The 72,089-nt window shown below is 35.6% G+C and overlaps 4 protein-coding genes across 5 annotated transcripts; 3 read left to right on the top strand and 1 right to left on the bottom strand.

Moving 5' to 3' along the window:
• The first annotated feature begins 8,788 nt into the window (after positions 1-8,788).
• Positions 8,789-19,118, top strand: LOC140863574 (dihydrolipoyl dehydrogenase 2, chloroplastic-like). Its single transcript, XM_073267097.1, has 15 exons — positions 8,789-9,229; positions 9,487-9,633; positions 10,287-10,421; positions 10,565-10,682; positions 11,827-11,951; positions 12,338-12,463; positions 12,558-12,638; positions 13,056-13,118; positions 13,212-13,286; positions 13,355-13,433; positions 13,535-13,635; positions 14,583-14,696; positions 15,050-15,163; positions 15,668-15,739; positions 18,808-19,118. The coding sequence occupies exons 1-15, from the start codon at positions 8,909-8,911 to the stop codon at positions 18,853-18,855; spliced, it is 1,719 nt and encodes a 572-aa protein (XP_073123198.1). The 5' UTR covers positions 8,789-8,908; the 3' UTR covers positions 18,856-19,118.
• Positions 19,119-19,947: 829 nt separating this feature from the next.
• On the bottom strand, positions 19,948-25,313 carry LOC140865897 (uncharacterized). Its single transcript, XM_073270729.1, has 10 exons — positions 25,138-25,313; positions 24,973-25,053; positions 24,834-24,861; positions 24,628-24,710; positions 23,080-23,112; positions 22,330-22,408; positions 22,181-22,233; positions 21,738-21,798; positions 20,303-20,385; positions 19,948-20,204 (listed from the first exon to the last, which is right to left on the bottom strand). Exons 1-10 carry the CDS (start codon positions 25,156-25,158, stop codon positions 20,115-20,117), a joined length of 612 nt encoding a protein of 203 aa, XP_073126830.1. The 5' UTR covers positions 25,159-25,313; the 3' UTR covers positions 19,948-20,114.
• Positions 25,314-40,607: 15,294 nt separating this feature from the next.
• LOC140863677 (protein disulfide-isomerase like 2-1-like) lies at positions 40,608-43,918 on the top strand. The gene is made up of 11 exons (XM_073267271.1): positions 40,608-40,841; positions 41,176-41,260; positions 41,566-41,663; positions 41,746-41,801; positions 42,062-42,179; positions 42,276-42,303; positions 42,394-42,485; positions 42,601-42,757; positions 42,834-42,958; positions 43,168-43,267; positions 43,675-43,918. The coding sequence occupies exons 1-11, from the start codon at positions 40,690-40,692 to the stop codon at positions 43,747-43,749; spliced, it is 1,086 nt and encodes a 361-aa protein (XP_073123372.1). The 5' UTR covers positions 40,608-40,689; the 3' UTR covers positions 43,750-43,918.
• Positions 43,919-47,076: 3,158 nt separating this feature from the next.
• On the top strand, positions 47,077-51,143 carry LOC140864072 (uncharacterized). Of its 2 annotated transcripts, none has more exons than XM_073267981.1 (4): positions 47,077-47,263; positions 47,739-49,044; positions 49,124-50,093; positions 50,484-51,143. In XM_073267981.1, the coding sequence occupies exons 2-4, from the start codon at positions 47,740-47,742 to the stop codon at positions 50,723-50,725; spliced, it is 2,517 nt and encodes an 838-aa protein (XP_073124082.1). In that variant the 5' UTR covers positions 47,077-47,263; position 47,739; the 3' UTR covers positions 50,726-51,143. The 2 variants fall into 2 exon arrangements, with proteins under 2 accessions (XP_073124082.1, XP_073124083.1); XM_073267982.1 differs by having other exon boundaries at positions 47,085-47,200.
• Positions 51,144-72,089: the final 20,946 nt, after the last annotated feature.

Below are 72,089 nucleotides of genomic sequence, written 5' to 3' on the forward strand. Positions count from 1 at the left end.
GGGCACGCTCGATCCTGTAAAAAGCCAAGATCGAGCGCGGCCATTAATTTTGCAAAACAGAGATTTGAGTTTTTGGCTCGCTCGATCCGCAGAAGTTGACGGATCGAGCGAGGCCAACTTGTGTTTCATCCGAGAGTTGAGCAATTGTGCTCGCTCGATCGGGTGTTTTTCACCGATCGAGCGAGACACTGGATTTAAAAAAAAAAAAAATTTACTTGGCTCTTGGTTTCTTAATTGATGTTTAATGAATGTTAATTGTTTATTAATTGCCCTAAGATGAGATTAGCAACCCGAGGTCCCCACACTTCTACAAGCTTAGAAATGATTTAGGCAATAAAAAAAATTATTGAAAGCTAAAAAGTTGTAAAAGTGATCGGCTAAATCAGTGTGATATAAATCTACTGGAAAGCGTACCAGGTCAAGTAATAATAAAGTGGACAGAGAGTCCAAGTATCGATCCCACAAGGACTGTTGTCAATTCTCAAGAATTTATTATTTTACTTAATCTAGACAAAATAATAAAAAGCAATTTGATTTAAATAAAATAAGAATATAAAATAAAAACTGCTTAAGAAATAAGAATAAAAATAACTGAAGATAAAAATAATTAAAACAAAGACAACTAAGACACACGTAGGTACCAAAAAAATCATGTAACATGTAGTTGATCCAGGACTCAGATTTAATCTTAGATCACGGGAATTCTCATATCTTGTTCAAAGGTCTATTTCTAGAACAATCAAACCTACTCAAATATTGATGGATTAATCATTCGTAATTCTAATCAAATTTGAATGCATTAAATATTTGTGAAAATTCAGTTTACACCTAAACCGCACACTGAAACCGAATTTTATTTCTAGTTGGTTTTACCATGTGTTGATTATCAACGTGATCGAAATCAATACCTCCTCTGTCTACTTGGAATCGATTAACATGCAAGCAAACAGTTGATCAGACTATTCACAAGAAAAATATAAATCTGACAATCAATAAAATAAAATTAACTCTGAAAAATCCCAAACAAGCATCCAAGTTTTCTACGTAAATTTGTTCGGCTCAATCACGCCATCTTGGTTGAAAATAAACTAATCGATAATTCAAAACAATAATTCAAAATAAAAATAAGAAGAAAATAATAGAGAAATCTTCTCTCCCAAGCCTTATAGCCGCCTTCCTTGCGTTGTCTGCGTTCTGGAACTTCGGAACCCCCAAAAATATGATATATCTTCTATTTATATGGTCCAGAACCCATATCAATTAGTTTCCTTCCAACACAAGGACTTTTCGGAACAAATCTAACGCCGAAACACGCGCGCGCGCGCAGAATAGGTCTCGCGCGCGCGCAGAACAAAAAAACAGAGTTCTGATACTCTGAATCGCGCGCGGGCGAGCTTGATTCTCGCGCGCGCAGTACAAAATTTTTGCTGTGAGCGACAATTTTGAAAAAATCATATTTCGAGATCTAGCCGTCGGATTGAGCTAAAATTTGGACAGCAGCTTCAAAACATCTTGAACTTCATTATGAACAGTGAAGATCGGATTTGGATCTCTCTAAAATTAAATATGATTTTTCGATCAAGGCTGCTCCATAATTCACTCTTCAAAAATCAATTTTCCTACAAAATTAACCCGGAGAGTAAAATACACACATATGAACTAAAACACATAAAAAAAACAATAACAATATGAATGCACATAAAATAGACATAAAAATATCACAAACTAATGCATACAAAATGCACTTATCAACACCCTCATACTTAAACTTTGCTCGCCCTCGAGCAAGACATGCAAAAATAACATGCAAACAAAAACATAAGTGAGAACAAATCATGAATGTGCACAATCTCCGAGAAGTTCAATCACAAAACAAAATCACACACGCTCTCAATTTTTCATAATACACCTTCGGTTTAATATGAACGTGTGTGTGTGAACTGTCATTCCAGTTTCATACAACTTAGACAGAATTCGTCTCAAAACTACTTAGCGACCTATGACAAATCAGTGCAAGTTTCACTCTTCAAGTGTCCATTCCTTCCAACGACGTCTAAACTAAACCCACCTCTCTTGAGATAATGAATTACACACCTCCGGATTTTGCACCGGATATTGCTTTAACCCCAATAATTACCCGCTGACTTAGCTATAACTGGCTAGGATACAAAAATTTATTTCTTTTCTAATCCCGTCGTCTATAGCCCGAATGGAGCATCAACCCCATTTAATCCGCATACTTCGCCATGAATTAAATCTTTTAGGATTACAATCCTTTCAAGGCCCGGATGGAGTTGAATTTTTTTTTCTAGGTGCGCCCAAGATCATAAGTGTAAACTAGAGCCTCATCAAAATTCATAGAACAAAATCAAGATCCACAAACTACCTATTGCCGTGTATTGGTCAAACAGACAGAAACTTCATCAAATCTTTCGTTACAGTCCACTGGTCTAACACAAGTGCTTATAAATATTCACGGTTCAACCTACAGTTTCTCATGTCAAGTTAAGAGCAAATTTTTTTCAAAAAACCAATTTTTTAAAATAAACTTCATCATCATTAACTATTATGACTCATCCTACTCATGCAAGACTAAACAAACAACAACATAAACAAACTAGATGCAAACAAACACAAAACATGACAGATGCAACATAAACATAACAAAAAATGCAATAAACTAGTCTACCCCCCATACTTATCCAAAGCATTGCCCTCAATGCTTCAGAACAATGAACATAATGCATAACAAACACACAAATGCAAAGACGAACAAAAACACAATGAGAACAAAAATAAAACTCCCCTGGTTTTCGATTCATCCTCTTCCTTCTTGACAGTATCAGCTGGGACAGCAGCAGCAGACTGTGTATATCGGCAGGCTCGGCAAACTGGAATGGGAAAAAAGTAAAAATTAAATAAACAAAAACAAAAGCATAAACATAAACCAAAAATAAAATAAAAAACAAGGGAAAGAACACTGGGTTGCCTCCCAGTCAGCGCTAAATTTATAGTCTAATGCCCGATTGTGCAGTAACAACCATCAAAGAGCGGCTGCCACCCATAGTAAGAATCATACGAATCTACGTATGGGTCTTGATTGTGTACGCCCTCAAGCTTGGCGTGATATATGCAGTTTAAGCTTGTCGGCCCAACAACACTCGGCAGAAATTGATTATTATGGAGGGAGACTCCGAATCTAGGCTGAAGCTCATTGAAGATGTAATATGTTGGAGGTGGCGTTAATGGGAAAAATGGATCTTCAAGTTGTGTGCATGTAAAGTCCATTGACGAGGTCAAATCTTTTACCTTGAATATTTCCTCCTCCTCCTCCTCCTCCTCCTCCACTGTCACTTCTGGCTCATCCTCACAAGAAGATTCCTCTAAAATTATGTTCTCATGATCTGGCTCAATTATTTCATTCTCTTGGCAGATCTCAAAAATTGATTCTCTAAGAAGCGCAATCTGCTCATCCAGAAGACTCAAAGAGTTGATGTGGCTTTTCAAGAACTGATTTATCTCTGTCTGTTGTCGCACAATATTCTCCAACTGAGCCACATGATCCTCAGAATGCCCTATACACTCTTCTTGACACTCAGGTGGTTGGTTCGCAAAATTTTTAGAGTTGATATCTGGAGGATATTGGTGACTCCAACTCTGCAGTGAAGGATCACAATGCCAATGGTAGTCGAAATCTACCATATAATTTAACAAGTGCATAGCACTATCTTAATCTCTGTGAAACAAGTGACTGCCAGTGGCCAAAGCTCCATAATCTACCCAACTTCTTGTTATCTCATCCAATCCACCATAAAAAATCTGTACTATAGTGTAATTCGAAAAATTATGGCATCGAAGATATTCGCCAAATCATTGAATCTCCCCCAAGCAGCATAGAAAGGCTCCAAATATTGTTGGCCAAACCTTGTGAACATCTGTCGATGATCCATCTCCAAGTACCTCACAAGTAAGAAACAATAAAATTAAGATTAAAAAATTAAGAAAGGGAACGAAAATATAGAAAAAAAATGTCTAGTCTCAAGCAAATAATCTATCCTAATATTAACTAAACAGTCCCCGGCAACGGCGCCAAAAACTTGACCGGCTAAATCGGTGTGATATAAATCCACTGGCAAGCGTATCAGGTCAAGTAATAGTAAAGTGGACAGAGAGTCCAAGTATCGATCCCACATGGACTGTTGTCACAAGAATTAATTATTTTACGTAATATAGACAAAATAATAAAAAGCAATTTGATTTAAATAAAATAAGAATATAAAATAAAAACTGCTTAAGAAATAAGAATAAAAATAACTAAAGATAAAAATAATTAAAACAAAGACAACCAAGATACACGTAGGTACCCAAACAAATCATGTAACATATAGTTGATTCAGGACTCAAATTTAATCTTAGATCACGAGAATTCTCCTATCTTGTTCAAAGGTTTATTTCTAGAACAATCAAACCTACTCAAATATTGACGGATTAATCTTTCGTAATTCTAATCAAATTTTAATGCATTAAATAGTTGTGAAAATTCAGTTTACACCTAAACCGCACACTGAAACCGAATTCTATTTCTAGTCGGTTTTACCATGTGTTGATTATCAAAGTGATCGAAATCAATACCTCCTCTGTTGATTTTGAATCGATTAACATGCAAGCAAACAGTTGATCAGACTATTCACAAGACAAATATAAATCTGACAATCAATAAAATAAAATCAACTCTGAAAAATCCCAAACAAACATCCAAGCTTTCTACATAAATTTTTTTGGCCCAATCACGCCCGTCTTGGTTGAAAATAAACTACTCAATAATTGAAAACAATAATTCAAAAATAAAAATAAAAAAAAAAGAAAAGAAAAGAAAAGAGAAATCTTCTCTCTCAAGCCTTGTAGCCACCTTCCTTGCGTTGTCTGCGTTCTGGAACTTCGGAACCCCCAAAAATATGATATATCTTCTATTTATATGGTCTGGAACCCATACCAATTAATTTCCTTCCAGCACAAGGACTTTTCGGAACAAATCTGATGCCAAAAAATGTGCGCGCGCGCGCGCAGAGCAAAAAAACAGAGTTCTGAAACTCTGATTCACGCGTGGGCGAGCTTGATTCTTGCGCGCGCGCAGTACAAAATTTCTATTGCGAGCGACGATTTTGAAAAATTCATATCTTGAGATCTGTCGGATCGAGTTGAAATTTGGACAGCAGTTTCAAAACATCTTGAACTTAATTATGAACGGTGGAGATCGAATTTGGATTTCTCTAAAATTAAATATGATTTTTCGATCAAGGCTGCTCCGTAATTCACTCTTCAAAAATCAATTTTCCTACAAAATTAACCCGGAGAGTAAAATACACACACATGAACTAAAACACATAAAAACACAAAAAAATAATATGAATGCACATAAAATAGACATAAAAATATCACAAATTAATGCATACAAAATGCACTTATCAAAAGCAACGGAGGAAAAAAAAATTTACAACTCTATCCGAGCCTGGAAAGGGATTGAAATCCTAATCACCAATCCATGGCTAAGTTTGCGGAAAAAATGGGGTTGATACTTCATCCGGGCTATAGACAAGGGAATTGAAATCTGAATTCTATCTTTAGTTATAGCTAAGTCTGCGGGTAATTATTGGGGCTAAATAAAATAAAAATGGGTGCAAAATCCAGAGATGTTATGAAAAACCTTTAATATACCTTGAAAAGTGCTTTTGATCTTAGTGAGTAGAAGTTGAACTTGGTGGAGAGTGTTTTGAAACTAGAGAACGGAATTGATGATTCTATGAAACAAACTTGTTGCATTAGTGTATAGAAAGCTAGGTGGATAGGCAATATTGGTAATTCACAGACACACGAGAACTCTTGAGAAATTTAACTGGACATGGATTAATTGTTGGATATCTGAGGTCGGTTGGTTTTGAAAAATTTATTTTTATCTTTGCTTGTGTGTTGTTTATTTGTTTGTTTTGTTTAGTTTTGCTTGGGACTAGAAAATATTTAAATTTGGGGGAATTTTATAAGTGCATTTTATGTACTTAATTTGTTTATGATTTTAATTATTAATTATTTTGTTTCGAGCAGATTTATGCGTTGTTTTTTTTGTTTGTGTGAATGTAGGGAATCAATAAATTGGTGAGGGAAAAAGGAGAAAAGGAAGATTGAAGAAGAGAAAAGATAGTAAAAGAAAGAAGCAGCAAAGAAAGGAAGAAGAATGAAGTGCTGTAGTTTTGAGAAAGCTCTATACCGCTACTTTGGAGCGCTAAGGAAGAGATAAAGAAGTGAAGTAGCGTTGTTTCTTGCGAGCTTGGGAAATTAAATCAGAGATTAATGTGCACCCGCTCGGAAAGAAATGCGTGCCCGCGCCATAGAAATTATCAGAGTTTTTTAATTCTCGGGAAGGAAATTTTCAGATTTTGTTGGGCTGGTTATTGGGTTTTTCTTGCAACGTATAAAAGGACTTGGAGAGTCAGAAATGAGGGGGAGACGCCGCATAGCTCAGAGATAATTTGGGAGAGATTGATCGTGAAAATTTGAAGGGAAAATATGCACTTAACGTGAAGAATAAATATTGAAGATTGATTGACCAGACACTGCATCGCATATTTGGCTTTGTTTTCTTTCTTTTATATTTTTAAAATTTTGAATGATGTCTACTTTTTCTGAACATGAATTATTGTTATCAGAATTTTATTATGAACTAAATTTCTTAGTCTATGGGTTGGATGGAACCTGGTGTAGGCACGATTAAAACTTTTTAATTTTATTGAATTGAATTCCCTTAGATTAATTATTTTTCTTGTATTGATTGTCGTTTCAATTACTTGATCAATAATTGATTTGTTATATTTATTTGAAATCCGGCACTCGGGAGAGGAAATTTTCAATAGGATCAATAGAAAACACACTATTAATTGTTTATATAACTCGAGAGAGTATATAACTTTAATAGAGCCTTAAAATGAACATCGTTTTACACATATCATGACTACAATTAAATTCTTAATAAGGATATAGGAATTGAACTGTAGTTGATACACTCTATTTGGCACTCGGGAGAGGAAAATAGAATAATCTAAGTGTTCTTGGCTATTAATTGAAAGGAATTCATTAAAATAAATTAACTAGGAGTGATTGTTGTCGAAATCAGGTAAAATCTAAACATCTAGACCATTTTTTCTCTGATCGATATTCTCTTAAAATTGTGCATGTGCTAGCTAAAATTCACTGTTTATTTAATTTTTCAGCAAAATTCTAAAATTTGATTCTCTAAATAAAATTATGACTATTTTAATTACAAGTACTGAATATTTTCATTTACTCCTCGTGGGATTGAAACTTCATTTACTCTTTACTAAAACTTGACAATCGTGCGCTTGCGAGCGTAAATTTCACAACAGTGACCGCGTGGGTTGCCCAGTTTTTAATGGCGGGCGGGAACCGCTCTTTCTGATTTTTCGTCCTTCTTCCATTATTGCTTTGCTCCATCATTATCATGTTCTTTTTCACTCCATATGTGTCATAAAACCTCAAACTTACTTCATCATCTACAAACGTCAAAAACAACAATAAAACACGCATAATACCACTCGATACATCACAAAAGCCAACTCAAATCATATGCAATTAGTGATAGTTCAATATGGGAGTCAATATGTGGCACCTACTGTATCTTCAGAGTAGTGTGTGTATACTGGTGTCGGGTGGCGCGTATAGTCTAGGCATGGTATTTGAGAGTTTGATATCTGATTACTAGAGCATTATGTTATATGCATTGCATATAGACATGTATACTCATACATTACGTATTGGACGAGTGTCTCTCATGTCTCTGTTTTTAATATGGACACTCTATTCAACGGGACAATTGCAAGTTTCTTAAGATTTGGATCAGTATTTATTCTGTGACCAGGTCCTGGGAGCAGACGTTACTGTGATTTAGTTTAAGATGGTGTTTGACAGAGCTTATAAGCTATTGAAAACAGTTTATAAGTTGTTTCATAGCTTATAAGCTCTGTATATTTGTTTGGAAATTTGTTTGTTGAGCAGCCTATAAGCTGTTAAAATAAGTTGTTTGACAGCTTATAAGTTATTTTTAATTAAAAAAAAAAAAAATAGGGTCACCCCTACTTTTTATAAAAAAAAAAATTTATTTTGATATTTTACTTTACATGTTATCCTTATATATTTTATTAAATTCTCATCATACCCTCTGCCATTTTTTTGTACATAATTTATCAATTTTTTTATAAATTAAAATTAAAAATATTTATTTTTTTAATATAAGTTTAATATTTTTGATAAATTTAAAACTATTTTTGTATATATATTATTACTATTTACATTACATTCATAATGTCATATCATTTTTGGTAATTTTGACAATACAAAAATTTTATAATACCAAACATATAAACATCTTTTAAGTTTTTTTAAAATAAGTTCATCCAAACACTTTAACAGTTTATTTTTAAAATAATACTTGACAATTAAGAAGCTCTTAAATTCTTTTTAATAAGTTTCGTCAAACACCTTTTAAGTTTATTGATGGATTTGTATTATTCGTTTTGAGTTGCTTAAATTTCTTTTCAGTTTTCTAGTTAAGTTTCCACTGTAATTATGATTATATCACAAATTATTATTATTATTATTATTATTATTATTATTATTATTATTATTATTATCTATAGATCTGATTAGTTTTTTGTTTTGTTTTCTCCCTTTTAGAAATATAGATAGATACAATTAGTTGTAAACATGGAAATTGGGAAACAACACACGCCACACAGGCTTGCTCCAGCATCGTCAAGTCCGCCACCCCCCCAACGGACATTTCGAAGCCTCACTTCTCTATATAACTGTAAGCTGAGATCTAACACCCATATTCTCGATCATGCAGTCGGCGGTTTCTCTCTCGCTTTCTTCGCCGTCTCCCGTGGCTCGGTACGGCCTCGTTAGCTCCCATAATCTCACGCCTGGATCGCGTCGATTTTGTGGCCTTCGCGTTGAGGCTTTTCACTCGAAATCATCCTGGGATTCTTCTTCCTCTCGTTCAAATCGATTATATGTGCATTCGAAGCATTCCGATTTTAGTAAGGTTTTTGCGGCGTTGAAAGGCAATGGCGCCCCGTCTTCAAGCGATTTTGACTATGATTTAGTGATTATCGGAGCCGGGGTTGGTGGCCACGGCGCAGCACTTCATGCTGTTGAGAAGGTAATGCTCCAGTGGCTCCACTGCGTTCCTGTTCGAAGTCTTCTCCTTTTTTTTTCTTTTCTTGCTTCTATTTTGATTGTCTGAGCTAATTTAGTTGTGAATTGCAGATTTCCATTTGATGTTTCAAGGTTGTGTTTTATATTTTTGTTAAAAACAAACAAACATTTTTTTTTTTACAATGCCATTCATTCTAAATTGTTTTGCATATTTCATCTAGCAGATTATTACTAAAACGTGTGAAATATTATGTACTGCAGGGCTTGAAAACTGCAATCGTAGAAGGGGATGTTGTCGGCGGGACGTGTGTTAATAGGGGATGCGTTCCTTCTAAAGCACTTCTTGCTGTAAGTGGTCGCATGAGGGAGCTTCAAGATGAACATCACATGAAGTCTTTTGGCTTACAGGTACTTCTTTCCCCGCATGATCAGTACTGTGTAAATTTTGAACCATTTTGATAAACTCACTTTTACAACCTAAACTGTCATGAGATTTTGAGTTGGTTATTAGGACCGAAAGGTACATTTCATAAATCTGAACTTGTTATGGCTGAATGACTCTCTAAATTTTGAACCATTTTGATAAACTCTCTTTAACAACTTAAACTGTCATGAAATTTTGAGTTGGTTATTAGGACTGAAAGGTACATTTCATTAATCTGAACTTGTTATGGCTGAATGACTGCACTTTCCTTCGAAACTAGTGAAGGGAAACAACTGTTTGACCCTTTCCACTGTTAACTTCTGGCTTTTTGCACAAACTGGTATGCAGGAAAATGTAAATGTGATGTGGATGCTGCATGTAAACAATATCTGTTGGACAGACTGTCAATTACAGAAAATTTATGATCTTCTCTACCTAATTTAACATTTAACATAAGTTATGTACTTCTTTGATAAATAATTAAAACTGCTCAGTCAGTGATTCTTGATTTTGTGTGGTATGCATCATGTTCAGGTAAATAATAGTTTGCTATCCTATTACATTCTTACAGTTTCCATTTCACGTTTTCCTGGGTCATTTTTCCCATTTTACCAATCATCACCTGCCACAATGACAGGTTGCAGCTTTAGGATATGACAGACAAGCAGTTGCCGATCATGCAAATAATCTGGCCTCCAAAATCCGTAGCAATCTGACCAATTCAATGAAAGCTCTTGGCGTCGATATATTGACTGGTTTTGGTACGATTTTGGTATGTCCACAATTTCTATCATCTGAAATTGCAGTCCTGAGGATTATAAGAATATTCAAATTCTCCGCCTTCTTATCAAAACTTTATTGTGATGGTTTAGGCTTTTCCCCCATTTTGATGTAAATAATTTTGGACATCCTCAGGGTCCGCAAAAGTTGAAATTCGGAAAAGGAGATTCTGGTGACACTATCATAACTGCAAAAGACATCATAATTGCCACTGGCTCTGTCCCCTTCGTACCCAAGGGAATTGAAGTTGATGGTAGGTGCATTACGTGCTTCATATGCTACTTTTACCTGAAATTTCTCATTGTTTTGCTATTTATGTACATTTTAATATTATGTGTCCTTGGGGCAGTGTTGTAAATGGCGGGAGGCGGTGGCGGTGCGGTCCGTGACCGCCTACCGCCTCGGCCGCCTCGGCCGCCTAGGCACTGCCTAGGCGGTTGAATTTTTTTAAAGCATTTTTATGGGTGGCGGACGGAGGCAGGCGGCTGAGGTGTGTGGTGGAGGGTGGGAGAGCAAAAATGAAAAAAAAAAATGGCTAGTGTTTTTGAAATGAGCCCAAGATCTAGGGTTTTAAAATAGATAAACTTTGACTAGGATTTTAAAATGTATTGACTTTTGACTAGAATTTAAAATTAGTTGACTATGGACCTTGACTCAATTTAAAAAGCCTTGGCCGCCTCAACCGCTTCAACCGCCCGAGCACCCTCCTCGCCCGCCTCGCCCGCCTCGTCGTCCGCCTCGCCCGCCTTGCAGCTTGGGCCACCTGAAACGACCGCCTCATGCCGAGGCGTGGCGGTCGAGGGCCGCCTACCGCCTAGGCGGCCGCCTCGACCGCCATTTAGAACACTGCCTTGGGGTTATGCTTAGGTGGAAGTGAGAGTGTTGCGGCAGTAATGGCTTCTTATATTTTCCGTACCATATTTGATTCCAAGTTTTCTTTTGTACAAATAAAGTTGCACTTTCCTTTGGAGAGATGTCAGAAATTCTTACTCTACTCTGTGGTACTTATTTCTTGGGACATTACTACCCTTGCTTGTTTAAGCCTAACATTGGTATATCGAATACAAGGGTCTACAACTCAGTTCAGATAAATATATAAGATTTATAGCAAGTTGTTAGCTCTCAAACATTCGCGTGTAATTGATATACAGCTAGCACCAAGTGTGATTTCCCTACTTTTCTAAGCTTACCCAAAGCTAGAAAATAGAAATTATCTAGGTAGACTGATGAGGGATGTTAAGAAAATTGTTGTTCAAGCTATGGTGGGGGAGTACTCAATCATTTTTCAATTACAAGGCCTACTTCTTTCCCAAGATTTATTCCATATCTTTTCTATTGACTGGATAATTAATTTTAGCTTTCAGCGTGATGATATCCATCTGTTATCCTGGCTGCAGGTAAGACAGTAATTACCAGTGATCATGCTCTTAAACTGGAATCTGTCCCAGAATGGATAGCAATCGTTGGCAGTGGTTACATTGGCCTTGAATTCAGCGATGTGTATACTGCACTCGGAAGTGAGGTCTATAAATAACTCCTTCTATAGTGCTTTTATGTCACAAATTTTATTAGAAGGCTTATTTTAGGATAAGATGTTGGTCGGAATGCTTCCTTTTCTGAAGATAAAACTGAAAATGTACTTCTTGGAGTTGGAAGGGCTCTTTTTATTTCTGTCAGTTCCCTTCAAGAGTCTCAGATTGATAGACCAATCCATATTTTTCTGTGGTCCCCCTCGGGATACTGATCTACTGGACTAATAAATCAACTTCCTAAATGATGTTCTTATTATGAGAAAACTATCCGCCTTTGTTGCTAATCGCTGTTCAACCGTGTATATGATAATTGAGTTACTTTTTAAAACCATTGTGATCATGTGATAAAGATGCCAAGCTGATCATGGATGCCCAGGTTACATTCATTGAAGCTTTAGATCAACTCATGCCTGGATTTGACCCCGAGATTGGAAAATTAGCTCAGAGAGTTCTTATCAATCCTCGCAAGATCGATTTTCATACCGGTGTATTTGCTAGCAAGGTGCTTATATCTCACAATCTTCTATACATGCAAACTGACGAACCATCTAAGATATAAGATTTCATATTTAATATTTTAATCTTGGCATGTGCAGATTACACCAGCGAAGAATGGAAAACCCGTACAAATAGAGCTCATTGATGCAAAGACAAAGGAGCCTAAGGATACATTGGAGGTAAGTCTCTGAAATCTTTCATAGTTGAAGATTTAGAATGGAAATCTGCATTGCGCTTCTCCCTTCTACACAATTTATTCAGCTTATAGTTTCAGTGCAAAAATCATTGAAAGTAATTTGGAAAAATATTTGAATTGATTTACTGTAATAAGCAAATCGTATATAACAACTACAATTACACCAAGGACTGCGTGTTTGCTCATTCATGTATTTTGTAGCTGTTTTTGCGAAGGCAGCGATGACTTCTTTCTATTTTAGCGCACTTATGACTTACCTAGCATGACTCAAAAACAAAGCTTAATTCTTCGAGACTTTGTTCGCCACAAACAACTAAATTAGCGTTGCTGCGGTGCTCTAGTTAAACTTTTGTTACTCTTGCTGTGGCTTTTGTATGATCGATTGTATGATTCCCTGCAGGTAGATGCCGCTCTTATTGCGACTGGAAGGGCTCCATTTACGCAAGGACTTGGATTGGAAAATGTTAGCCAACTGGCAGAATTATAATTTATAGCTCTTTGTACAATTGGAGGATACAAATTAAAAGGATTTGTAAAAGTATTTATTTTCGTGCAGATTAATGTCCAAACGCAACGTGGATTTGTCCCTGTTGATGAACGGATGAGAGTGATCAATGCAGATGGAAAATTGGTAGGTCCTGCACACAGATGCCGGCTTCAAGATTTCCGAATAGGCTGACTCAAAGTTTTTATTAATAGGTTCCTCATTTGTTTTGCATTGGTGATGCCAATGGGAAAATGATGCTTGCCCATGCAGCAAGTGCACAAGGAATCTCTGGTAATGAACTTCATTTGATCTCTAACTATTCTCATTCCCAATCAATTAACTTTTTTTTTAGCTTATTGTATTGTTAGCTAACCTGCATCATTTTTTTTCAGTTGTTGAGCAACTTTCTGGGAATGACCATGTGCTGAATCATTTAAGCATTCCCGCAGCGTGTTTTACCCATCCTGAAATCAGTATGGTTGGATTAACAGAGGTATCTTCTCCCACCTCGAATTTGCTCTCATTTTTATGGCTCTCTACTTCATTCTTTGATTTGAGTTAGCTAGCATTTTCCATTTCCTCAGTTAAGATGTCAAACCCAAAGAATATATTCGAATGGACGATGAAGGATTTCATTTCTCTGTATAGTCTAGATACAAAATTGCTGTATATATGTGCAAGTATTATGGCTAAGATTGTGACATCTGTCCCAAGATCCGATAGTCTGTTGTAAAGAATCTAACAATTTAACTAGTTCCTCTATTTTGGAGTGATCCTTCGCATGGGCTCATCATCTTTAATGGGCTGAATCAATGGCCTTACTTGTTGATTCTTTTTCATCCTGAATTGTCTTGGGACTTGGGCTTTATGGAGCTTTGTTTTTCTTCATGGGCTGTAGATCCTTGTCTTCCTCTTCCCAGTTCCCCTATATCTTGCATTTGTATTGAACCTGTCTGTAAACTTCCCAACTATTTCACTTGGTAGTTCCATTTGCAATTTTACATCACCGGACGTCTTGCTTTTCTGAAATTTAGCAGTGGAGCGACGACTGATTTTTCCATTTGGAATCTTGGCAGAAATAATTCCCTGTTAACTAGGATGCCATTGATAAGGAGGACGTAAGGTTAAGAGGTAGATATTGATGATTGAATTGTTCAGTGCTTCGATAGATTTGTTGAATGACTCAAATTACAGTATCTTTGTGTTAGTTAAGAAATAAGAGCTTGTAACCATTATTGCATACGATAATGGTGAATTAGCTACCGCCTACCAGATGGATATTGGATATGAGATTCTATCATCTCCTTTGGCAGATAAAAAGATACTCTTATATGGTAATATAATATAATAAAATAGGAAAAGGAAATAAAGTTTGCTTCTGGTGACTTCAGGTCTCGTTATGATTTAGTTCTGCTTCTCAAGTACCTTCAATTTTTGTAGCCTCAAGCAAGAGAAAAAGCTGAGAAGGAAGGATTTGAAGTAAGTGTTGTCAAAACAAGTTTCAAAGCAAACACAAAAGCCCTTGCTGAAAATGAAGGGGAAGGACTGGCCAAGGTGATGATGCATAATGCAAGTTAATTTAGTTGAAATTATCCGCCCGATTGTCGGTAATTTTGTATGTCTTTTGCTTTCATTTCTTTGGTAAATGAATGGTGAATCTAATCATTGACGAAGGGGCCTTGTGCTATTCTATCTTTATCATTATCGGTTGTGTGTAGAATGTTTTTTAACCTCACCCAAATAATAACTATTGAAAGATTTTTTATTTTTTATTTTTTTGCAAATGCTTTGCCGAGCCACTTTACTATTTGTCCCCATCTATATTACTGTCCTGGCAACAAACCATAGTTCCCTCTCTGTACTTTTGAGATTTTGCAAGTTTAACACCTACTGAATATCTTGTGCAGTTGATATACAGACCTGACAATGGTGAGATCCTTGGGGTTCATATTTTTGGATTGCATGCCGCGGATCTCATACATGAAGCGTCCAACGCCATAGCCCTGGGAACTCGCATACAGGTACCATTTGCTCCAAAGCCTCTAGTTGGGATAACAAGCTTGTTGAGTTTTTCCTGGTCTAGCAAGAATACACCTGGAGTGATATGTGAAAATAATACACTTGGTTTTATATTTTTTCATCTTCAAATCATGGTATCCATCATTTAGTTCTGTAGAAAAAGATTAATTTTTCTGATAAAATTAAGCAAAACTCGTACTTGGAGATATCTTTTGGTTTTAAATTGGCATTTCTTGAATACCTTGATTTTGATTGTTGAAGTCCACAATCAAAATTTTTTTTTTTTTATAAGAAACACATTTATTATTAATAAAAGCAGGACAACCTGGCTTTATGATATCGTTGTTCTTGAAACAACAGTAACCATAAGCTAAAATTAAAGCAGGACTTTTCCTTCATCTGTGAAAATTAGCAGAGATGACTGATTAGTGCATCTTCAATTTAATTTCGAAACAATCCGCTTTCACTTTCAGATGCTTACTTTTGTCCCAATTCTTACACTGCAGGACATAAAACTTGCTGTGCACGCACATCCAACCTTATCTGAAGTTCTAGATGAGCTCTTCAAATCAGCAAAGGTAATCTTATGGTTCTAAATTTTAAGAAGCACCAGTTCCAGTTAATGGATTCAATTGTCATCTTGATGCTCTAATGAGTTTTATGGCACAAAAGGTGGCTCATCACATTGACATAATCTAGATATTACCTGTAACCTCATGTATGATGTTTGTAGATGTATCAGTCTCTTGTTCAAAAATCTACAACGTGTGACTGTCACGGTTGACTCGTGAGATGAGATGAGATGAGATGACGGAAGGTGTAAGATATAGGGATGTGTTACGACCACAAATTAAGAACTCAATTTATATTGGAAAAGGAATAGAAATATTTTCCCAGAGCAAGCTCTGTAAACCCTAGCAGAATGCTAGTATATCCCCTAGCAAAGGCTAGTTACAAATTAAGAGCAATCACCGAATGAACAAAATAACTTCCTCCTCGTGCCTTTATCTATTGCCTTCTTTCTCGATTCTTCCAAGACATCTAGGCCCACCATCTAGACACTTCTAAGACATCTTGGGCTATTTGGATCTAGGCCCACTAATAACAGCCCACTAATAACAACCCACTAATAACAGGTCCATAACAATACCGCCGTCTTCGAAATCAGCCTTGTCCTCAAGGCTGAGTCTTGAAACCTGATCTTCTTCAAATCTTGCTTCCCTCCCGCCAACATCAAAGCCAATAACCTCAAAACCAAGATTGAAGAACTCATTGTTAAATTCCTGCAACTTTGAGTAAAAATTACGAAGCTTGTTCTTCCATCGACGTGCTTTGACGACAATAAAGCTGCTAGAGAAATCCCTCAACTGCACATTCTCTGAGTCTTGTATGGTCATTGCACAAGAACCTTTACTCCACATCTTTCTTGTATTTGACTTCATGACTAAAGAATTAACTTCTCTGAGTTCTATTTTAATTCCGACAACAGCTTTGAATCTAAAAAGAAATTCAGCAGACGACCATTCAGCCATGAGTGATAGCTTCCTATTATCAGCAGCATCATTCCCTATGCGTTTGACCCTTCTTGCTAAAATCTGCCCTGGCTCTTAATCACTAGCCATATCAATCTCCAAATCTAAGGGTGATTCTTGCCCAAGCAGCCATCTAACTCTTATCCAGTGCACGATTGAAGTAGTCATCCCATCCAAACATAACTTCCAAGCAATTATTAGCATGAAATCCACCCCTTTCACTCTAAACACTCTTCTGTCCATTGTGATTGTACATGCGCCTATTTCGGTCTTGAATCCACCACCCAAAAGTTGCTTCAGGAGCATCAATTTGCAAACTCCTGCTCTTTGAACTCTCAATTTTTGTGCTGCCAACTCTGTGTCGCGTTCGGACAGGCCGTTCTTGAATAATAGTAACAACACAATGGACGTTTTCCTTGCATTATTAATAGCACTTCCACAGATTAATGGGGCAGCCACAGAAATCGTGGATCTTCTGCCAAAATTTATAGATTGTGAGAGAACTTCTTCAATCGCTTGACGACAAGTCAAAGTGTGTCCCTCGTCACGCTTTAAGTGCAGATTGTCATTTACTTGGGCCCACCCGATATCCAATCTTCCAACCCAACCAATGGACTTATACGAGCCCAGCTCCTTCTCTCGGATGTAGCAATTGCAAACCCTAGTCTTCTTTACCTTAGGAATTGATTCCTTAGCCCTATTAATTAAGGTTGGGTCATGGGCCCACTCCTCTCCTTTAGTCCCAGTCTCACCGATTAATCTCCAATTTCCAGAGATTAAAATTGGACCATGGGCCCAGTTCTTGCCCCAATTGTCAACTATGGACTGTAGGAAATAATAGTCCATGTAATATTCTTCCTCCACAGCCCACTGAGGGAGACCCATCTCTTTCAATCCATCGAGAAACCCTATCGTCATCGCAGAAAGGGAATCCCATGGATGCGTCACTTTATCTGGGCCTTTCTTTTTAACCCGCCGGAACCCTGAACGTGTCGCCTTATCTGGAGCGTCTCCCTTTTAACCAATCGGAAGCAATTGATCGTGGTTCCTTCTCACCGATGCATGTCTTTCGTATGCATCTGACAGAATTCCTTGGATTGTGTTCAAGGAAGTGATCGGTCAAGCATTTCCATTCGATTGGATCTAATGCAACAGACTTGCCTATACTCACTGTCCATAGAACCTGTTTCTTCTCATCTCTGCATCTAAGTTCCTCGGTTTTGTTTTCTTCTGCAACCGGCTCGAGGTCAGTGCATTCGACTACTCCTGCCCCCTGCTCCGATCCCTTGTAGCTTTGCAATTGCTGTTTGATGAGCGAACTTTTCTCCTTGACCACTGGCTTGTTGGTTTTCTCTTCCACATTGTCGAGCATCTGGTTATCAAGCTTCTCTCCAACCTCTGCCCTTTTTTTCCCCAGAATTAGCTGCTCCAGCCACCTTTTGAAGTCTACCAATTCATTGACCGAGTCCCCCATCGCTTTCACTGACTTGTGGATCGATTTCACTGACTGGCTGATTGAATTCACATTCTCTTGTAAGTTCAGCTCCATCGAGTTCATATCCTCTGCTAATTTCAGCACCCTTTCCTCTAATGCATCAACCCTCACCTCAAAATCTGTGGTCGCCATCTTCTTCCCCACTAAGAAATCCGGCAGGTCGGACCAATTGTTACGACCATAAATTAAGAACTCAATTTATATTGGAAAAGGAATATAAATATTTTCCCAGAGCAAGCTCTGTAAACCCTAGCAGAAATGCTAGTATCCCCTAGCAAAGGCTATTTGGATCTAGGCCCACTAATAACAGCCCACTAATAACAACCCACTAATAACAGGTCCATAACTGATGATATATGTGGAATTGCGGGTAACATAATGATTTATAACTTTAATCCTTTGTAGAACCTGAGTCACGCGTTGGATAAAACAAAGATGCGTAATCAACTCATGCTTCATCCTTCACACCAAATGATGCCCTCTAAATCTAGCCAGAATCCCTTAAAGTGCCTTCTCAATTTTCGCTGGTACATGAAATGAACAGTTAGAACAATCTTTATGCTTAAAGAATACGTCCTATCTTCAAAAGTAACTTTCTTGCATATTATTTCTACTGCAGGTTAAAATCAGTACTTCAGGTCAGGTGGTTGAGCCAGTTCCAGTCTAAGCATCCTGGATAATTTTAACTTACCGGAGAATGTGATGGGACTCGATTTAAAAGCTGCACATTTTTTCAGAGGAAGTGCTGGATATGACTGTTATGCGTGATACTTGCAATGGCTTCTTCATTTACTGATATTTATCATCCGCCCAAGTTCGTCACCTTAAGAACGTGCAGTGCTTTAGAAGTTTATCACGAAAACTTGTTCACATTTTTTGCTACCGTAGGAACTCTCTTCTTTCAAATAATAGTTGCCTTCATATTTTTTATTTTTTTTTGGGAGTGTCGATTTTGGATTTGGCAGAAGCACGAAAGGGATGAAGGCGTCAGTCACTGCCTGGTTTCACAAATATTATTGCATTTTGAAGTTGACTCATGATCCTGTGATAACTATAAATTTCACGAGACTAAAAAGTCGGCTGCTGATGTCGATAATTAAATTCTGACGAAATTTAAATAAAATCGATTAATTTAAAAAATTTCGCTGACAAAAACCCAACTGCTCAAAACATATTCTGATATTCCAAAATTGGCCTTGATTAAAAGTTTGAGATTACAATTTTAGCACAAAAATAATATCATAATAAAAAGATCATAAGTATATATTTTGATAATTAATCAACACGACTAATTATAAAATAATTGTGTTAGGAAGAAGATGGCAATAGATGGTCGACCAAGTGTATAATTTTGCATTAACATTTACTTAAATTGGTTTGTTGGATGATATTTTATTTTATAGATTCTTCCATTATAAAATTTTATAAAGTGGTTTTTTAATAAATCTTTTTTCATCACAAGTTATTTCAAGATACATATTTGAATGAGATCACTTGAGAACTATGACCAAAACAATCAGCCCAACAGAGACAACGCCAAAATCTGAAGTTCAATTGAAAGTATTTTGAGATTAGAAATTAAAAGTGGATTTAAAAAAAAACAATTAATAAATAGCTTGCAACTAAAGTACAATTGATACCTAACCTCGCGGAGAGAAGAGTGAAAAGGTTTTTTTTTTTTTTTTTTTTAAAAAAAAAAGAAGAAGAAAAGAAGAATTTCTTAGAACGCACCATTAAACCATTACAGCTACCTTTTAAAAAAAAAAAAAGAAGAAGAAAAGAAGAATTTCTTAGAACGCACCATTAAACCATTACAGCTACCTTGTCAAAGATGATGCAGAAGAACTCTGCACATTGATGCTAGAAAGCCCGCAAAGAGATCAATTTACGACAGTAATCCTCATACTACAACAAATACCTCCTAGATCACTTTTTCGATGACCCGAAGCCCCCAAATCCCATCATAGCTGCGATGTCAGGGTCTATCTCGGGATCCTCCTCTACTGCTTTCTCTTTCTGAATAAGGGATTTGGGTAAACAATTACTGATTGTCCTTGGGTGGACTATTTAAGAAAATTGTAGCAGAAGTAACAAGAGTGAGACCGAGCACCAACCTTTTTCTCTTTCTTTTTCTCTCTTTTTAGGCGTTTTCTTTCATCCTCTTCTTGCTGTTGTTTCAGGATTCTCTCATCAAAATCTATAATGAGAAAAGTCAAGAGTGTAATATAAGCAAGTCACTCATCATCAGAGGCTAACAAGATAGATTAAAAGTCAGGCACAGCAAACACAAGCAAGAGCAGCCGTCAACTGTGTGAGAGGAAAAGTTATGTACATGTTCAACCTCAAAAATGGTCTTGAAAATCAGTAGCATAAATAGAATAAAGGTGATATCATATGTATCAGAATGATCCCAGATACACACTCATCCAATACAGGTCAAGAACAGAAATATCAATGTGGGTACAGCAAAAGAACATCATTGGCTAACGGATATTAAAGACAAAATACCAAAGTCATTCGATTCAAACCTTCTTATCAGGATGAAGGTGCTATTTCCTTGGTTTTCACACATATTCTAGGTTTAAAGGGCTCGTTGGAAAACGAGAATCAGTATCTCATTAGGATGTGTGAATAATTGATAACAATGTTAACGAGATTTTGATTACTTCCATGCAAGAATAATCAATTTATTGTTTTGTTGCCTGACTTGTGGGATCTCAGTTGCCGAAATTAGGATATTGGGAATTCATTAGCAGCCCATAAATTCTGATAAATGAAAAAAGTGCACTGAATCATCTATATCGTTCGTGGAACTTTGCACATGATGTCCTCGATACTTATCTACTGATACTGGCAACATCAATGTCGCAAATAAACCACCCCTACTAATCTTCCCCAGTTAACCGAATTTTTTAGTAAGGATCTCTAAAAGATGCGATACATTACATTCATACTTCAACTTTCAGATAATATGATAGCGGCGTACAGATCTTCACATTGTGGGGTTGGGAAAAAACAAAGCCAGCTTCCTTTAAGAGCTCGTTTGGTAGATGTGACTAGGGCTTGACTGAGAAGTTCTCAAACCCCAGTAACATATTTGGTAATGATCATCGTGCTTTTATAAAACCCAGAACCTTGCGATGAAATATTAGATAATGGGTGATTGATCTTTCACCATAATTTCAGCCGTAGCAGGGATGTGTTGATGTGTTTTACCATATACCACTCAACAATAAGAAGAGACCAAACCCCAGAGTACAGCATAGGTTTTTTATTCCGATGATCAAATAAATATTGTGGGAAGGTTATATCAGACAGAGTCCAATAATAACCTGAATTATTAGTAATCTACCCCACAAACCAGACATCTTATTAAGAACAGCAGTCTTTATCACTTGAAAATTATCACTGAATTTTCAATCACGTTATTATCCGATCACCTCAACCAATAGTGCTCCAAGTGTGTGAAAATGTTAATTATCCAAATGGAAAATTAGATTCTAAATCTGGGATAATTAAACTAATTTACCCTTTCATTCTAAGTCTTACCCTGCTCTGAAAACCCTCCAGTATCTTTCCGCTTTTTGAGAACTTCAAACCGCTGTTGGACCTGTTCACCAAGGAATGTTAAAACCAAATATACAGTCGCAGAACAAATATAGTTCTGTGGTCAGAGATAGGCAATTATTATGTGATGTTCAGAATTTCCATTCTTGGGCATGGAATAGACACTATGTGCAGGAAACTGGCTAATTTAAGAATAGTATGTTTGAATAGGCACTATGTGCAGCAAACTGGCTAATTTCCACTATGTCACTGAAAGTATAGTATGTTGGTACTTTAAAATGGGGTTCAAGTTACATGGTCTTGATCATCACTCACAAATTGGCTCAGTTTGGCACCATATAGGCTAAAGGTAATAGTCAGAACACCTACATCAGTTAATGCATAACCTAAAAAAAAGCATCAATAGATAAATGTTCAAGGCCTACCTGCTCTAAAGTTGCCCTTTCAGCCCGCATAGACATACCCAATGCTCGTTGGTCTAAGAAAAAGAATACAAAAATAAGTCAGCAATTATAAATCACAGCAGATGAAGCATAAACAAACAAATCTTATTGTAAATTAGAAGAAGACATACGCTTCTTTCCATTTATATGATCCAAGTAGTTTGCAGAATCTTTTACTACACATTCACAAACTGAGCAAAAGTATCCCGCCTGAAATAAAATAATTAAGTTATGGGGTAAAACAAAAATTAAAGTGAATCACACGAAAAACTTAAGTGTACGGCATGATTTCTTCACACTTTTCAGAAGATTGATTAACAAACTGTGCAAAACAAATTCAAAAATATATAAAAGAGTAAACTGCCAAAAATAAATTTCAATAATGTAAACATTTAGAAGCAAAATAAAAAAATTGTTCTCAATTATCAATTTTGTTGGAGATAACCTCAATTTTGTTATGCCGTACATGCAAAATAATTAATCCATTCAACAATAAAAATTGAACAGATGCTAGCACCACCAAAAAAATTGAACTTGACAAAATGTTCAGCACTCCAAACATATTGTCATAGACGTGCTTTTCATTTTCTGAAGACGTCTCATTCATGAATTGCATGATTTAAAACATTAAGTTGTTAAAAATTTATAGAGAATCCTGATCCCATGGGAATCCGTTCAGTACTTCAGAAAAATTCAAGTCGTGTCCAACACAATCTCGAGAGACTGGAGTCTTTTCTCAGAAGATAAAGAAAGAAACATCCATTCAGTATTCATTTTAAGTTGCACCACTTTCACATAAGTTAGGGAAAATCTGAATGACTTTCACCGGAAAAGACAATACTAACAACACAAGTGCAATAAGAGAAATTATGAGTAGCTACCTGCTGACTTAGAGGTGCAATGGGCGTCACAACCTACAAAAACAATAAATAATATCACGCATCAAAACATATATCTACTTGTCCATGCTAAAATATTTTACTATTTTCCAATGAAAACAAGGGAAAACCACAAAAAAAGGAGAAAGCAGACTCCATGTAGGGAAAATCAAACTCCATCAAACTAAATTTTCATAATTTTGACCAGAACATGCGTAGTCTACTCTCATCACTGTTCTAAAAGGCAGCGCCTATGTGCTAGGCGGTTGTCCACCACCCTGATTTTTAGACATTTGATTCCTTTGGGTGCTATTTCATTAATCAGCTGCCTAGACTGCCTAATTGCCGCTTAGGCGGCTCAAAATCCGCCTGAGTGGCCTCTTAGATTAATATATAATATATTTTTTTAATTTAGCTTTTAAAAAAGTTTGTTTGACAGATTTTCCGATCAATTTGTATCAGATGAAGATGAGGAATATGAGATGAATTTGGAGTTTGAATTCGATAAAGAAGAATTATTGGAGAATTATTACATAAACAAGAAAAATTAGATATTCATACTAAACAGAAAAAACCGTTTAGGATGAATAAGTTATTTAGGCTAAAAATCATTTAGGTGAACTAGATATTTAGGCTAAAAAGAAAAAAAACCACCTAGGTCCCGCCTAGGCGGCCACCTATGCGTCTAGGCGCTAGGCGGTGGGTGACCATCCGCTTACCGTCTACCGCTTTTTAGACCATGGACTCCCATCAGACAACATTCATCAGAAATGGAGAAAGAAGAACAAGAACATAATAAAATCAATAGTATTATAATATGCAGTATTGTAAAAAAGTAAAGAAAAATGTGAGCATACTACACCTGTTACAGTCATGCGCACTTGAATCCTGACATTGCATATTTTTTTACATGACTTCAAATGTATCAACCCCAAAGAGACATGAGATTAGAATGGAGAGAAAAGTAAACAGGTGAAATGACAGTATTGTCATTTTATTAAAGGAGACATCTGTTTAGTTGTCGCAAATCGATCCAACGGCGTCACTATGGATCTGTGGATCAACATACTAAACTGATAGCTCATCAGGAATCAGTTGTTAGCAGATCCAGGCGGATAGAGAAGGTTGGTTGAAAAGTTGAACTATTGAACTGTTGCAAGACTTCCCTGACAGTTCAGAACTAAGGGACATTAGTTCCCAATACAGACCCCAGATCATTTGTCTTCTGGAAACTCGAATGACAGGGGTTCTGCATGATTTATTTATCCCAAAAATGGAAAAATACTTTTGCTATAGGCATGCCAATACTGTAACAGGCAAACAATAAGAAATAAGAATTCTAGGCACCCAAAATTCCTCTCCATCTATGTTTTACTATCAACCACATGAACTAAAGTGTCACTGATTTTCAGGAACGAACATTTACCAATCTCCATCCAAAAGTTTCAACATTCACGCACCACTTATTAGTTATGCATCAGAGAAACAATAGAATCTTGATGGTGACATTAAGAAGAGTGAGAATCTCAAAACACAAATGCAAACGCTAACCTGGGTCTTTCCCAGGCGTGATTCGAGGTCCACTTCATAATCTCTATGCTTCAAAGGTTTCCGCTGGACTATGGGGCCCCGTGCTGCGTTAAAGTGGCAATCAATCCAAAATGTCGAGCTTTAGCACAACAGACTAACCCAATATATTAAACAGTTTTTTTTTATCAACACAACTAAGCAAATAACCACCAAAACTGAACTCTTACATTTTGACTTTGCTTTACCCTGAGCCTCCTGCACGGAAGAACGTGTATAAGCAAATCACCATAATCAAGTGCAGGGCAAAGCAAGAAGCATATCAAAAAGAGTAATATCAATTCAGTTTATGTCAATTAACAGCGAAACCTTCTCTTCACGCTCGCGAGCTCGTTGTAGATACTCCTCTCTATCGAATTTTCTTCTAAAAGTGTTGTCGACACCAGCAGCCTGCACGTAAAGCACCAACCCGTCAGCTCAAAAATTTGAATGATTTGATAAATAAAGCATAATTGATGAGCATGGATAACTCACGACATTGCCGGATTGAGCCATTATGCAGTTCAAAATTTGTATTTACACAGAAATAGCAGGAGAAGAGCTATGAACAGAATCAAATTAGGGCAAAATAATCGATGGAATGCAATTGGGTTAGGAGTCATCAGACAGACGGACCCTAGTCCCTAGTCCCTAGTTTGTGAATTGAGATTTCATATGGACCAAAATAATACTTGGGGAATAATTCAGTGGCTCATATGAAAATTCAAAATGACCAAGTCTGTTTAGAAATTGGTTGAGAAAATTAAATTTGAATTTAAAACTTAACTAAAATATCTATTATGCCACCTCAAAAAATATATATGATAACTTTGAATTTTTTATTATGTTATACTACATCACAATAATTTTAAATGAATAAATTGACATTTATGTTTTAAAACAGTATTTTGTTAAAATTTTCAAACCAATTTTAATGACGACAATAGTTTTAAAAAAATCGATTAGATTCAACTCTTACGACAAAATCTCATCGATTTTCAATAAGAACGATTGTATAAAAGTTTTTCAACTGCTAGGGGTCTTGTCTTGTAATTTGGTTAAAATTTCATGCATAGAATGGTGTAAATTTAACATCATTAATGAACATTTTATTTAAGCTAGTGTTTAGAAATGCTTTAGAAAAAGGTTATTATGAATTTAACACATCAAATACACATTTTTTTTATTTTTTTGGAAAACTAAATTAACATATGTGTTAGGAAATCAAATATCAAAGTTTCGATGTTTAACAAAACAAATTTGCACATCAACAACAGTAGCAGAAGACCGCAAAGCAGAAATAAAGCAGAAGAACTTAACCACGAATAAGAAACAGAAGCAGAAGAGCTTAACAGCAGAAGCAGAAACTTAAATAACAGACATTAAAAGAAGATCAGATCAGAACGTGATCAGAACGCCTTATTTACCAGTCCAAGCTATTATCCAAAGGTCTCTAGTAGGGGTGTTTATCGATCGGTTCGGTCCGGTTTTTGATTTTTTATTTCGGTTTTTCCGGTTTTCGGTTTTAGAAATATATAATCCGATATCCGATCCCGTTTTCCTTCGGTTCGGTTCGGTTTTTTACTAAATCGGTTTGGTTATTTCGGTCGGTTATTTCGATTTTGATATAATTATTTTAATTAATATTATAAATATATTTTAAAATATAATATGTTATCTTTTAAATGAATTTTTTGTAAAATATTTAAATTCAAAGTTTAAATGACTTAAATAAACAACAATCAACTAAAAATTATTAAAAATGATTCTTTATTCACTAGGTATCATATCAAAAAATATATAATATAAAAAATTCTATAAATAAAATTATTTATTTAATAAAATTTCGGCTTTTTCGGTCGGTTCGATTTTGAGATATATAATCCGAAATCGAACCAAATAAATTTCGGTTTTAACATTTATATCCGAATTTCAAATTTCAGTTTTCGGTTTGGTTCGGTGTTTGGTTTTTTCGATTTGGATTTCCGGTTTTTTCGATTTTATTCGAAGTTTGAACACCCCTAGTCTCTAGTACACTGATTTGCGCAGCTACAATGTACCTTTCTACAGTGAACTAAAGGACAATAAAACGGCTATTTTTATCAACGAATATATTTGAATCAAGATGACTGTTATCTTGTACATATAAATAGAGACCATAACATACAGAAGAATGGATCGGCTTACAAAACTCACACCACTTACAAAGAGCAACTAAACACTTTTAGTTGTTATATACATTCAAGAAGAGTTCAACGCTTACAATAGAAGATCATTTACAGAAGTCGAAGAACACTAGCACACACATCAAGATATATCAGATCTCTTAGGATCACTTTGTGTTATGTGTTGAGTTTGTGCAAACTCTGTAAACTAATTAGTTAAGTGAACTGATTAAAACACTTGTGTAAGATCAGTCGAGAACTTATTTATTGGATCTAGGAGTCTCAGTTGTAGGTAGTAGAGTAAGTCCTAGCTGAGGTGAGGTGTTTCAAGGGTTGTAATACTCAAATTCTTCTATAGTACCTTCTAGCAAAACCAGAAGGAGTGATGTAGGAGTATTTGAGTCTCCGAACATCCAGAAATAATCTATTGTGTTATTTACTACTTTATACATTCACGAACCGGTAGAACCAACTGATGCATTTCATTATCCTAGTTGACCACTTTAAGCACAAATATACATGTTGGTCGACTTTCGAGATCCAGGAGAAAGGAGAGTTCAGTGGCTCACACTACTGAACTCATTAGCAACTAGTAGCTACTGCGCTTATCGAATCAGTATTAGAACAGTAGTAACTCACTACTTGTCTATCCAACAGCAGTAGCAACTCGATCCTAACATGTTTAAATAATAAAGGAATCTTGAAAAATCAAATTAAAATAATATAATTTTACTTAATGATTAATGTCTACTGAATAGAGTATTGTTGTCATACAAAGGATATCATTGGTTCAAATCCAATAATAGATATAACTAGATACCTTATTAAATGGTATTTGTTAAGTTTTTTGATCACCCCCCCTTAAATATTGATTTTGTATTTCATTTTGTACATGGTGATAGACTTGTTTTTTTAGTTTATGACTTGTGAATGAATTTATTTACCTTTTAAAAAAATCAGATTCTGTTTGATTGGATTCTTTCAACAAAATCCAATCAGAGTAGGGTTTTTTTTCGAGACATTATGAAAGTAACGTAATTGACTTACTTCCAAACAAATTTATTTTAACAAAAATGGTTGACCGTAAGATGGATATACCGACTATATTTACCACCTCTCTATTTATTGGATTGATATGAGACGATTTTATAGATATATATTCATGAGACGAATCGATCCTTGTCTACAAGAAAAAGTAACATTTCAATATAAAAAATAGTATTTTTCATGAATCGGATCGAATTAAAAATATCCCACAAAATTTAATTGCAATATCATTTTATAAGAATTTTTATGTTACTGTCCAGTATTTTTTTATGACATGGGAACCTGGAGCCGCTATCTTTCGGTGCTCATTGGGTAAACAACGGACTAACGCAATAGCCTACAAATCAGGTTAGCCAGGTAAACATCACACTGAGCAAGCCATGTGTGGTAGGTTAGTCCAAGAAAATATTGGTAGAAGGATCGAAATATTGGGAGACGAGTGCAAAAACCTTTGTTTTTAGCATGGAGGAAACCCATTTATTATTATTTTTAGTTTGGGCCTTGGGGAAGAGTTGTTACAATTGAATCTCGAACTCCAGATCTCGTCCCAAACTAGAGACCTTAGGGCATGTTTTTATGAAGGAATGAGGTGGAAATGAAATGAGCATTCATCTTATTCTCTATACACATGTTTGGTTTGACATTGAAATGAGAATGTTCATTCTCATTAACATGAGAATAGTCATTTCATCCATTTTGGATGAGAATGGTCATTCTCACCTCCAATTTCCATATTCATATGCAAATTTTTTTCATATTTAGATTATTTAACCTAATATTAACTCATATAATTATAATAATATATTATAATATATATAAATAATTATATTATTATTTTATTATTATATTAATAATAATAATTTTTAATAGTATTATTTATTATTATTTATAAAAGTATTAATAAAAAATATTATTATATTTTTTTTTGAAAACAAATATTATTATATATTTATCAATAAAAGTATTAATAAAAATATTATTATTTATTTATCATAAAAATATTATTATTATTTAATATTATTTTGAAAATAATAAATAATATTATTTATTTATTATAAAATTTTTAAATAATATTATAATTGTATCTTATTATTATAATAAAATAATAATTATTATAATAAAAATATAAATTAATTAAACTATATACTGATAATTTTATAATAATTAATACATCGTCAATAATAATAATATATAATAAAAAGCGTATGAATAATTATTATTTTGATATATGTAGTTAAAATATGATTTTTTTTATTAAAAATAATTTCATTCTATTCATTTTTCATTTCAACGGGTACTAATCGTTGAAATGGAATATAACTATCATTCCATTCACAATCTCATTCCATTCTTACATTACTCCTTTACAATGTACCAATCATGCCCTTAGTGTCAGATGAGTTACGTGTCATCGGTCAGAGGAAACCCATTTACAATACTTCTACAGCCATAAACCTCTAGACAAGGGTTTTATGTTGTGCCACGTCGTTGCCACATCGAAAGTTAAAACCTCTCTCTATTATCATAAAACACTTCAATAATTTTTTATCGGTCCCACATTCAATTCTCTTATTTTCATTCTAAATTTCATTTATATTTATTTATACTTTCATTTACCAAATATTATTAATTCATATTTTCAATATAAAATTTTAATCGTATTTAAATTTTATTACATTAGTTTTTATAAAATTAATAATTTGACAAAAATAAACTAAAAAACTATAAAAAAAAAAAAAAAAAATTGGTATGTACCGGCTACTTTGGATCATTTGAAATTGATTTTAATGAAAACTAACTCTCATAAACTGAGAAAATAACATTACATAAAATGGTGAAATTAAAAACAAAATACAAAAACTAAAAAAATACAAGCACAAATACAACTACAAATACAAATCCAAAAATGCAAGTACAATTACAAATAAAAATACAAAGACAAATACAAACAAAGATACAAATCCAAATCCAAATCTACCAGGGACGTAGCTAGAAATTTTTTTCATCCTGGGCTTGACTGTATTTTGACGGGTTGTTCGTCGTCATTGTACTTCCATAAGAAAGACCAGCTTATTATGAAATAAATATACAATTAACTTTTTAGAAAACTAACTGGTTTTATACATCAAACATGTAACAATAAAGTTCCAAAAAGTACAACAAAAAAAATGCAAGATGAATTTTTTTTTTCTGAGAACCATTTCCTCGAACAATACAAGTAATGATATAGAACCAATATACAAGCTATAAATCGATGAAAACACAAATAAATGCAAAACACAAACATAATCTCAATAATAGTCTAAAAATTCAACAAAATGTATCACCATAAATAAAATTTACTTATCCAAACAAATACATTTAAGAATTAACAAATTTTCAACAATAAACTTGTTCATTAATGAGATATTTAAATTTAACTATCATAGCTATTAGCCGATTTTGAGATAAAGGAGAAATAGAAAAATTGATTAATGAGTCATGTATTCACATGAATGTTATTTTTAATGGGATAATTAAATTTAATGGGATAAAAAAAATTCAATGTGCTAATTAAATTTAATAGGCTACATAAATTCAATGAGCTAAAGACCAAAAAAAAATTTAACTAGGGCTGAAACCCAATAAAAAATACATCAAACCCAATAAAAAAAACACACATTTTCTAATAACTAAAAAAAAAAAAAAAACTGACCAGAGTTGTAGCCCACCCCAGCCTTTGGGGTGACTCCGTCCCTGAAATCTACTACATGCCTCATTTCTTTTTAATCATTTCACAAGCATGGAGATGCACACGAGGTTGTTACTCTGTCATTTATGTGGTATCTTTCATAAGGATGTCATACTCATGTTGGAAAACTTCAGATTTCTTGTTTTCATTAGCATCATTCTGATAGGTGTGTTTTAGTTGCATATTCTAATAAATTTTTACTGTCGTTTAGCATGCATTTATTTAGTTGATTTAAGTATTTTGTTTATATTTCATGCATCATGTCTACATAACATGCTCCCGAATTTATTGTGTAGGAAACAACATTTTATGAAAAAAGTTTGGAATGCAAAAGAATTGTAGAAAAGAAGCAAATAAAGAAGATGAAAAAGTAGAGCGGTTCGTTAGAGCTGTTAACGAACAGCTCTACCCAACAGCTCTAACGAACATCCCTTGAAGGAGTGCTATTGCTCTAACGAAGGGCTCTTACTGTAGAAAGGAAGAAAGAAAGGATGATGCGCAGTTGGAGTTGTGGTTAGCGCTAGTCTTAAGCGCTATCGCGCTTGATACTTGGTGAAAGGCGCAATATGGAGCGCTATCGCGCAGCAAAGAGAATGGAGTGCGCTTAATGATCTGTGCGTACAGATTTGCGAGAAGAAAAGCATCCGCTCGATCCGCGGAACTTGTTCGATTGAGCGGGCCACTTGAGAAATCGGGACAGAGAGTTTGGGAAAATGTCTCGCTCGATCCGCTGACTTTGTCCGATCGAGCAGGATATCGCGCAGAGGAAAAAAATAAAATTTCGGAAATTTAAAATATTATTTTGCGGGCTTTATTTTGTGGGCTTTTCAAAGCAATATAAATACATGATATTTAGACGCAAAATAGGGATCATCAGATCGAAGGAGAGATCGAACGAGAGATTGGAGACGGCTGAAGAACACAGAGGAAACATCTGGCGGCTAGGTTCTATCTTCTCTGTTCTTAGATTTTAATCTTTCTAGTTTTTGTACTTGGTTGAGGAAGACAAAACCCTTGATTTAGTTTATTCATGAGATTTTGATTTTCAATATTTGATTTTTATCAAGTATCAAGAATTATTCTGAATTGATTGATATGCTTGTGTATGAGATTTTTAGATTGGTCATCTTAGGATTTCATTATACAAACGAATGCTAAATTAGAATTTAAATCCGTAATTGTTTGAAACCTCTAATTTGCGAAGCAACTATGATTAATATTTTCTGTTGTTGAATTTGTTAAATCGTAGAAATAATAATTGACTAGGCTAAATTCATCCGCTTGTGTATGGGTTGTCTATCTTTATCAGTTGTACTAGTTTGAATGCTACCGTGGATTTAAATATGATCGCTGGTATTGGGTTAGTTTATGGGGTAAGGGTTAACTTAGACTGCCGTTGTCTAGTTAACTAAAATTAAGGTGAAACAGGAATTAAATTTCCAATGGTGAATATTTGATAAGATTAATTATTTTTAGATGATCAATGATTGAATGAATAATATCAAGGGTGTAGTTGACTGATACCAAGTCTTAATTCTTATTGATTTCCTCAGTTAATTTTTAATCTTGCGTGATAGTGATAATTTAATTATTTAATTTCTAAGATTTTTAGTAGTTAATCTCAACTCCAAAACCCCTTTTTATTTTAAAGAACACTTTTAAATTTACCTTTCCTCGTGGGAACGATCCCTACTCACGCTACTGCATTATTTGTTTATCTGATTGAGTCGGGTAATTTGGGCGTACGTGATAAGCGCTACCAAATTTTGGCGCCGTTGCCGGGGAAAGGCGTTTAATTTATTTGTATTTTGTTTTTTTTTTATTATTTCTCCTAGTGCTACTCTGGTTTGTTCGTGCGTGCAGGTGAATCTTCGGAAGAAGAAGAATTTCCATACAACCCAAAGATAGAAAAAATTTTGCATAGGCGAAGGAGGATTATTGCGGTGTAATACTTCGAGATGTTAAATCAACAAGTATTCCCAAGTTTTATCCAGCAACACGGAGAGCCATTCTACGCAGCATGGGGGAGATTCAAGGATTTGGCAACCTTCTTCCGGTATCGTGATTTTTCTAACTATTCTCTCCTAACATATTTTCTTGGTGGTTTGGATGCAGTGACAAGAAGATGGGTAATTGATGGAGCTTTCACAACCGGTATATCAATATTTTGCCGAGATACTGATACCATGAGACGCCTGTTAGATGATATGGCAGAGTTTGACTATTACTGGTATTCACAATCTCAATACCCAGATTTTACAGACCAACCATTCGAGCTTTAAAAGGAGGAGGAAAGTTGTTCGCAGTTGATTTTACATTCGCTGGAAGATATCATGAGCAAGCTTGTGGCATCGACTGTGGAAACTATAGAAGTTTTGAAAAAGTCTAGATGTGACCTTGCGGAGCACATGGAGAATATCAAGAGATCATTCGTCCATAAAGACCGAGAACATGAAGTGAAGCAAGATACTCAAGCATTGACCAACCCAATTTGGTTTAATGATGATGACTCAGAGAACCAGAATTGGGAGCGCGCATCAATTCCTGCTGAAGATTTAGAGGCGTTTGAGTCTTCTCTTCTTATTGAACCGCAGTCGAAAGATGTTCTGGAAGAAATAGTGTATGATGGAAATATGTTACCACTTGAGTTTAAGGATGACAAAATTCAAGAGTCTATCGATATGAGCTCATCGATAGTATTATCATACACACATCCCCAAGATCCTTCCTTTCCATTCGTACCAGCCTCAAAAGATGTTAGTTTTCAAGAGCCCACCGAGACGTTCTCTTCCCATGTTTATCAACTACTTTGGAGTGTTGTTGCGGTGACGAGTTTTAACTGTTTATATCTGGCCAAGCTTGAGGGCTTATGGAACCAAGACTCATTTGTGGTGTCATATGACACTTATTTTGGTTGTCAGCCGCTCTTTGAGCAGTGCTTCTGAGAGTCAAGCCGATGACTGAAAATCAAGCGCTGGCTGGGAGGCAACCCAGTGTATTTTTCCTTTATTTCATTTTTGTTTTGTTTTGTTTTGTTTTGTTTTCAGGAGCCTAGCCACCACATCTGCCGTCCAATTTTCAATAGGAGTCTTCCATTATATTATTCAACCTGAGGCCAAAGAGGACGACAATGCTAACACTTGAACCAGGGGAGTTCTGTTTTAATTTTGCATCTCGTTATCATTTTGTTATTTGTGTTGTGTGTTGTGTTTTTAATGCTAGAGCATTGAGGATAATGCTTTAGATAAGTGTGGGGGGGTGCATTCAGTGTTTTATTGTTTGTTTTGCATTGTGTTTGTTGCATACATGCATTTAGTTCGTAAATTGTTTCATGAGTGTTTTGTGTGCATAAGTAAAGGATGATTTCTAGCCTTTCTAGCCTATGACGAGATAGTTGAAAAATGATGATTTTTGAAAAATTTTAACTCTTGATTGGATTTGAGAAATCGTAGGTTGTTTGTTGAATATTCTTAATCATGCATGTTTAACCAGTGAAGTGTAGCAATGTATTAGATATCGTGGATGTCTGTTGGACCATTGCATGACAATAGGTGGTTTGTGGATCTTGATTGTGTTCTATGAATTTTGATGAGACTCTAGTAAGACACTTATGATCTTGGGCGCACCTAGTAAAAAAAAAGAAAAAATTTATATACAACTCCATCCGGGCCTAGAAAAGATTGAAATCCTAATCCTAAAAGATTAAATTCAAGGCTAAGTATGCGGATAGAATGGGGATGATGCTCCATCCGGGCTATAGACGAGGATTGAAATTATAATCCTGTCTTAGTTGTAACTAAGTTTGCGGGTAATTATTGGGGCTAAAGCAATACCGGGTGCAAAATTCGGAGGTGTGTAATTCATTATCTCAAGGGAGGTGGATGTATATAGAAGTCATTGGAAGGAATGGGCACTTGAAGTAAGGCTTGCACTGAATTGTTATAGGTCGACGAACAGTCTTAAAACTTTGTTCTTTTGAAGTTGCATGTAACTGGGGTAACATGGCACACACGCACGTTTGCATTCGACTGAAGGTGTATCATTGATGATTGAGAGTAGCTATGAAATTATTTTGGATGAAAATGGTTTTCTCTTAGGCTATATTATGCATGATCGTTCTTACTTACGTGTTTGTTTGTTGTTTCATTCTGTTTTTGCATGACTTGCTCGAGGGCGAGCAAGGATTAAATGTGGGGGTATTTGATAGGTGTGTTTTAGTTGCATATTCTAATGAATTTTTACTGTCGTTGAGCATGCATTTATTTAGTTGATTTAAGTATTTTGTTTATATTTCATGCATCATGTCTACATAACATGCTCCCGGATTTATTGTGTAGGAAACAAAATTTTATGAAGAAAGTTTGGAGTGCAAAAGAATTGTAGAAAAGAAGCAAATAAAGAAGATGAAAAAGTAGAGTGGTTCGTTAGAGCTGTTAACGAATAGCTCTACCCAACAGCTCTAACTAACAGCCCTTGAAGGAGTGCTATCGCTCTAACGAAGGGCTCTTAGTGTAGAAAAGGAAGAAAGAAAGGATGATGCGCTGTTGGAGTTGTGGTTAGCGCTAGTCTTAAGCGCTATCGCGCTTGATACTTGGTGAAAGGCGCAATATGGAGCGCTATCGCGCAGCAAAGAGAATGGAGTGTGCTTAATGATCTGTGCGTACAGATTTGCGAGAATAAAAGCATCCGCTCGATCCGCGAAACTTGTCCGATCGAGCGGGCCACTTGAGAAATCGGGACAAAGAGTTTGGGAAAATGTCTCCCTCGATCCGCTGACTTTGTCCGATCGAGCGGGATATCGCGCAAAGGAAAAAAATAGAATTTTGGAAATTTAAAATATTATTTTGCGGGCTTTATTTTGTGGGCTTTTCAAAGCAATATAAATACATGATATTTAGATGCAAAATAGGGATCATCAGATCGAAGGAGAGATCGAACGAGAGATTGGAGACGGCTGAAGAACACAGAGGAAACATCTGGCGGCTAGGTTCTATCTTCTCTGTTCTTAGATTTTAATCTTTCTAGTTTTTGTACTTGGTTGAGGAAGACAAAACCCTTGATTTAGTTTATTCATGAGATTTTGATTTTCAATGTTTGATTTTTATCAAGTATCAAGAATTATTCTGAATTGATTGATATGCTTGTGTATGAGATTTTTAGATTGGCCATCTTAGGATTTCATTATATAAACGAATGCTAAATTAGAATTTAAATCCGTAATTGTTTGAAACCTCTAATTTGCGAAGCAACTATGATTCTGCTGTTGAATTTGTTAAATCGTAGGAGTAATAATTGACTAGGCTAAATTCATCTTCTTGTGTATGCTACCGTGGATTTATCAGTTTTACTAGTTTGAATGCTACCTTGGATTTAAATCTGATCGCTAGTATTGGGTTAGTTTGTGGGGCAATGGTTAACTTAGACTGCTGTTGTCTAGTTAACTAAAATTAAGGTGAAACAAGAATTAAATTTCCAATGGTGAATATTTGATAAGATTAATTATTTTTAGATGATCAATGATTGATTGAATAATATCAAGAGTGTAGTCGACCGATACCAAGTCTTATTTCTTATTGATTTCCTCAGTTAATTTTTAATCTTGCGTGATAGTGATAATTTAATTATTTAATTGCTAAGATTTTTAGTAGTTAATCTCAACTCCAAAACCCCTTTTTATTTTAAAGAACACTTTTAAATTTACCTTTCCTCGTGGGAACGATCCCTACTCACGCTACTGCATTATTTGTTTATCTCATTGAGTCGGGTAATTTGGACGTACGCGATAAGCGCTACCACATTCAAACCCTCCAATTTTTCTCAATTTTTGGTGAGTGTATTATGTAAATTTTTCCAATACATTCTCCATAATTGATTTGATCATCTCTTCCAATATTGTAAATTTTGCTTTACCCTTCCTCTTAGCTGCCTTTTGGCCAATTGGACGAGTGCGTACTTCATATTCATCCACATCAACACTCGTGTCCAGATTATAAGATGATGTGTGTGCTCCTGATTCAGATGTCTTTGTGTTTTTTCTGAAGTGATGGTCTCCTGATTGTGGGGCGTACTTCTTACATTCTCTGAGAATTCTCCAAACACGTTTGTACTTGAAAGACTTGTTCTTTTATTACTCATCCACTTTTCATGTGTCTTTGTTAATATATCATCGTCACTCCAACTGCTTGCACGGTTACAATGCCACTTATTATAGATTCCACTAAACTCACTCACCAACATTTGAAAGTTAAAGAAATGTGATTTTACCTGCTTCAATTGTCTCTCCGTAGTTCCAACATGACGATGTTCGTTGTACTCCTCTATAATATGTTTCCATAAAGCTTCTTATTTTTGTGCATTGCCAATCACTGGATCGGTGCTTACAGATATCCATGACCTCGCGAGAACCTTGTCTTCTTCTAGTGACAAACCAGTCTTCTTCTTCTTTCGATCATCTTGTTCATAGCCCGTCTATGTATTCATATCGAGGGTAATGTTGTCGAGCCCAAATAAAGACGAATGCAGCAGAAATTGAGACTATGGTACAAAAGTTGGTGTTTCAACCTCTAAAATGGCCCTTCTTAATTCTTCTGAAGGAAATGTGGATGATGCTGGATTATGAAATCCATAAGGAAAAGGATGCCCCATGTAAAGTTGGTTCCCATCATCGAAAAATACTCATGAGGATATATAATATATGGAGTTCGGTGGACATTATTTTAATTAATTGGAAAATTTGGAGGAATGCTTGAGAAAATTTTGGGTATTGGATAGGACGAACTTTGGAATTTCGAGAAGATGAATTTTCTTCAGTATTTGAAGAGTTCAAATAATAATTCATAAATGATCCATTGTAATTTTCATCCATGTTGGATAAAATTATGAAAAATATGATAAAAATAAGGAAAATATAGAGAGGATATCATGAATTTGATGGAAAAAATGAAGAATTGAGAGGGGTATTCATAAGGAAAAAATATTTGTTGTAAATTAAATATAAAAATACAGAATTCAGAACGGCTCAATTCCTACAGAAACTTACACAAAGAAAACAAAAAATTAAAAGAAAAACAAAAACAAAAACAAAAACAAAAACAAAATAATTTTTTTTAAAAAAATTTAAAGATGGCAGCAGACAACAGACTACCACGCGGGGTTCTTGCGTTTCAAACAATTCTTTTTTTTTTTTTTTAAAAAAGATAAACCAATCTCAATATTTTGGGATAGATTTATAAATAAATAAAAAAAATAAAAACCTCAACCATGCAATGGGGTTGAGGTTTGTAGTGGGAGGTTATATTTTTATTATATTATAATACATAAACCTTATAGAAAAATAATATTTGGTCATTTTAATGTATTTTTAAGTTTATCCTTTATCATTTTTCTCAGTGTTTTCATAATCGAACCGGTGATCGAATCGGTCTAGCAAAAAAAACGATCCAACCAATCGAACCATTTTAACCGGACGGTCGAATCGAAAAACTGTTTATATAATATAATATAATAAATAATATGTTTTGAATTTTAAAAACTCAAAATACATATAATAGACAAAAAAATATATATTACCATAGTTTGAAAACTAAAAAAAAATATGTAAAGTACAATCAAAATATCAATTATAGTTATAAATAACAAATTATTTAATTTTAAAAATCTATTATTATTAAAATAATATTTTTAATAAATTACAAATAATCATATATATATATATAATATTGAATTTAAAGTTTTAAAAATAAAAAATTATATTTTCGAAAAAAAATTAAAAAAAATTCGAAAAACTTGTTCAATCGGTTCAACCAGTTGAACTGGTTTTTCGGTTCTTGGCCGGTTGAACCGGTTCTTGACCGGTTGAACCGGTTTTTCGGTTTTGGAGGGTGAACCGAACCGAACCGGAGACCGATTTTCGGTTGAACCGATCGGTTCGATCCGGTTCTAAAACACTTATTCTTCTAATATGTTTAATAATGAAGATCCAAAAAAGTAAATTTTTTATTCAAAAACTTCCACATTTTGTTCCACTATCTCTATTATCTTAACCACTATCACATTATCTTAACATTTAAACAAAAAATTATAATTAAATTCAAGTTTATAAAATAATATTTAATTTCAAACAATATATATTTTATGCACATACAAGACATGTGCTCCGTGTACTAATATTTTACTATTAATTAAGTTTGAGCACTTTATAGAAACTATTTTTTAATGTCTTGGTCTGTTTTTCAAATGTCCAAAAATATCCTTTACACCGACATTCTTTTTCAACTACTTTCTCAAATCAGAATTTCTACCATAATTTTGACTATCTCAAAATCTACTATACTGATTTTTATGTCATTTCAAATTTTTTACCTCCCACATCTTCCACTTTTTTTTTTTAAAAAAAAAACATAATATTTATTTGTTACCTACGCAATGCAATGCCATGCCATGCCTGTGCCCTTACTGCTAAATATAAAACCCCCGCTACCGGTGCCGTAATAAATAAGATATCTTATGGGCCTACCGACTATGATCACACAGGTAGACGAAATCAGATAATGTCCACGAATGATGAGTCTGTACACATGGCCTTTTGTGGTAGGTTTAAACTTGTCGCCATGACACGATTGTGAATCACTTTCTTCACCATTTTTTATATAGATAGATTGTTTGATAACTTCTAAAATAAATAACGAACCAAATTCGATCAAGGTAGTGTTTCAAACCCGTAAAAAAAATTTGAACAAGAAAAATTCATAATCATATTTTTTTTCACAGAGATTGCAAAAAACAGTACTTAAAATTTGCCCTTACAAGCCTTATTTTGTTGATACAAATAAATTTTCTGTGTACATTCACAAATCGCTTTCCTTTTTTTTTTTTTTTTAAGGAAAAAAACTTGTAAAATATATATCAACATAATTTAGTAAACTATGATTCATAAATATATCACGCGGTAGATTACAAGTTACAACGATCAAATTCAGCGCAACTTTTTTTTTTGAAGAAAATTAAACGAGGTTTCGAAAAATAATCAAAACTATTTCAAAAAAATCGATTAGATGTAAAAAATAATTTAAGCTTATAAAAATCTTAAAATTTATGAATATATAAATTTTAATATCTAATTGTACTTACTCTACAAATTTTAATTTTGTATATAGATATAAGTGTTATTTAGCATAAACTTTTGCTAAAAAAAACTCATAATATTAGTTTATAAAATACTCAGGCTTTGTTGGACAAGTATTTTAAAATATTTTTTAGTGTTTATAAGTAAAAAAATTTTAAAGTACATATTTTGAAAAATATTTTTGTATTTTTTTAAAAAAAATATATTTTAATTTTTTTTTCAAATATAGTTTTAAAAAACAATTGATATATATATATATATATATATTATATTATATTTTTTAGAATACAATACAATTTAAATCCAAATTATAATTATATATATTTTTATATTGTTAAAAGAAGACAATGGTGTGAATCAAAATATTTTTGTAGAATAGTTTTAAAAATAAATATTTATTTTTAAAATATTTTTAAAAAAACGTTTCATAAGTGTTTATCCAAACGAAATCTTAGATTTCATATAGACAAACACTTTAAAAATAAATTATTTTATTGTTATATAAGTGAAAAACTTAAAGTATGTATTTGGATAATATTCAAGTACAAAGTTTTTGAAAAGTACTTTAAGAAAGTGTCTCCAAGTGCAGTATTAAAAAAAAAAAAATTGAAATGTCTTTTTGATGTTTTTAAAATCGAAAAAACCTATGAAAATATTAAAAACATTACTTTTCAATTATAAAATTATTTTTACAAAATAATGGTTCAAACACACGTTTATATTTAAAAAAATTAAAAATTTTATAAAAATATTGAACAAAACCCATTTGTGAAATCGTTTCATAAGTAATCGTACAATTACAAAAAAAAAAAAAAACAATCTGATTTATTTTTAAGTTTGAAATTGAAAGTAGATATAAAACAAAGGAAAATTTATAGAATCATGAACATAGAGTCCGAAAAGTCCACGCCTGCTTGCCCTATAAATTCATCTCCAGCAGCTTCATCAAACATAGAAAAGAAGAACGATATTTGCTTAAAATGGCGAGACTCTGGATCTGCGCAGCATTCGCTCTGATACTGTGCCTTTTTCCTCTCGCGTTTGCCGAGGAAGTCGTCGTGTTGACCGAGGAAAACTTCGAGAAAGAGGTTGGTCAAGATCGAGGAGCTCTTGTTGAGTTCTACGCCCCCTGGTATGGAATGTTTCTGATTCTGTATTTTTGGTTTCTGGTGATTTTGGTGGTTTGAATTTTGTGGGTTTTGGTGGAAATGTCGTTTTTGGGGTTTAATTCGTTTATCTAGATCGGGATTTAATACCAGTCATCTTGTATTCGATGCGATACGAGATTTTTATTTTTCGTTTTCAACTGGTGAAATGCAATTCTTTGAATCGTTGAGAGCTGCTAGAAGTTGACTCTTTCAATAGGGAGTAAAGTAAACTGTTTGTTTCTGGTGGTGATTTTTTCGTGAAGCCTTACGGAATCCTCGCTTCGATGGTTTTTAGGATGTGTGATCCTTTCTTTGCAGGTGTGGACACTGTAAAAAGCTTGCTCCCGAGTATGAAAACCTTGGCGCGAGTTTCAAGAAGGCCAAATCAGTTTTGATTGGCAAGGTTGTGTTTCTAGTTTCAAATGTTTTGAACTCATCGTTAATATTGGTTTTGTTGCCCGTTTTGAGAAATTTAAAACTCAGTAATTTGTCATCTAGAGCTTATCGCAATGACTCTAAAGAATGTCACAGTAATTCAGTCAAATGTTTCCTTATTTAAGGAGCAAGAGCAACTGTTTGGCGACCACCTATGATGTTTGATTCTCTTTCAGGATATGGATTCAATGAAGTATGAGAGGAGATTATTCTCATTTCTATTTTTATTTGTTTCGTTTGTGTCTTAATCTTTGGTGGATGATTATACTGCAGGTTGATTGTGATGAGCACAAAAGCGTTTGCAGTAAATATGGGGTTTCTGGCTATCCCACCATCCAATGGTTTCCTAAGGGCTCGTTGGAGCCAAAAAAGTGAGTTTTTGCGCGTAGCTCGAAACTCTTAGATTCTGTTGTTCACTGGTTCTTGCATTCCTCATAATGTCCCGTTTCTTAGGTATGAAGGTGCACGTAGTGCAGAAGCCCTTGCCGAATTTGTAAACAGTGAGGGAGGTAAAAGTTTATGGTTGTTACGTACTCAGTGGCTGACAAAATATGTTTCACATGAATGGAGGCCCTAATTTCAGTCCAAAATAGAAATATATCTTGCTTTGTTTAAGCAAAATAAATGCAAGTTTGATGCCTATGGCCATTACTTGGCTACTTATATAATCTTTTCTTTTTTGTATTCTTACACAATTACTATTCAGACTCATTCTTACGTTGTTCTTTATTACATTGTTTTCTCAAATGCTGTCATGTTCTGTTCTCAGGTACAAATGTTAAGATTGCCAAAATCCCTTCGAGTGTAGTGGTTCTAACTCCTGACGATTTTGATGAAATCGTACTTGATGAGAAAAAAGATGTCCTTGTGGAGTTTTATGCACCCTGGTAAGTGTCATTCCTGAAAGTCAGGGTAAGATGGGATGATGTTGTTAAGTCATTTATACGTGCTCTTCATTTCTGAACAATGATTTACTTTTCCAGGTGTGGTCATTGCAAGAACCTTGCTCCTGTAAGTTCATTCTTGACTCATTAAGGAATAAAGTGTCCTGCGGTGGCATGTATTTGAAATCCGTAACTTTTTTCTACTTTTTACATGTAGACTTACGAAAAGGTTGCAAAAGCATTCAGCTCGGAAGAAGATGTTGTAATTGCCAATGTTGAGGCTGATAAGTACAAAGATCTTGCTGAGAAGTAAGTACTCAAAAAAATGTGTTGGTCTGCCTGTGGCTTCTCCTCTTTTTGTCTTATCAACAAAATATTGAAGATAAATTCCAGTTTGGATAACCTTGAGTGGCCTGCTAAGCAGGTATGGTGTGAGTGGTTTTCCTACCCTGAAATTCTTCCCAAAGAACAACAAGGCTGGTGAAGATTATGATGGTGGCAGAGATTTAGATGACTTTGTTAACTTCATCAATGAGAAATGTGGAACTAGCCGAAATGGAGAAGGACAATTGACTTTTAAGGTTAGTAGCAAATTTACAGGCATTTCCATCTCTGGTACTTCTTGTTTATTCTGCTAAGTTTTTTGTTTTCTTTTAGGCCGGTATTGTTGAGACCCTAAATAGTCTAGTAAAGGAATTTACAAGTTCAACAAATGAGGATAAAAAGGCGGTATTCAAACGGATAGAAGCGGAAGCTGAAAAACTCACTGGGTCTACTGCAAGGTTGTCTCTATGGCATCATCTCGTTCACATTTCTTACAAAATATATGAATACATAATACGTTGCCTCGTTTTTGTCCATAGTTGTTTACGGGGCTGCTCTTTGGGAAGGAAAGCTTGTTGATAATTTCATTACTCATTAGTAAATTAACATGTGTTCGTATATGGTAGTGGTGCATTTTTTTCACATTTCTTCTCCATAATTTTCTCAGATACGGGAAGATATATGTGAAAGCTGCCAAGAGTTGCTTGGACAAAGGTGCTGATTACGCCAAAAACGAAGTTCAGCGACTCGAACGCATGCTAGCCAAGGTAAATTCTTGGTGGCTCTTTAGCCTGTACCTGCCATTACATGTCTTGAAATTTCTCTCATTTTTCTCAGAACCACAACTAAAAATTTTTAACCAGTTATCCTACTCCCTTTCCTCAGTAAGCGCATATAAAGACGGTACTGCTAAATTATGAGAATTCTGATATGTGGAAACAAAAACTACACTATAAAAAAAATTATTTTTGGAAATATTCTTTTTAAAAAATTGAATTTTTGGCAAATACTTGCATGTCATAACAAATATCGAACCTCCACCCACCCAAAACTCTTATATATCTTGAAGTCTAGGACGATATTTCGTGCTTGATTCCTCAACCGGTTTTAGGAATGGAAGTTTGTGAGAGACAAAACAATCTTTGGATAATGTTTTTATGGATGTTTTATGCAGTCTATCAACCCAGCCAAGGCGGATGAGTTCACGCTAAAGAAGAATATCCTGTCCACATTTGCCTCAGACCAATGAGGGATTTCTCTCCCACATTCTACGGCCGGAGTTATCTCTTTTTCTTTTCTTTTATTTTATTTTCATTTTTTCCTTTTAGATTTTACCACCAAAGGACATTAATATAGAACTCCATTTTGACTATAATAATTATTACATGAAACTCAAGTTATTCATGAATTTTTTTAAATTAGTATGATTATTATTGTTTTTATTACAGTAACTTGTAACGAGAAATCAAAGGCTAAATTTGGAAGCTACGACATATATTATTATTATTTTTAAATATATGACCTGGTCGTATGTTTAAAAAAATATTGGACTTGGTCATATACTGGACTTGATCAAATATTTTTTTTTAAAAAAAATTGACCTTCCCGAGTATTTGAGATAGAAGTTCATTTTTATTTTTTTTTTGCAAAAGCGAGTGACCCTTATTTGATTTGAGGTCGAAGCCACTTTCTCGGGTTCGTAAATTTTTTTTCCGATAATATAATATACACTTTGAAACAGTTCGATTTTACTAGGGATTTAGTTTATTGATGAATTTTTTCTCTTAAAATAGTATATATATATTACACTATCTTAAGATATATATATATATATATATATATATATATATATATATATATATAGAGTAATGATACCCTGCACACCCTTACCCTGCACACCTGTGGGCACCTGCCTACGTGGCGCGCCCACAACCACACAATTGTTTTTTACAAAAACTGGCTGACCAATCATGGACCGCCACGTATGCGGTACTCATGTTACCCTGCACACCTAGGGTGCAGGGTATCATTTCTATATATATATATATATATATATATATATATATATATAATATATATATTATATATATATAAGTTCTTTTATGATGTCTAATAATTATGCTCAATTTCGTATCCATCATGTATAAGTCAACTCACCAATTGTGTTGGTCAACTCACTTATTGTACATGATGGGACATAGTTGTTGGGTATCATAAAAAAAAAAAATATATATATATATATATATAATTTTGATACCCTGCACTCCTAGAACATGGGCACCACCTACATGGTGGTCCATGATTTGGTCAGCCGTTTTTTGTAAATATATATATATATATATATATATATATATATATATATATATATATTTATTTATGTGGTTGTGGGCGTGCCACGTTGGCAGGCGTCCACAGGTGTGCAGGATAAGGATGTGCTGTGTATCATTTCTATATATATATATATATATATATTTATAGTTATATATATTTTAAAATCTTCAATCCTATCTTATCGCGCACGGAGCTGGAGCCAGGACAAGGCTGTCAGATATCATTGTTCATTTGTTTACCCTCTCCTATTTTTGCTAATAATATTTTATATTTTTATAAATTCAAATAAGGAAAAAAGAAAAAGAAAAAGAAAAAGAAGAAGAAGGAAAAAATCTAAAAAAAAGAAGAGAGAAAATTTCATGCCCTCAAAATTTCGAAGTTCTTATTTGATCCCCTCGATAAAATTTGTCACTTCAGTGGTGATAGAGTATTATATCCGGTAAGTTTGATAATAATATCAAACCACAGTGATATACCACAGCTTGAAATGTTTGAACTTTGATTTCAAATTTACAAAGTTCAAGATACAAAAACTCCAGTATTTACTCTTTTTTTTTTTTTTTTGGACATGTAAGTTCTAACATTTATTAAATAAACTCAATGTCACTTGTTACAATATTAACCAGCCAAAAAAGAAAAATCATAGACATCCAATAAAAAGGTACAGAGGAAGAACAATCAAACTTTGCTAAGGAGTTTGTCATTTCATTGGCCGACGTTCTAACATGAGATAAAAAATAACAGCTAGCTCAGCCATCTTTGATTTAATCTCTGAAGCAAAAAAACCCAATATAACTCAAATCACTCCTTAGTTCCGTTACTGCTTGCACTTAAAATCATACCCCAACACAATATCACCATTCATTTTATACAGATAAGAACATAATCAAAGGTATTGATATTATACACCTGAGTGTCAGATATTTCAGTATAATTTATATATCTCTCAATTTATTTTCGTGCTAATTCATGCTCCGTTTGGATATGTACTTATAAAATATTTTATATAATTGTTTTTTAATTTTTTATAAAATATTTTAAAAGTTGTTTTAAGAATAAATATTTGTTTGGACAACTATTCTATAAAAAAATATTTTAACATTTCAAAAGTAATGTTGTTCATCATTGTCTTCCATAGTTTCATTCTAAAAACATTTAAAAAACCTCTCAAGTGTTCTTTAAAAACTATACTTGAAGAATAATTTTTAAAAATATTTTTTAAAAACATTTTACAAAAATTGTATCCAAACTCCTACATCAATTTTTTTTTTCACTTAAAAAAACGCTAAAAACATTTTTAAAATACATATCTAAAAGATCATTAAAAAAAATAATATGTCCAAACGAAACCTCAGTCTCTTCAGTAACTTCCCATCAATATTCAACGGTCTGAACATAATGAAGAAAATTTAAACTAATTAGCACAGGAGTAAATTTGATTGGCTGAATTGACCAAAGAGTTGAGTTAAAAGTATATATACAGTTTTATATATTATATATTATATGTATATCCTTTAACCATTTTATATTATCTTAGCTAACAAAATGACACTTTTTTTCCAGGAGAGACGTATTGCATTGTTGTCTAAAAAGGGTATGTGGCTTATTTGTTGTCTCGACTCTCGAGAGAATAAAAATATAATACAAGTGTGAAGGGTGCATGACGATGCACCACCCAGCTTGGCTTACTTGTTGGCCACCGCCACTCCCTAGCCCATCAGCCCGCCCACCTGAACTTCACGCAACACCACCTACTACTGCTCGCCACCTCATCACCCCATATTTGATATTTGTACTTTGTTGACATGTTGTTATTATTATTATTATTATTATTATTTATTTTTTCACGTAAGAATCCGCAACTGTGCACCAATTAAATTTTGGATTAACTCAATAACATGCAAATCCTGCTAATCAAGTAATCGAACTACACAACCCCTGTATCCAAAAATATTAAAAATGTTTACTATTACACATAATAGATCACCCAAATCCCATTCATTTTGTTTGGTGATTATAAATTTGAATAGTTAAAAATATAGTCAAAAAAAAAAAAAAAAATAAAAATCGAAAGCGTACATCACAAGCAATTCCCAAATATATCCTCTTCCCAAGTAGCGAACAAAGTAACCTGGAAGAATTAACAGAGAGAGCGCATTTACAGAATGCGGTTTCGTATGCAAATGTTTGTATTTATTTAATTTTAATAATAAAACCAAAAGTACCTGGGACGTCATGTAATGGATAGTGAATTAAACCTCTCCCTTGTCTGTATAGGTCGGTACCCATGATGAAGGGAAAGCAAGTGGCGGAAATAGTAGCCAAAGTTCGTTGAAATCCATTCAGTTGTATTACTTCTTCTGTCGCAGGTAGCAGATACTGGACATCCTCTTTTCTACAGTGATCTTCTCTGTTTTCTGAAAGCTCTTCAGGTGTTTTTTCCATCTATTTTCTGCTCTTCTTATTGTTATGGCGATAATTCATGCGTTTCGTTATGTTTTGGTTGGAATTTAGCAACCGCTCGATTGCGAGTTTCATTTCTGGCTAATCCAGATCCATTATCAATTTATCATTCGAGCGCGTGTTTTTTTTTTTTTGGGAAAAAAAGTTATTTGCAAAAAGGAGATTGGTAGGACAAGTTTTGAGTGGAATCGAAAATAATCTTGGAACCTCGATTTGAGATTGTTTTAGAGGCATGTGAATATGGATGGTGATGTTGATTGTAGATTATATATGTTTTGGGGGATGGTTGATATGAAATATATCACGAAGCTGTGTCTATGGCGCGATTTACGCAGTTAGGAAGGTTTAAATAGGATACAAATATATGCAGAGAGAGAAAATGAGGATTGGATGTTGGTTTGTCTGTTTAATGTAGTTTTATAATTCTATCGTTTGATTTTGTAGGATGGCAAGGCGAGACAGGATTGCCTACAGATGTAGAACCAGGAAGAAGGTTTGGGTAAAGAAAAAAGTTTCCGACGAGTCAGATGAAGATTACATGGTGGGTGAAGAAGATGGGCTTGTTGAGTCAGAGGATGAAAAGCATTCGTTTGTTTCTGACGATGAATCAGAAGAATGTTTAGGGGAATTTGAGGAGGAAGATGATGATGATGGTGAACATGAGGAGGATTTAGGAAAAAAGAAGATTAAAAATGTCTCTGGGCTTAGAGGGAGAAAAAATAACGGGGTTGCGAAGCCAAGAAAGAAAATTGCTGCTTATAGTGAAGAAGAAAACCAAGATGATGATAATTTCAATGGTGCTAAACAGAGAAAGAAACGTAAGTTACCACAAGATGTAGACGAAGGTGATGATGGTGACATACAACTTCCGCGTGGACGAGAAAAGCCAAGAAAGAAAACTCGGGTTTCATCTGCAGAAAAATATGCAGATCATATTGACAGGCGTAAGAAGAAAAGTAAAGTTTCGTATCGAGAAGAGGAAGGAGACGATGATTCTGATTACAACATTAATGAAGAATTTGCGACAGATGATGAAATAGAGTTGCTTGTCACAAAGAGGGGCAGGGTGAGCAGGCTTTCCAGGCAAGCTGCTGCTCAGATTGTGAAAGGGCAAAAGAGAAAGATAAATTCTAAAGTGGTTAAAAGGACCAGAAAAAGAAACCCGAGAACTCAACAAGTCATCAGAAGACGTAATAGACCCGATCCTGGTGACGAGTTTGGAGATCAGAACCGGATTTTGGAAAGGATCATTAAACAGGACAGGGGAAGGAGGAAGAAGTCTAGCGTGAATTTTGATTCAGATTTCTTGAGTGCAGGGTCAAGGGATCAACACTACACTATCTCTGAAGAAGAGAGGGAACAGGTTAGAGAGGCTACTGAATTTTGCGGAATGTGGAACTCTAATCTGAGGAATAACAATGTTTTGAAGGTTATTAGTAAGGAAGAATCTGTGCCGTCTCAAAGAAAACTCCCACAAAAGAAGGGCAAGGAAAAGTTGGAAGACATGACGATTGAGGTAGGGAAACACGTCTGTGGGATTTGTTTATCCGAGGAGGGGAAGAGAACACTCAGAGGAATATTAAATTGCTGCAGTCACTACTTTTGCTTTGCTTGCATTACGGAGTGGTCGAAGGTGGAATCTCGTTGCCCCCTCTGTAAGCAACGGTTTGCAACAATCAGTAGAACTGCACGAAATGACGGCAACTTTAATTTGAGGGATGTGGCTATTCCAGTTCCGGAGCGTGATCAGGTACTATTTTAAATTAGTACAGGCACGGATTTATTTTTGTTGATGGATCTCTGTAATTTTTCATCTCTGTCGGATACAGGTTTATCAACCATCGGAGGAAGAGCTCAGGGGCTATCTTGATCCATATGAGAATGTAATTTGTACAGAATGCCAGCAAGGTGGGGATGATGCACTTATGCTTCTTTGTGATCTCTGTGATTCACCTGCGCACACATATTGTGTCGGTCTTGTGCATGAAGTACCTGAAGGAAATTGGTACTGTGATGGCTGTAAGCCGACTATTAATGGTTCTTCAAATGCACAAGCTGTGGATCCAACCTCTGATCATGGAACAGATTACAATTTAGCTGTTGTTTCATCTCCTAGCGCCATTGTCGGAGGAACTTTTGAGCCCAATGAGTTACACCTCCCCGACACACCATCGACCCGAGTAACTGGGCACTCATCTCCTAGGCATTCTATTGGAGATTTTCAGGCTGCTTCCCCTTCATCTGGGTCAGTGGCATTTACTCTTTATGAAAGACGACAAATACAGCGACAGATACATCAACTTCTAAATTACAGAAGTCGACACTCGGATAGGAGTGATGTTTCCCAAGCATCCAGTAGTAGTCTTTTCGGCTCTCAAATTGGTCTAGATGGGGTAATGGCACCTCGACAGACTGTTACTCCAGCAAGAATTGAAAAGCAAAATGTTTATCACCAGGGAAGACTACCCAACCATTCAAACCCCTTACTTAGTAGGGAAGCCCTTTCTTCAAGACTAAGCAGTTTAAGGGGACAAATACGTGACTATGAAGCCTCTGCATCCAGGGATCACTCACTTAATGGACTGCCCTGTAATGAGTATATTGGGATCAATCTTATGACTGGTCGGGGTTTGAGTAATCAGCAATTCCATCCTCGCGGTAGCCGGCTGGCCCGAGGCCCTGGTGCTAGCTTATCACCATGTCAGAGTAGAGAGATGAGCCACGTATCTCGAGAAAAGGAACAAGTTCAGACGATGGTTAAAAGGGATTTAAAAAGCTTTTCCAGACATATGGAAATAGGTATGTCAAATAAATCTGTACGAATAAGCTGCATGTTCAAATGTCTATAATAGTTACTGAAAAGTCTTTAAGAACAGGGGTTAAACATTATGTCTCTTCCATTACGTAATTTTGTGTCAAATAAAAAGCCTGAATATCAATCAGAGGAAAGGAAGCCTCGTTATATGTTCATTAGAATTAAACTGTGATGCGGTGTGACTGAGAACTCGTTTTACATGATAAATGCTTCTATCTCACTGATCCTTTGTCAAAACATGTTGCACCAGCTGCTCATGTATTCTCATGGAAGAGGTTCCGTTTGAATATTCTCGCAGTTACTTCAGTTAGTTATAGGAACTGCTTGCCTTTTGCTTTTTGTTCACTAGGAGTCGCTACTTTGTTGCAATGCAGGCTACAGAACCTTCAAGGACGTTGCAAGGACCTCTACGCACACCATTTTAGCTGCTGCCGGACTTGAGCACCGCCAGAACAAAGTATATGCAGTACGTACACGGCCTTTAAGCTGTGATCACTTTGAGATTGGACAAGCATGTCCAATTCGAGGCCAATGTTCTTCTTGTTTCGACTGGTTTGTCAGAAATGTGGTGAGGGAAATAATGCATACTCAAGTTTCTGTCATGCCGATAAGCTAGGCTCGAATATTCTCTGCTGCCCGAGCTGAGGATTCTTTTTGTTTTAGACTATGATTTCTTGTTCCATTCAAATGGGAAGCTGCTAACAGTGGTTGCTAGCTTCTGCTACGGTTCCGGAACCGATGTACACTGGTATCTGCTAGGCATTTATAACTAGACTCTACATCATCTTTGTAAGCTGCTTAGTCGTATCTATAGACACTGATATTCTGGAAAACTCAAATGGGAAGCTGCTAACAGTGGTTGCTAGCTTCTGCTAGTTCCGGAACCGATGTACACTGGTATCTGTTAGGCATTTATAACTAGACTCTACATCATCTTTGTAAGCTGCTTAGTCGTATCTATATACACACTGATATTCTGGAAATCCAGCATGTAAACTAGCAGTTTTGTAAATTGTAAACCTTCTATTAATGTATTAGGCTCTTTTATACAATTTTAATTTAATTTTGTTATGATAGATAATGATGATGTACGATCACAACAATAACAAAGGAGTTACCGAACGATAAGAGCTAATAATATTGCAATATTCTCAGAGTTAAACTTTGTAACACAAATATATCACAGCCTCAGCTAGTAAACACTCAAAAAACAAAGTGATTACAAAATGATTCTATTGATGATATGCTTCTTTGATTTATACGCCACTCCACTCTTCACGTGGAGATCCCCTCTTCTTTCTCCCATTGACATATTTGATAATGGGTCTTTCTTCCTAGACTGAGCTTTTATTATGGTTATCACTCCTTTCTCCGTACAATGATATATCCTCATGATCTTGGCTTTTCTTAGTCGGGCCCATAACAATTCCTTCCTCCTAAAAAAAATGATCTTGTAAAAATGGTCTCGTCCTCAAGACCAAAAACGGTAAATTGGGATTGAAAATCATCAGCTAGTTCCCAAGTGGCATCTTCTTCCATTGCACTAGTACTTGCACGACCAATTTCCCATGCTTCCTGTCGTATCTTTTATCCACAATCTTTTCTAGCTCAAAAGTCAGAGAAAAATCAGAATCTGAAGTAGAAGGCAACCTCGGTTCCGGATTGAAATTACCAACTGCCTTCTTGAGACACGAGACATGAAAAGTGGAATGAATCTTAGAATCTGCTGGTAATAAAAGTTTGTATGCACAGAGACCCACCTTCTGAATAATTTTGAACAGTCCATAATACCTCGGAGACAATTTCTGGTAAACCCACAGACAAGCAGACTGCTGTCTATGAGTTAGAAATTGAGACTAGGACCTAACTCACCTCAAAAGCTAGCTCAAGAGGGAGGTTTGTCCAAGCCTATATATTAAACTCCCAGACAATTCATCCAACCGATGTGAGACAAACTAAACACACCAACACACCCCTCGCATGTCCAGGAATAAATTGACTGGAACGTGGAGATCAAATTAAATGGGTGGCCCAATTATGGGACGGGTGAGGCCAACTATGGGCCGTCCAACACATAACGATGGAACCCGGTCTCTGATACCATGTTAAGAAATGACTTGGACCTAACTCACCTCAAAAGCTAGCCAAGACCCTTCGTGTGTGTTGGACCGCCCATAATTGGGCTGCCTATAGTTAGACCACCCATTAATATCTCCACGCTCCAGATGTTCATTCCTGGGCGTGTGGGGGGTGTGTTGAATATTGTCCCACATCGGTTGGATAGAGTTCCTGGGAGCCCTTAATATAGACAAGGGCAACCCTCACCTCTTGAGCTAGCTTTTGAGGTGAGTTAGGTCCAAGTTTAATTTTTAACATGGTATCAAAGCCCGGGTTCCCGTTATGTGTTGGACGGCCCATAGTTGGCCTCACCCGTCCCATAGTTGGCCACCCATTTAATATCCACGCTCCAGTCGTTTCATTCCTGAGCGTGAGAGGGGTGTGTTGGTGTATTGATTTATGTCTCACATAGGTTGGCTAAATAACCTGGACCTCTTTATATGAACAAGGACAAACCTCACCTCTTGAGCTAGCTTTTGAGGTGAGTTAGGTCCAAGTCTCATTTCTAATAGACACAACTTTAAAAATACCCAATCACCCTTCTGGAACACCACATCTCGCCTGCGTTTATTCACATTTTTAACCACAATTTGCTCTGCACGTGAAGATTGTATTTAAGCCGTCGAAGGAGCTCATCCCTATCACTCAATTCATTAGCCACAACTGCAACTAAAGTTTCTTGGGGTAAGTATTGAAGAATGTTCGGGGTTTCCGGCCATACACCGCCTCAAATGGAGTCATGCCCGCTGAACTTTGGAATGAAGTATTGTACCAATACTCGCTCCAATGAATCCAATTAACCAAACTCTTCGGTTGTTCAGTAGCAAAACACCGGAGATAAGTTTCAATACATTTATTTAGAGCCTCACTTTGGTCATCTGCTACAACTTAAATTGTAATTCACCCAAGTGTAGGTTGTCTGCAAGTAATATACTCGTGAGTACGAGATCGATCCACGGAGAGGATGCTGTAAGTTTAATTTTAGCAATGATATATTATAGATGGAAATATTATTATAAAACTTCAAATACACAAATTATAAAATTGTCAAGGTTTCAAAGGTTCATTGTTGGTTTATTTAAGATTGCTTAACAAAAATAAATAAAAGAAACTAAAATAAGAATAAACATAAAAGAACAATGAAATATTTAAACAAATATATCATATAATATAGTTCCCACTATATTAAATGCAAATTAACCGATATTTAATACATGGTACCCATAATATATATATAAATGCATAAATATAAACATAAAAGAACAATTAAATATTTAAACAAATATATCATATAATATAGTTCCCACTATATTAATATCAGATTAACCGATAATTAATATATGATACCCATAATATATATATAAGTGCATAAATATAAATCTACATAAAAGTAAATGTTAGATCAAATCACCATATTTCATTTAGAACAACCGGCAGAGCCACGCTATCGTCTAAATAAAATATATGACTTTTTATGTTAGATGCGATAAAGTAAATGTTAGTTGCGGAAAGTAAATGTTAATTGCGGAAAGTAAATGTTAGTTGCGAGAAAGTAAATGTTAGATCAAATCACAATATATTATTTAGAACAACCGGCAGAGCCACGCTATTGTCTAAATAATATATATGACTTTATTATAAATTGATACATATATTTATAGTATATAATTATTGTAGTATTTATTGTATCATATTAGACAACAAATCAAGGTAACTACATTCAAGGTACCAAGTATTTGATGTAAATAGATAACAATAAATCATCGAAATTATACCTACAAATAAAGATCAATTAGTAAAACAAAATAAAAAATAGAAAAAGAAAGAATATACAAAATATAAACAATCTTACTTGACCAACAATGAAACCTTTTCACCTTGAAATAAAAGGATTTAGCTTGCCATGAACATAAGACTCAATAGTAAGGATAAAAGAAATTTCATACTTAAACTTGAAGAAATATGCACACTCAAACTCTTATTATTACACACACAATATTTATTTTACAAGTGAGGAATTTTTCTTCACTTTTGCACACTACAAAGCTTATACAACACATCTATTTATAGGCCAAATGAGAGCAAGAGTCCAAGGCTCATTAAATGTGGAATAGTAAAGTTGGTGGGTGCTTGTCTCCTTGATTGCCAATACCATGACTCAACTTTAATTGGCATGTTTGATGCCTTAGACCACCGATTCAGCCTTTTCATTCAACATAAAACACGTAGGATATTTTGTGTAGATGTGTTTGGATATATAATTCACCTCTTTTGGGTAAAAGGTGAAATAGTTATGATATTTTTACTACAAGCTGGTCATAGTAAAAGTAAATCTGTCTCCATTTTGATGTTTGATTATTTTGATCATCTTAAGGAGGTTTTTGAAATTTTTTGTCTTCTACAAAGTTGAAGATGCATCTTTTGTGATTCTACAGGATTTGATATTACTCCAATATGACCTTTGTAGCTTGAGTAATTTTATTTTTATCAAACCTGCGCAAAACATAAAATACAACTTTTTTAGTAAAATATTTAAATATAAACACATAACACTAAAATAATACAACTTCATAATTTTAATGAAACTTTAATTTTAAAAAAAACTTTTTAACATATAAATAATTACAAATTTTATGTTTCATCACACCCCCAAACCGGCTAATTACTAGTCCCTTAGTAATAAAATATCATAAAATCACAAGTTAGATTTTTATTCCTTAATATATATATTCAAATTTGCAAACTTTAACATTTTAAAACACATTTGTAAGGAGATCATATGTTTATTTATAAATCTTGTTATCAACTAATATATTAATATATAATTGGATGAGTTATACGTATATATTTCACACAATATAAAAATATTAAATATGTATAAGTTTTTTATATAAATATTTTCTAAAAACTTTGAGAATAATATAATCAAAATGATAATATTAATCATTTTCATAACATGTATAATATCAGAAATATTAATGTAAAAGTCTCAACTCCATATTCTCTCGGGTTAAAGTATTTCATATATAGTTGTTTTTCACTCATGGAGTTGGAAGAAAATTATACACTCATTGAAAATGGCTAATATGTAAAGCAGACAATCAAATAACCTAATATTGAAAATAAGATAGGATAATTTACAAAGAATAAACCCATTTTGTTAAATTATTGGTTTTAATTGGTGGTTCAATTGAGCCTATATTATCCCAATTTTGAGCATTTTCTACTAATGACTCCAAATATTCCATAACTTCATTTGGGTTTTTATCTTCAAAAGTTCCATTACACATGAATTCTTTCATTTGCTTATCTTTAGGTATTAAACCTTCATAAAAGTGAGAAACTATCCTCCATATTTCAAAACCATGATGTGAGCATGTATTAAGTAACTCTTTATATCTATCCCAACATTGATAAAATGTTTTCCCTTGTTTTTGAGAAAAAATTGTAATTTGTCTTTTAAAAGAGTTTGTTCTATGGGAAGGGAAAAACTTTTTTAGAAATTGTTGTTGCATTTCTTCCCATGATGTTATTGAACTTGATCTCAAATTTTGCAACCATGTTTTAGCTTTATTTTTAAACAAAAAGGGAAAAGCTTTAATATAACAATATCCATGCTACAATTTTGATCATTATAAGTGTTGCAAACCTCCTCAAATTCCCTTAAATGCAAATATGGATTTTCAGAATCTAGACCATGAAAATTTGGTAAAAGTTGAATGATTTGTGGCTTAAAATTGAAATTAGACGCATCAGGAGGAAAAACTAAACAAGATGGTGTACTAGTTCTTATTGGATTCATATGGTGCCTAAGTGTTCTTGGTTGTTCTTGTTCTTGATTATTATTATTATCATCATCTTGATTATTAGAATTATCCTCCATGTTTAAAATATTTTTAGATACTCGAACAAGTCTACCACTTTGTTTATGACTCCAAACAATCATACAATTAAAAACAACATACTATTTACATAAATAACAAAAATTAAACTTAATTTATACCTCCCCAAAAACGGCACCAAAAACTTGCTACAACTTAAATTGTAATTCACCCAAGTGTAGGTTGTCTGCAAGTAATATACTCGTGAGTACGAGATCGATCCACGGAGAGGATGCTGTAAGTTTAATTTTAGCAATGATATATTATAGATGGAAATATTATTATAAAACTTCAAATACACAAATTATAAAATTGTCAAGGTTTCAAAGGTTCATTGTTGGTTTATTTAAGATTACTTTACAAAAATAAATAAAAGAAACTAAAATAAGAATAAACATAAAAGAACAATGAAATATTTAAACAAATATATCATATAATATAGTTTCCACTATATTAAATTCAGATTAACCGATATTTAATACATGGTACCCATAATATATATATAAATGCATAAATATAAACATAAAAGAACAATTAAATATTTAAACAAATATATCATATAATATAGTTCCCACTATATTAATATCAGATTAACCGATAATTAATATATGGTACCCATAATATATATATAAGTGCATAAATATAAATTTACATAAAAGTAAATGTTAGATCAAATCACCATATTTCATTTAGAACAACCGGCAGAGCCACACTATCGTCTAAATAAAATATATGACTTTTTATGTTAGATGCGATAAAGTAAATGTTAGTTGCGGAAATGTAAATGTTAGTTGCGGAAAATAAATGTTAATTTCGGAAAGTAAATGTTAGTTGCGAGAAAGTAAATGTTAGTTGCGAGAAAGTAAATGTTAGATCAAATCACAATATATTATTTAGAACAACCGGCAGAGCCACGCTATTGTCTAAATAATATATATGACTTTATTATAAATTGATACATATATTTATAGTATATAATTATTGTAGTATTTATTGTATCATATTAGACAACAAATCAAGGTAACCACATTCAAGGTACCAAGTATTTGATGTAAATAGATAACAATAAATCATCCAAATTATACCTACAAATAAAGATCAATTAGTAAAACAAAATGAAAAATAGAAAAATAAAGAATATACAAAATATAAATAATCTTACTTGACCAACAATGAAACCTTTTCACCTTGACATAAAAGGATTTAACTTGCCATGAACATAAGACTCAAGAGTAAGGATAAAAGAAATTTCATACTTAAACTTGGAGAAATATGCACACTCAAACTCTTATTATTACACACACAATATTTATTTTACAAGTGAGAAATTTCTCTACACTTTTGCACACTACAAAGCTTATACAACACATCTATTTATAGGCCAAATGAAAAAAAGAGTCCAAGGCTCATTAAATGTGGAATAGTAAAGTTGGTGGGTGCTTGTCTCCTTGAATATCAATACCATGACCCAAATTTAATTGATATTTTTGATGCCTTATACCACCGATTCAGCCTTTCCTTTCAACATAAAACACGTAGGATATTTTGTGTAGATGTGTTTCGACATATAATTCACCTCTTTTGGATAAAAGGTGAAATAGTTATGATATTTTTACTACAAGCTGGTCATAGTAAAAGTAAAAAAAAATCTGTCTCCATTTTGATGTTTGATTATTTTGATCATCTTAATGAGGTTTTTGAAATTTCTTGTCTTCTACAAAGTTGAAGATGCCTCTTTTTTGATTCTACAGGATTTGAGATTACTCCAATATGACCTTTGTAACTTGAGTAATTTTATTTTTACCAAACCTGCGCAAAACATAAAATACAACTTTTTTAGTAAAATATTTAAATATAAACACATAACACTAAAATAATACAACTTCATAATTTTAATGAAATTTAATTTTAAAACAAACTTTTTAACATATAAATAATTACAAATTTTAAGTTTCATCACCATCCGTCTTCGGGTGATAGGACAAACTCATTTTTGGTCTAGTCCCTTGCAATCTAAAGAACTCCTTCCAGAAGAGACTCATGAATATTGAGTCTATGTCACTAACAATGGATTTAGGCAGACCGTGTAACTTGACCACTTACTTAATAAATACTTCGGCCACTGTCTTGGCAGAAAATGGGTGCTTGAGTAACAAAAAATGGTCATATTTCGATAGTCGATCAACAACCAAAAATATGACGTCAAACCCTTTCAATTTCGACAAGCCCGAAATAAAATCCATTGCAATGTCTTCCACAGGAATAGGCAAGGGTTACAAGAGCCCTGCTGGAGATAAAGCTTGATACTTCAGCTTTTGGCATTCTAAACAAGCTGCCACTAATTGATATACTTCAGTTTTCATGCCTTGCAAAAAAAAAAAGAAAAGAACCAACCACCCTCTTTAAGGTTCTTAGTGCACCAAAATGCCATCCAACCGGAGTCGTATGCAACTCGTCAAGTATTTTTCGAACCCAGGCAGTATTTCTGGAAATTACTAACCTATCCTTGTAGAGTAAACAACAACCATTCTTCACCGTATAGAATTTAGGAGGCGAATTATTTTGTGTTACTCGCTGCTTGTATTCTCTCAGAACTGGATCTTGATCTTCGGCCTGCTGTAACTCATCAAATTCAATCCATAGTGGTATTGAAATAGAGCGTAATCCCACCGCTTCTTCTCACCGAGATAGTGCATCCGCAGCCCCATTATGTATACCAACCTTATGATTAATTTTGAATTCATAACCCATCCATTTCAAGAGCCAATGTTGTTGATCTGATGGGGAGATTCTCTGTTGTAGGAGTGTTTTGAGAGACTTATGATCAGTCATAATAAAAAACTTGCGGCCTATTATATATGGACGCCAATGTTGGATAGCCATGACTAGTGCCATCAATTCTTTCTCGTAGGTGGACTTATCCAAGGTGCGCTCCGCCAAAGCCTTGCTGTAATAAGCAATCGGTTGTCCTTCTTGAGTTAGAAGAGCGCCGATTCCCACCCTCGATGCTTTGCGTTCAATTACAAATTATTTTGAAAAATCTGGCATGTGCAACACTGGAGTAGAGATCAGAGCTTGTTTTAAAGCTTCAGATGAAGCTTGTGCACTTGGAGTCAACTTATCTGTTAAAGGCCTCACTACCTTGCCGTAGTCTTTAATAAATTTTCTGTAGTATCCTGTTAAGCCCAAAAACCCTCTTATTCCTTTAGTATTTCGGGGTAAGGGCCAATGCTTTATAATTTCGATTTTCTTGGGGTCTACTTCCACTCCATGAGTCCCTGTGTTGTGATAATATGCCCCAAGTACTCGATTTGTTGCAACCCGAACTGACATTATTTTTTGTTCAACACCAACTGGTTCTCCCTCAGTATATCCAAGACAATTCTTAAATGCATCAAATGATCTCTCCAACATTTAGGCACCGCTTGGTTCAATAATATGATAATGCATGGATAAAATACATTGAAATTATTGAAGGAATTGGATATGATTGAAATAAATAATGATCATATGTTTGATTTGAATGATTAATATCTGGTTTGAGATAATGATAAACTGAAAAATTACTTTTTTATCCTTGTCATTATAAATAAAATTTAAATATTATATTAATTATTAAATTTTCATTAATTTTAAATTCAAACCACAAAAAATAATTAAAAATATTAATAAAAATATAAAATAATAAATTTAATAATAATATAAATATGAATTTATTTTGATAACTAAAATATTAATAAATAATTTGAATATTAATTTTAATGTTAAATCTAATTAATACAAATTAAAATATTACTGTTAAATAAATAATATATTAATAATTAATAATAATTAAAATATGGTGAATAGTAGTTACATTAATTAATAAATTAGGTATATTATAAATTATATTTATTTATTATTATATTATTTATTACATTTTCACTATTTTCAAACTAAAAAATAACTAAAATATTAATTAAAATATAGAGAATCATTAAATTTAATGATAATATGAATATGCATTTATTGGGAAATAGTAATAATAATCTGAATATTAATTTTAACATTAAATAAAGGTTGATGACATTATTAATATTACTCATAAATAAATAGTATATTAATAATTATTAAAATATGATGAATATAAATTAAAGTATTATAAAATTAGTTATATTACAATTTATATTTAAATATTATTAAATTAATATTATATTAATTATTAAAATGTCACTAATTTTAATTTCCAAATCAAAAAAATAACTAAAAATATTAGTTAAAATATAAAAATAATTAAATTTAATAATAATATAAAAATGTTTTTATTTATAATTAAAATATTAATAATAATTTGAATATTCATTTTAATGTTAAGTAAAAATTAATAAAAAATATAATAAAAAATATAATATTATTGTTAAAATTAGTTATATTATAAATTATATTTTACTAATATTAAATCTCTTCAATTTATAATTAATAAAATTTTAGGGTATTATAGGAAATTTGTTTTATCAAGCTTCATCCCTCCTCCCATTGGCTGCGTTTGATAGCCATGATTAGGACATATAAATATATTTATCCTGCTTTTGGTACGATTTTTGATGAATTTGGGAAAACCAAGGGCCCGTCATTATGACACTGTACCATTTGGAAAATTTCATACTACAATCCACCCTCTACCCCTTGTATTAATAAGCCTGACTTGTACAATGCGATAAATTATCCTTCATCGGACAATTCTACCCTACGCCCTACAAAAGAAATTTGACATTCCCCACACACAGTCATTTCTCCATGGCGGCCGCAGCTGTGTTCTTCGTGAAGGTATGACACTCGTCCCCTTTCGTTTCTGAATGAACAGGTTTTAAATGATAGATCTTATGTCTCCGCGAAGTCCTACATACGCATGCTGTTCTTTCGAATGTGCGATGAAAACTGAAGATCGAAGCTAGTGGTGTGATCGCGTTTAAAAAATGGAACGAGAAAACAAAGAAAGATGTCGGTACATGGAGAAATTATTTTGGTAACCATGTAGTAGCCCGAAACCAAAATCAGTAATTAAGGAATTAATCATAATTACTTGAATAGAGTTCGGAAGCTCCGAAGGTAGGTTCGGAAGTTCCGAACAGGATCGGAAGCTCCGATGCAGGATCGGAAGCTCCGATCACCCCTATCCGAAGTCAACAAGTGATATTTTGACACGTGGCAGATCAGGATCTTCGGAAGCTCAGATGGCAGGATCGGACGTTCCGATCGAGGTTCGGACGTTCCGATCGAGGATCGGAAGTTCCGATCGTTGTCTATAAATAGAGGGCCGAGGCTTCATTTCCAATTGCCAATTCCGAGTATTCCCTCTTCTTTCTAGTCTATTCGAGTTGTTCTAGCCTTCCTAGGCTTGACCCGGGAGTCGTCGAGGCATTCGATAGTCGTAGCGGAGTTGTGCCCAAGTTCTGGAGGCATCGACATCAAAGGGCTAATGACGGACGAAGGTATAGCTTTTGCTTCCTATAAATATTTAGGAGTATGAAATAGCTTAGTTAAGGCTTTTAGAGCACTTTAATGATAGTAGTATCATTTGGCAGTGTAGAGCAGACTATAGGCATGGACCTAGAGTTGGAAGAGCTTGCACTGATTTGAGGTACGGAAGTACTGTTCGAGATATCCTGACTGAGTATGCATGTATTATGTGACTGCATGGTTTATATGTCATTGATTTATGCTGCATTCATTTGCATACTGAGCTATCTCCTTCGAGATGTCTGTTAGTAGGGTTTTTTCCTATCCTGTTAGTGGTTGGACTTCCATCGATTTGGGTCCGGCATATCCACTGGTATTATGGTATGGGAGCCACCTCCTGAAGCGACGGCACAGCGTGCTACATACCAGGGCCCAGTCTGTCTCTGTTATCTGATCCTTGACCTCGAGTTTATAGGGAGTTCACTTTGCATGCATGTATACTCATACTCTCGTACTGAGCATTTTATGCTCACGTCTCGTACTCTGTGTTTTTGGACACCCTATTTCCATGGGGCAGGTTTGCGATTGGACGAGGCGGGTGGATCCAAGAGGGGCTAGTAAGTGGTTGACCAGCTGGAGCTTCGTCTAGGTTTTATTTATGTTGTTTTGAGGTTGATACAGCTATTCGATTTGGTTGTATATTATTTGGATAAATTACAGATTCCTTTACTTGGGATTGTATAACGTTATGGTTTCCGCAGTTTTATTCTGATATCTATTTAATTAAGTTAATTGCATGCCTAAGTTCTGTTAGTAGGTGATCCGGATAAGGGTCACTACATTTATGGTATCAGAGCATGCATAGTATTCTTGGGATTTAGACTCTGCGTAAGGTAACTGTGAGGTACTTTTGTAGATGGCAGATCGTGACGACCGGAGTTCTCATGGCAGTATTGGTGGGCGTTGGGGTGATGCCGACCGGGAGCCTCGTCGAGAACGGCGTCATCGTCATCATAACGACGAGCGTTTCACTGTGCGTCGATTCTTAGCTATGGGTCCTAAGCCCTTAGTTGGAGGTGAGTCTCCGGAGGATGCGAAGAACTGGTTAGACAGCATGGAGACGACTTTTCAGACTTTTCAATGCACCGAGGAGCAGAAGATGGAGACCCTAGGTTATCTTCTGGATGGACGTGCGCGCAGGTGGTGGAGGTTTACTTCTGCACCTTTTGTGGCGGCGAGAGGAGTGGCCACCTGGGCCGAGTTCCGCACAGCTTTTCAGAAGCTGTATTTTCCTCCTGCACTTCGTCAGTCGAAGGCAGGCGAGCTTCTGAGTCTGCGACAGGGAGCCATGTCTATTGATGAGTATCAGCAGAAGTTCTTTGATCTGCTATCCTATTGCCCCGAGATTGCTGACAACTCTAGGATGAAGTATAATCTGTTCCTTCAGGGCCTTAACCCTGAGATCCATGACCGTGTGGCGGTTGGCGATGACATGTCCTACGAGGGTTTGTTGAGCCGTTGTCACCAGGCGGAGGACAACATTCGGTGGAACAGGTCTTTCCCTCAGTCGAGGCCTGCTAGTTCTTTGGGTCCCCGTGTCCAATCTTTTAAGAAGTCTGGATCTACTTCTTCCTCTGGTTCTGGAGGTGTTGTCCATTTCGGTAAGAAGGACAAGTGTGATCACTGTGGGAAGAACCATCCATCCGATAAGTGCCGTAGAGCTTCTGGACCTTGTTTCCGTTGTGGAGAGACTGGTCATATCCGGAGAGATTGTCCACTATCTGGGGGAGGCGGTTCTGGATCTGGTTCAGGATCTGGTTCTCAGGCCACCATACAGCAGAGGTCGTAGGGACAGCCTGCTGGGAGTTCTCATTTGAGGCCACGAGCTTCTGGCCAGGTGTTTGCCCTGAGACATGATCAGGCAGTGGAGGAGAATGAGAAAGTCATCGCAGGTACATTTCTGCTTTATGGTATACCTGCTATTGTACTTATTGACACTGGTGCATCTCATTCCTTCATTTCTGCACGTTTTGTTAAGAGGCATAAGTTACCATGCATTGCACTAGACGTAGTGATTTCTGTTTCTACTTCGACGGGCCAATCTGCTTTGGCTAAGCGTCTAGTGATGGGTTGCCATTTAGAGTTCGAAGAGAATATTCTGTTAGCGAATCTCATGGTCCTGGCGATGGACGACTTTGATTGCATTATGGGAATAGATATGTTGACTACCTATTGAGCTTCAGTGGACTGCTATCAGAGATTAGTACGCTTTCATCCGGAGGGGAGTGAGAGCTGGTTTTTCTATGGTGAGGCCCCGATGCCTTTGGTATCAGCTTTGAGAGCCTGTCGAGCTCTAGAGTCTGGCGAGAAAGGCTACCTTATCTATGCAGTTGATTTGTCCGCTGAGAGTATTGGGATAGAAAGCATTCCTGTTGTGGATGAATTTCCAGATGTATTTCCTGATGAGATTCCGAGTTTTCCTCCTGCTAGGGAAGTCGAGTTTGGCATAGAGTTGATGCCGGGTACTTCACCTATTTCTCGAGCACCGTATCGTCTGGCTCCGTCAGAGATGCGTAAATTGAAGAATAAGCTACATGATCTTTTGGACAAGGGGTACATTCGTCCTAGTGTATCTCCTTGGGGAGCTCCTGTTCTTTTTGTAAAGAAAAAGGATGGGTCGATGCGGCTGTGCATTGACTATCGGCAGCTGAATCGAGTCATTGTGAAGAACAAGTATCCGTTGCCTCGTATTGATGACTTGTTTGATCAGCTGCAGGGCACGTCAGTTTACTCCAAGATTGACTTGAGATCTGGGTATCATCAGTTGAGAGTCCGTGATCAGGACGTAGCCAAGACTGCATTCCGTACTCGCTATGGGCATTACGAGTTTCTAGTAATGCCATTTGGTTTGACTAATGCGTCGACTATATTCATGGATCTGATGAACCGTGTCTTCAGGGAGTATTTGGACAAGTTTGTCGTGGTCTTCATTGACGACATCTTGGTGTATTCGCGTAATATGGAAGAGCATGTTTCTCACTTGCGGTTGGTACTACAGACTCTTCGAGATAAGCAGTTGTACGCCAAGCTGAGAAAGTGTGAGTTCTGGATGGATAGAGTGGTCTTTCTTGGCCATATCATATCCAGGGAGGGGATTTCTGTTGATCCAATCAAGATTGAAGCGATACTTAATTGGTCGCGTCCGACGACAGTTGCTGAGATCCGTAGTTTTCTGGGTCTAGCAGTGTATTATCGTCGCTTCATTATGAACTTCTCTCAGTTAGCTCGACCGTTGACGCAGCTTACCCGCAAGGGTGTGGATTTCGAGTGGTCCTCCGAGTGTGAGGAGAATTTCTGTGAGCTTCGACGGCGGTTGACTTCTGCGCCGGTGTTGGCATTACCGTCAGGATCTGGAGGGTATGTGGTATACACTGATGCTTCTTTTCAGGGGTTAGGTTGTGTTCTGACTCAGAATGGGCATGTGATCGCATACGCTTCTAGACAGCTGAAGCTTCACGAGGATAACTATCCAGTCCACGATTTGGAGTTAGCAGCCATTGTGTTCGCTTTGAAGATCTGGCGTCATTATCTGTATGGCGAGAAATTTGAGATCTTCACCGACCATAAGAGTCTCAAATATTTGTTCACTCAGGTGGAGTTGAACATGAGGCAGAGACGTTGGATGGACTTGCTTAAGGACTATGATTGCGAAATTAAGTACCATCCGGGAGCTGCTAATCTCACCGCTGATGCTTTGAGTCACAAGGTGCGACTATCCGCACTTCAGACTTGTTCGATGTCTAGTGCGATCAGTGACTGTTGTACTTCAGGTTATACCTTCAAGCATAAGAAAGGTATGCAGAGTATCCAGATGTTTGCGATATTATCTGAGCCAGCCTTGTATTCGTGGATCCGAGATGCTCAGATGTCTGATTCGAAGACCCAGCGTTTAGCTCGTCTAGCTAACGAGGGTAGCTCGTCTGGATTTCATTATCAGTCAGATGGCTTTCTGTGTTTGTCTGGTAGGCTTGTGATTCCGCAGGATGAAGAGTTGCGAGAGGAGATTTTGTCTCAGGCACATCGCACTAAGTTGAGTATTCATCCTGGGAGCAACAAGATGTACAAGGATCTACGTACTCGTTTCTGGTGGAAGGGAATGAAACGCAGTGTTTATCAGTTTGTTTCGAGATGTTTGGTGTGTCAACAGGTCAAGGCAGAGCACCGACGACCTGGAGGATTGCTTCACAGTCTGCCTATTCCTGAATGGAAATGGGAGTTTATCACAATGGACTTTGTGACCCATTTGCCGGTATCCCCGAGGAACTGTGATGCTATCTGGGTTGTGGTGGACCGACTCACCAAGTCAGCGCATTTCATTACCTATAGCCGAGATTACTCTGTGGATCGCATGGCACGGATGTACATTCAGGAGATCGTTCGACTTCATGGAGTGCCTGTGAGCATTGTCAGCGATCGGGACCCCAGGTTCACTTCTAGATTCTGGGGGAGTGTTCAGCATGCGATGGGTACTACTCTCAGTTTGAGTACTGCTTATCATCCGGAGACTGATGGTCAGTCAGAGTGCACTATCCGTACTTTGGAGGATATGCTTAGAGCGTGCGTCATGGATTTTGGTTCAGCCTGGCAGGATCATTTGCCGTTGATCGAGTTCGCGTACAACAACAGCTATCATACTAGTATTGGGATGACACCTTTTGAGGCATTGTACGGGCAACATTGTCGTACTCCACTCTTCTGGGAAGAAGTGGGGGAGAGACAGGCTGAGGGACCGGAGTTTATCCAGCAAGCGATAGACATTGTTGATCAGATCAAGAAACGGATTAAGACTGCACAGGATCGTCAGGCCAGCTATGCTAATATCAAGCGTAGGCCTTTGTAGTTCGATGTCGGGGAGAAAGTGTTTCTGAGAGTGTCACCTTTCCGCAAGATTCTCAGATTTGTCCTTAAGGGCAAGTTGTCTCCCAGGTTTATCGGTCCGTTTGAGATCTTGGAGAGCATTGGCGATTTGGCTTATCGACTAGCTTTGCCACCGCATCTATCCAGTATTCACGACGTGTTCCACGTATCTCTGTTGCGACGGTATGTGGCGGATGAATCTCATATTCTGCAGCGGTCTGAGGTTCAGGTGAACAAGGATTTGACTTATGTTGAGAAACCTATTCGTATCCTGGATTATAAGGATAAGGTTTTGCGGAACAAAGTCATCCCTCTGGTTTTAGTTCAGTGGCAGCGCCGAGGCACTGAGGAAGCTAGTTGGGAGCTTGAGGACAGGATGCGTGAAGACCATCCTGAGTTGTTTTGATTTCATTCTTAAGTTGTATTCTGTTGCAAACTCTGTAAACGTTTGATTTGAATAAAGAATGTTCCTGATTTCTGTATTGCATTCAGTACTTAAGATCTGATTTCGAGGACGAAATATCTTAAGTGGGGGAGAATGTAGTAGCCCGAAACCAAAATCAGTAATTAAGGAATTAATCATAATTACTTGAATAGAGTTCGGAAGCTCCGAAGGTAGGTTTGGAAGTTCCGAACAGGATCGGAAGCTCCGATGCAGGATCGGAAGCTCCGGTGCAAGATCGGAAGCTCCGATCATATTACGTCAGGCATGACGATTGGCTAGATCGGAAGCTCCGATCAGGATCGGAAGCTCCGATTAGGATCGGAAGCTCCGATCACCCCTATCCGAAGTCAACAAGTGATATTTTGACACGTGGCAGATCAGGATCTTCGGAAGCTCCGATGGCAGGATCGGACGTTCCGATCGAGGTTCGGACGTTCCGATCAAGGATCGGATGTTTCGATCGTTGTCAATTAAATAGAGGGCCGAGACTTCATTTCCAATTTCCAATTCCGAGTATTCCCTCTCCTTTCTAGTCTATTCGAGTTGTTCTAGCCTTCCTAGGCTTGACCCGGGAGTCGTCGAGGCGTTCGATAGTCGTAGCGGAGTTGTGCCCAAGTTCTGGAGGCATCGACATCAAAGGGCTAACGACGGACGAAGGTATAGCTTTTGCTTCCTATAAATATTTAGGTGTATGCAATAGATTAGTTAAGGCTTTTAGAGAACTTTAATGATAGTAGTATCATTTGGCAGTGTAGAGCAGACTATAGGCGTGGACCTAGAGTTGGTAGAGCTTGCACTGATTTGAGGTACGGAAGTACTGTTCGAGATATCCTGACTGAGTATGCATGTATTATGTGACTGCATGGTTTATATGTCATTGATTTATGTTGCATTCATTTGCATACTGAGCTATCTCCTTCGAGATGTCTGTTAGTAGGGTTTTTCCCTATCCTGTTAGTGGTTGGACTTCCATCGATTTGGGTCCGGCATATCCACTGGTATTATGGTATGGGAGCCACCTCCTGAAGCGACGGCACAGCATGCTACATACCAGGGCCCGGTCTGTCTCTGTTATCTGATCCTTGACCTCGAGTTTATAGGGAGTTCACTTTGCATGCATGTATACTCATACTCTCGTACTGAGCGTTTTATGCTCACGTCTCGTACTCTGTGTTTCTGGACACCCTATTTCCATAGGGCAGGTTTGCGATTGAACGAGGCGGGTGGATCCAAGAGGGGCTAGTCAGTGGTTGACCAGCTGGAGCTTCGTTTAGGTTTTATTTTTGTTTTTTTGAGGTTGATACATCTATTCGATTTGGTTGTATATTATTTGGATAAATTACAGATTCCTTTACTTGGGATTGTATAACGTTATGGTTTCCGCAGTTTTATTTTGATATTTGTTTAATTAAGTTAATTGCATGCTTAAATTCTGTTAGTAGGTGATCCGGGTAAGGGTCACTACAAACCATGATATGTGTTACACGATTTAGAAGGAAAAAAAATACAAAGGCACAAAAACTGGATCTCAATTTTAAGGTTCACGGATCTTCAAGAAATTTGGAAAATACCTACCATTACGTGAAAATAGATGTATGAAATATGTTCGGAGATGATACCTCTTCATGACCCAGATGTAAGATTTCTTTCAATGGATTTGTCTTCACTGAATTGTGAAATCTGGGATTTTGTCGGGGGAGCTTTAGAAGCAATGGCTGATAGAGATATGGGTTCTCTTCTGTGTCATGTGAAGGTTGACTATTCAACAGGGGTAAAAAGGTCAAACAAATATTGGACACACTTTTATCCCCACGTCAATATATACTACCAAACAAAAATAAGTTTATCATTACTTAAAACTTATCCTTTACTTTCTCATTAATAGTCCGCAATATTATTAATCTCATCACACCTACCTAACATACCCATAAGGTATTACTTAACCCTCATAAAAATGATAATAATATCTACAGTGCGGGCTGGATGGGCCTATCATAATATTTATCACGCATACCAAACAGATGATAAGAGAAGTATTAAAAAGTAATCATTCCTTATCATGCATACCAAACAGTGCCTAAACTTTAAACTAAAATGTCATCAAAGAATACCAAAATAAATTTTCGCAAGCAGGGGCGAATTACCTTGTCCATAATGGATTGAAAAGTAGCTGGAGCGTTCTTGAGACAAAACGACATGACAAGGAATTCATAATTCCCCGTATGTGTTTTGAACGATGTTTTAGACACATCTTGTGGCTTAACTCGGATTTGGTGATACCCGAAGCATAATTCCAGCTTATAATAAAATTGAGCTCCATAAAGTTATCCCAATAATTCATCCACAAATGGGATAGTGTAGTAACCCGTACATCGGTTTAAGTAATTACATGATTAATCAGTCATTAATGGATGTTTAAGCAATCGGAACTTCCGGTAGGAGATCGGAGCTACCGGTAGAGATCGGAACGTCCGATGCAGGATCGGAGCTTCCGATGCAGAACGGAGCTTTCGATGGCGATCAGAGCTTTCGATGACCTGTGCCGATGACTAATCACGAGATTTTGACAAATGTCGTGCATGCGGAGAACGGAGCTTCCGTTCTGCACCAGAATTTTCAAATAAATAGGGCCATTCGGTTGATGAATTTGATATAAAATCAACTGTTCCGAGTGTCCAGTATATAGTTAGCGATACACTGAAGGCACTATCGATTTATAGTAATGTTCTGGAATAACCAAGGCGTGGTTATATTCATCCGGGACTAGTGACTTCCAAGGTCTTACTACAGACAAAGGTATGATCCGGGAATCTATTTAAGTTTTGGGAGTATTTATTAGCTTAGTTAAGGCTTATTGAACTTGTGTAGTGATAAGGTGAACTTTTGAATATAGGCTTGGAACCTAGGATGCTACTAGACTTGAACTAGCCTAGAGGTACGTACACATTGACTGAGATTGCCAGCGAGTATACATGTTTATGTCTTGCATTTATTTGGCATTATTATATGACATGATATATGATTTACCACTTTTCATATTCATATGTCATGTGCATATACATGTTGAGCCTATACCTTGTTATACCTTGATTATAGAGCCGCTCAGCTCTATATCACTGAGAGTACCGCGACGGCAGAGACATGTATGTCTGACTACTCTGGTGTACTAGACGAGTGTGGTTGTACCCAGAGGTTGATCCATGAGGTTACAACACTCATGTGGCGCCTGTACTGAGCATGACTTATCAGATGACCATTTTACCAGTCATCATGGTTGCATGCACCATATACTTATGTTTACTCATGTTTATGTACTGGACGTTAGCGCTCACGTCCTAGTTGTTATCTTGGACACCCCATTCCACGGGGCAGGTCGCAGGATGGACGGAGCTGGTAGTTCGAGGAAGGACTAGGGAGCTGGAGCCTACATGGGATAATTTATACATCAGGATTCGATATAGCTGTATAATGTTTACTTTCTAGTTATTTCGATATGGTTGTATCACTACAGAATTAAGCCTTGAACTTTTGTACTATGCTGTTATGCAAATTATGGGTTTTGTTTCCGCACGTTTTTCTCTGTTTAATAATTATGCTTTAATTAAGTTTAATGCATGCCATAGTTGCCAGTTAGTAGGTGATTCAATGCTGGGTCACTACATTTTTGGTATCAGAGCATGCATAAATTTTGGGAATTAGACTTGGGATTTAGCCTAGATTTGAGTGATTTTGCGCATTTGAGATTTTAATGTGAAAATCTTTTCAGATAAATGGCGGATGGTGGTAACGAGAGTCATGGAAGTGTTGTCCAGGGAGGTGGTCATCAACATCGTCACCATCGCCATCATAATGAGGATCGATATCGTCCTCACGAGGGTAGACATTTCTATATGATCAATAAACTTCTACAGATAGCACCGAAACCCTTGTTGGGAGGCGAGAATCCTTAGGAAGCGAGGAACTGGATGTTCAAAATCGAGAGTTCTTTTCGTGATTTCGAGTTTACAGAGGAGCAGAAGATGGAAGTTCTTGAGTTTGTTCTCGATGGACGTGCACGATTATGGTGGGATGCCAAGGCAGCTCAGGCGCGTACTGAGAGAGGACGGGTGACTTGGGAGGACTTCTGCCAGCAGTTTCAGAAGTTATATTTTCCTCCAGCTGTCCGCCAGGCACGATCTATGGAGTTGCTTACGCTGAGGCAGGGATCTATGACTATTTATGAGTATCAGCAGCGATTCATTGGTCTGCTACCTTACAGTCCCCATATCAATGAGAGTGATGCGTCCAAGTATGATATATTTCTGCAAGGCTTAAATCAGGATATCTATTCACAGGTTGTTGTCTGTGATGATCCGACATCTTATGAGACTTTGGTTAATCGGTGCCGTCAAGTAGAGAACAGCAACAGGCGGATACAGTTGATGATGTCAGGACATCCTGGTGGATCTCTTGGACCTAGGGCTCAATCTGTTGTACAGTTTGGATCTACGTCTTCTTATACTACTACTACTACTTCTTCTGCATCTCGTGGTTCACGAGGTATGTTTCGTTTTGGGAAGAAGAAGTGAAACGTTCTAAAACTCCTACTGAATATTTTTTTTTAACAAAACTCTCTGATAATAAAATAATGAATATAAATATATATATGCCCATACATATATATATATCATACTTAAAAATAACTTTACTTAATTTAAAATACATAAACTCAATAAATACAATAAAAGTACACACATTCAATTAAATACTTAAAATTAATTACTAAATAATTATTTATAAATATTCCATAATAAAATTCCTAAATTCCATGCATATACTGAAAATCTATAATAATAAAACATATGCGGAAATAAACGTTCTAGTCTCAACATAAAATTCATCTTAGAGCAATGGTCACGGGTTCTAGCTGCCTGGATACTCATACGCCCTCGCCTATCCTTATTGACATTTTGCTCACCTGCACCATTTAAATCTAGTGAGCCTAGAGGCTCAGCACGTTCTATCCTTACATAATAAATTAAACCATACACAAGCACACATCATATAAAATACGTGAATAATAATTATACGTGCATGATCTTAAAATTATATGCATATAAACATAACTAAATGATCATACTGAAAGAGTGGGTGCCCGGTGAGCCAACTTGTGGCTAAGGGCTTTGATGACTCTTTGTATA

Source organism: Henckelia pumila, chromosome 4, assembly GCF_033568475.1.
Source record: "Henckelia pumila isolate YLH828 chromosome 4, ASM3356847v2, whole genome shotgun sequence".
NCBI classification, from domain to species: Eukaryota; Viridiplantae; Streptophyta; class Magnoliopsida; order Lamiales; family Gesneriaceae; genus Henckelia; species Henckelia pumila.

What these genes read in the sequence shown, in the direction of transcription:
- LOC140863574 (XM_073267097.1), top strand. Translation starts at nt 8,909, where the DNA reads ATGCAGTCGGCGGTTTCTCTCTCGCTTTCTTCGCCGTCTCCCGTGGCT. An exon ending in TGAAGTCTTTTGGCTTACAG is followed by an intron (nt 9,634 to 10,286) that starts GTACTTCTTTCC and finishes CCACAATGACAG; the next exon opens with GTTGCAGCTTTAGGATATGA. An exon ending in CCCTGGGAACTCGCATACAG is followed by an intron (nt 15,164 to 15,667) that starts GTACCATTTGCT and finishes CTTACACTGCAG; the next exon opens with GACATAAAACTTGCTGTGCA.
- LOC140865897 (XM_073270729.1), bottom strand. Translation starts at nt 25,158, where the DNA reads ATGGCTCAATCCGGCAATGTC. An exon ending in CTCGCGAGCGTGAAGAGAAG is followed by an intron (nt 24,862 to 24,972) that starts GTTTCGCTGTTA and finishes TCTTCCGTGCAG; the next exon opens with GAGGCTCAGGGTAAAGCAAA. An exon ending in TCATATAAATGGAAAGAAGC is followed by an intron (nt 22,234 to 22,329) that starts GTATGTCTTCTT and finishes TCTTTTTCTTAG; the next exon opens with ACCAACGAGCATTGGGTATG.
- LOC140863677 (XM_073267271.1), top strand. Translation starts at nt 40,690, where the DNA reads ATGGCGAGACTCTGGATCTGCGCAGCATTCGCTCTGATACTGTGCCTT. An exon ending in TACAAAGATCTTGCTGAGAA is followed by an intron (nt 42,486 to 42,600) that starts GTAAGTACTCAA and finishes CCTGCTAAGCAG; the next exon opens with GTATGGTGTGAGTGGTTTTC. An exon ending in TCGAACGCATGCTAGCCAAG is followed by an intron (nt 43,268 to 43,674) that starts GTAAATTCTTGG and finishes TGTTTTATGCAG; the next exon opens with TCTATCAACCCAGCCAAGGC.
- LOC140864072 (XM_073267981.1), top strand. Translation starts at nt 47,740, where the DNA reads ATGGCAAGGCGAGACAGGATTGCCTACAGATGTAGAACCAGGAAGAAG. An exon ending in CAGTTCCGGAGCGTGATCAG is followed by an intron (nt 49,045 to 49,123) that starts GTACTATTTTAA and finishes TGTCGGATACAG; the next exon opens with GTTTATCAACCATCGGAGGA. An exon ending in TTCCAGACATATGGAAATAG is followed by an intron (nt 50,094 to 50,483) that starts GTATGTCAAATA and finishes GTTGCAATGCAG; the next exon opens with GCTACAGAACCTTCAAGGAC.